Raw genomic sequence first — 65,417 nt, 5'->3', positions numbered from 1 at the left:
GATTCTGTATTCTCAATGAGCAGATCTATATCAGCATTACCAAGTTTAGTATTAAAGACCCAATACAGTTTTGTTTTGTTTTGGTTTGTTTTGGTTTGGTTTAGCTTAAAGAATGGTCTCCATGGTCATTTCTGCAGAGCAAGGGCAGGCTGAGAATAAAGCTAGGCTGTGGCCATCAATAGCAACATCTTTTCTCACAGAGAAATCAATAGCTAGAAAGTGGTGGAATCCAGTGAGGTGTGTGACCTGTCAAGATGCCTCATGACATCCCACTACCATGAACAGTGCATTTTTCTCTCTGGATTGGCGGCGCAGGCTTTGATGCTTTTGGCATAAACATTCTCAGCCATATTTTTAGCACATTTTTAGCTGGCCTGAGCTTGCTATCTAAGTCATCTGTGGACCTTCTTTCTGTTCAGTAGACCCCATCAACTAGGTGGGACAGAGAATGGAGAGGCCCAAGAACACTTAGAATTTGGATTTTAGTTTTAGAATCAGAGGGTTTGGATTTCAGGTCTTTACTTTGGGTTTGGATTCAGGTCTTTACTTTGCACTTTTTAACTTGTGTGATGGGGATGCAACTTCCCGTAGATTCAGTTTCACCATCTATAAACCAAGGCATTGGACTAGATCATGGTTCTCAACCTGAGAACCAGAAAGTTAGTTTGGACCTGTCTCTCTTTTTTTTTTTTTTCTTTTTTCTTTCTTTCTTTCTTTCTTTCTTTCTTTCTTTCTTTCTTTCTTTCTTTCTTTCTTTCTTTCTTTCTTTCTTTCTTTCTTTCTTTCTTTCTTTCTTTCTTTCTTTCTTTCTTTCTTTCTTTCTTTCTTTCTTTCTTTCTTTCTTTCTTTCTTTTTTCTTTTCTTTTCTTTTCTTTTCTTTTTTTTTTTTTTTTTTCTTGCTGAGACAACTGGGGTTAAGTGACTTGCCTGGGTCACACAGCTAGGAAGTGTTAAGTGTCTGAGGCCAAATTTGAACTCAGGTTCTCCTGACTTCAGGGCTCTATTTATCTCTTAATTTGTAATTTCATCTCTGTGGAAACTCCATCTACCAATATAAATCATTTGCAACTAATACAGAATTCCTAGAGTTGACTGGGATATCAAGAGCTTGAATGACGGCCTTGTGACCACAGTTGAGGAGGTAAGTACATATACACTAAATTTCTCAACCACATGTGGCTTATTCTTCAAATATATGTTGGTGGTAGTGTGAGTAACAAGATATACTTTCATTTAAAACATTAATGGATTCATAGTACTGTTTTATTCTCATCTAATAGCCATATTATGATGCTATGATCTGCTTGCTCCAAGCAAACCTGGCTGACTGTTGTGTGGGTTCTACAGATGGATGCTCTTCAGAAATGAGCCTGGTCAGGGCATTGCCCCCTTATTAACCTTATGATATACATTTTGGCAATCTGGAAGAGAGACAATTTGGTGAATGCATACCAACTTCCAGAGTTTGGGTGGAGAGCATGAAGAAATGCAGAAAAATCATATTGAAATAGTTATAAATATGTTTTTTAGAAGGTTGCAGAGGTCCAAAATAAGACCGAGGGTAGAGTCACCTCCGACTGTATGGCCATACTCCAGTTTATGTTTTAATGACTTGGAGAACATCTATACAGGTGGCGATGACAGCAGGACCTGGATTCACCAGGTAGGTGGGCCTTGGTGAAGCTGCCCCCAAGCTAACTCAGGAAAGTGGAGTAGATAGGCCTGAAGTCTGGAAGGCTTGAGTTCAAATCTCATACTAGCTTGTGGTCTCGGGTCTTTGTTTAATTTTCTCAACTATAAAATGGGGATGATGACAATAGCAGCTACCTATTATGGATGTTGTGAGGATCAGATGAGATAATATTTGTAAAGTGCTTAGTACAGTGCCTGGCACCTAGACAGTACTACATAAATGCTCATTCCCTTCCTGTTTCCTGCATGGGATGGGAGAGTGCAGTGGAAGACTATCAACATGAGTTCCTTGAAGGCAAACACTACAATTTCTAAATATTTGTGTTCCCAGTTCTAGTCACAGAACCCTGCATTTCCTGAATTGAATGTCTGTTGTAGCCTTTTGTTATACTACACCCCTTTATATAAAGTGGATGGAGCTGTGAAATCTAATGATTATTCATCCCTTGTTTTCATCCTGCCCACTTCCCTCTGTTCCTTTTACCTTTGACAGCTTCTCAGTCTTGAAAGATTTCACCTTTTTATTCCCTAGCCCATCCTTTGTCAGTTGAAATCTTTCCTTTCCTTTGAGGTCCAGCTCAGGTGGATGCCTGACATCAGCTGAAAACAACCACATCTCTCGATATTCATTTTATCCTCCCAGTACCATAGGTGGGATGGCCTTCCTATTAGACTGTAAGCTCCCAAAGGGCAGAGGCTGCCTCATATCTCATTTTGCCCTGCTTGTATACAGTAAATGCCTAATAAATTATTTTGGGGGATTCAGTTGAACTTGAGTTTCTTCTCTGTGCCCTACTAGTGCTTCTCGGGATAACAAAAAACTGTAGAATACCAATACTAAAAGAGACCTCATTATACAGATCGGAGTAATCATGAATTGACCTAGGTATGGAGTGATGGAATGTGCGCTGTTTAGTATTTTTATCTGTTTTATATATATCTAAATAGTTTAATTTATAAAATTAGTGTCCAGCTATGTGGTACAGTGGATAGAATTCTGGTTTGAAGTCAGGAAGTATTGTCTTCCTGACTTCAGTTCCAACCTTAGACACTTCCTAGCTGTGTGACTCTGAACAAGTCACTTCATCCTGTTTGCCTCAGATTCCTCATCTATAAAATGAGCTGGAGAAGGACATGGCAAAACACTTGATTATCTTTGCCAAGAAAGTCCTGAATAGGGTCGGGCATACAGATTTGGATGTGACTAAATAGCAACAATATAAAATTGTTAAATGACATCTGCAAGAGATAACCAACATATTGGCTGATAAGGATTGAAAAGCTCTAGAAGCTAAAGCAAAGGGCCAGTGCTACTAAGATAACATGTAACAATGATAAATGTTGAGTGTTACTCTTGGGTTCAAATAATAAACACGACTATTGTGCAGTGGGGAAAGTGTGTCTAGACAGCAGTTTGTATGACAAAGATTTAGGAGTTTTAGAAGATTGCAATCTCAGCAAGAAAATGCAATGATACCTAAAATTGTGATCTAAGTTGCATTGAAAAGTAGAATAACCAGAATGAAGAAGATAGTAAAGTTCCATTATATTTTGCTCTATAATGTTTTCATTCTTAGACTTTTTCCCCTCAATAGTATTTTATTTTTCAAAATATATGTAAAGATTGTTTTCAACATTCAATTTTGTAAAACTTAGCTCCAAATTTTTCTCCCTCCCTCACCTCCTCTCCCTCCCCCAAGACAGCAAGCAATCTGATCTAGATTAAATACGTACCATCCTTGAAACATATTTCCATATTTGCCATGTTGTGCAAGAAAAATAGACCAAAGGAGGGGGAAAAAACATGAGAAAGAAACCCCTCCAACAACATCATGGTTCATTTCATATTCAATCTCCATAGTTCTCTCTCTGGATGTGATTGGCATTTTTCATCCCAATTCTATTGGAATTGCCTTGAATCACTGCATTGTTGAGAAGAGCCAAGTCTTGTCACAGTTAATCATGATATAATAATCAAATAATCTTATTGTATACAATGTTCTGGTTCTATTTACTTCACTCTATCAGTTCATGTAATTCTTTCCAAGATTTCCTGAAACCAGCCTGCTCATCATTTCTTCTATTATATTCTTATATCATAACTTATTCAGCCATTCCCCAGCTGAGGGCTCAATTTCTAGTTCCTTGTCACTACAAAAAGAGCTGCTACAAACATTTTTACATATATGGGTTCTTTTCTATTATCTCTTTGGGATACAATAGTGAGATTGCTAGATCAAAGGGTATGTATAGTTTTATAGGCTTTTGGGCATAATTCCAAATTGCTCTCCAAGAAGGGTTGGATCATTTCACAACTCCACCAACAATACATTAGCATTTCAGTTTTCCCACATCTTCTCCAACATTTATCATTATCTTTTCCTGTCATCTTAGCCAATATGAGAGATGTGAGATGGTACCTCAGAGTTGCCTTAATTTGCATTTCTCTAATCAGTAGTTGGAGCAATTTTTCATATGACTAGAAATTTATTTTCATTTGAAAATTCTGTTTCATGTACTCAGATCATTTCCCAATTGAGGAATGACTTTTCTTGTAAATTTGAGTCAGTCCACTATATTTTAGAAATGAGGCCTTTATCAGAACACTGTGAATTCCACCCCCACCCCAGTTTTCTGCTCTTCTAGTCTTTGCTGAATTGGCTTTGTTTTTGCAAAAACTTTTAAATTTAATGTAATCAGAATTGTCCATTTTGCATTTTATAATGTTTTCTAATGTTTTTATTTCATAATGTTTTTCTTTGGCCATAAATTCCTCCCTGCTCTAGAGGTCTATCAGATAAACAATATTCTTTGTTCTCCAAACTTATAGTATTACCCTTTATATCTAAATCATGAACTCATTTAAACCTTATTTTGGTTTTGGGTGTTAAGATGCTGTCAATGCCTATTTTCTACCATACTACTTTCCAATTTTCCCAGCAATTTTGGTGAAATAGTAAGTTCTTATCTGAAAAGCTGAAGTCTTTCAAAGTTTATCAAACACTAGATTATTAGTCATTGACTATTATGTCTTGTATACCTAATCTTTTCCCCTGATCCACTGTTCTATTTCTTAGCCAGTACCAAATGGTTTTGATGATTACCTCTGTGATGTTCTTCTCTAAAGTATAATGTTCTCTGGGAGCATGTTTCTTGGGGAGCTTCTAAAGGCAGCCTCAGTTTCAGTTCAGAGTAATCATCTCAAATGCAGCCAGGAGTTAAAAATCCAAATCCTTTATTGTTTCCTTTTAATTCTGGTCTTTTTTCCTGGGGCCTGGTTAGCTTTAATACAGGCCTATCTCTCTCCTTACTTCCAAGAACTCCCTCCGAATGTCTCCGAATCCAAAGGTTTGTTCTTCAGCCTCCAGCCAGCATAAAGGTAGAAAATGGAATGAATCTGACTCCACCTCCGAGAGTGGGCTTGTGAGCTAGTGTGTTCTGAGAACTTCTTTGCTTATATGCTGTGCACTGAGTATATTTCAATCATTACATCACTAAGAAACCATTATTTGTTGTAGGATTAAATCAATGCTAAACTAGATTTAACCATTGTCTCCTCAGTTCTATTCAGTACCTTATTTCAAGTTCTGGCCCATAACATCTCCTTGTAGGATCAGATCAATCATACTGAACCATGCTAAATTAGATAATTATTGTCTCTAGGAATTCCACTGTCTTAGTACCTTGTAAGGATCATAACCTCTATAGTTATAGGTCTAGTATGGCTAAGCCATCTTCTGTTGCATTTTTTTCCATTAACTTCCTTGGTTTTTTTAACCTTTTGTTCTTCCAGATGAAATTTGTAATTTTTTCTTGCTCTGTAAAGTAATTTTTTGACAGTTTGATTGGTATGGCACTGAATAAGTAGATTAATTTAGGTAGAATTGTCATTTTTATTATATTAGCTTGGCCTACTGAGGAACAATTGATACTTTTCCATTTGTTTAGATCTAACTTTTATTTGTGCAAAAAGTGTTTTGTAATTGTGCTCATATAGTTCCTGGCTTTGTCTTGCATGTCTTTTTTTTTTTTTTTTTAAACAATTATTTTTCCCCAGTTACATGTAAAGATTTTTAGCATTCATTAAAATTTTTTTTGAGTTTCAAATTTTCTCTCTCCCTCCTTTATGACAGTAAGCAGTTATACATGCTCAATCATGCAAAACATATCTCTATTAGCCATGTTGTGAAAGAAGACAGACCCAAAGTGGGTCTGTAGGGTGGGGGAGTACAAGAAAAAATACAGAAAGCGAAAAATATTATGCCATGATCTTCTTTCAGACCCTATCAATTCTTTCTCTAGAGATGGATAGTATTTTTCATCATGAGTCCTTTGGAATTGTCTTGGATGACTGTATTGCTGAGAATAATGTAATCATTCACAATTGATCGTCATAAGGTGTTTCTGTTACTCCATACAATGTTTTCCTGGTCATTTCACTTTGCATCAATTCAGGTAAGTCTTCTCTAGTTTTTATAAGTGACTCATCTGAAGGAAAGATTCTAGATGGATGTCTTTTCCCCCTTTCCTCCTTCTGCCCACAGAGGATATCATATCTTTACTTACAGACGCTCTTAAAAGCATTTTTTTTCTTTTTCTTTTTTTTTTTTTTTGTTCCTGTGAACCCTTCCAAAAGATTTTGGGATTTATTGGCTTGATTTCTTTTTTTAAGGACCAGGCCTTAAATCAAAACCAAAACCCAATCTGATTCTAATTGGATACCAATTATTCCAAGGCCAATCCCCCATTTGGTCATTGTTTGGGTCCTGACTGACTCACATTGAATGGAAATAACAGTCCTTTCTGCTTTGGCCAGAAACCCTGAGAGTCTTCCCCTCTGAGACTCATTAATTTACTTATTTATATATATTTTTGGAATAGGTGAAAGAGATTCTTTGCCTCTATTGCTTCCTGGCCTTAATCACTGATTTAAGCTGAAACCTGTGGTCAAGGTCTCTCTCATTGTATCCATATCCAGTTGTACTGGTCTATATCTGGCCACTGGTCCCAGAGGGCTCTGGAGGGGAAAGGGAGGCAGGTGACCTTGCCCAGCCCTCCCTCACTTCAGTCCAATTCACTTGCATGTTATAGCATCACCTTTTTGATGTCATGGTCTTCTTTAAGAATGAAGGAGGACAAACATCCTCAATTCCTCATTTGTAAAATGAGCTGGAGAAGGAAATGGCAAACCATTCCAGTTTGGAGAAAACTCCAAAATAGAGTCACAGAGAATCAGACACAACTGAACAACAAAACATTTATAAATCATTAACAAAACACTTCACAAATATTTTATTCCTCACCTTGGGAAGTATAGGCTATTATTAAGCCCATTTTACAAATTAGGAAACTGAGGCAGATTAAGCAATTTGTTCCACGTCCCACAGTGAGTATGAAGTCACATTTGAACTGGGGTCTCCTCCAACTTTGGGTCCAGTGATGATTCTAAAGAGATGGATTTATAAAACTCACTTAACAGTTTTTAAAAACACTATTCAAGAATAGCATGGGAAGTAAATTCCCACCATCAGAAATGTTCAAACGGAGACTCATGACCATTTATGAAGGGTGAGAATAGAGGCCGCTGGGTGGCACAGGGGCTGGCCTGCTGGACTGGAACTTGGGAAAAGGACCTGAGTTCCAATTCTGTTTGAGATTCTAGCTCTCCAGACAAGTCCCTTAAACTCGGTTTTCCACTTGTAAAATGGGAATAATATTACTTACCTCAAAGGTGATCATTGTGATGCCAAAAAAAAGTTTTCTGTGTATATATGCAAAATATGCAAGTGCAGTGTAAATATTCTTGGATATTTCTTTGGGAAGTGAGCTTGCAAAGCCAAGAGTCTGGTCTGGGAGCTGGACGGGACTTAGCTCTAGCCCCATGGCTTCATTTTACAAAGAAGTGGAAGAGGCTTGGTTGGAGTCACTCAGATAATAAGCAGCAGTCAGGCCTGGAACCTTAATCTGATTCTGAATCTGGAGCACTCGATTCCACATTCAGTAAAGCATTTTGTAATCCTTAAAGCTCTATGGGTGAGGGTCCTTTTTATTGGCATTATTTTTCCCATCAGATCTTTTAGCGAAAACTATTAATTTTTAGCAGAGGCGGAAGGCTCAGCCCCCTGCTTGGGTAAATTGCTCCTCCTGCTGTCCGGCTTCAGAGAGGACTGCCCCCCCCCCCACTTTTCTCCCCTCCGCGGAGTGACTCCTTTCTTCCTGTACTCCCCCCACTTCTCCATCTTATGTTCCCCTAATTCTACAGGTTGTTCCTCTCATACTTGGTCACCCCCCTACCCCCCAACTCAAAGTGATTCCTCCCAGCCCCGTTCCCCTCTTTCACATCCTTAGCTAAGCCTCCTCGTCCCCAGCCGCCCCGGCTCGGCCTCCCCTCTCCCCCACCAGCCAGGGGCTCAGGCCCCGTGCTCCCTGATTCCCCTCGGTTCTGGGGAGGGGGCTGTACAGCACGGGAGGGGCGGGGCAGTTCCTCGATGGCACGAGGGGAGGGGGAGGGGGCGGGGCCACAAAGAGTCCGTTGGGCGCTGGCCGAAGAGGAGGTGCTGTGAGGGACCGCTCCGCAAGTAAGGGGCGTGGCTGGGGCTGAGAACCATTTGGGGATCATGGTGCTTGGGTGGGGTCAGCCCCGGTGAGTCCTCCTGCTGCACTGCGTGCATCCCTGGTCAGTTACTTGGAAAGGGGTGTAACTGATGAGCAGAGAGAAGGCGTGGCTGGTCAATTACTTAGCCAGGAGAAGGGTGCCCGTTCTGCAGAAGCTGGGTCTGGTCAGCAGGAGAGGGCGTGACTGGTCAGCTCCTTAGCACAGAGAAGGTGTGACTGACCAGCCGGAAGAGGGTGTGATTGTGACTGGTCAGCTACTTAAAGAGGGTATGGGTGACTGACCACTTAACAAAAGGAGGGTGTGACTGGTCAGTCAGCAGTGAAAAGATGCGTCCAAGCCCTTAGCAGAGGGGCGTGGCCGCGCTGGGGAGCCTGTGCTCTGCCAGGTGAGGGATGCGACTCTCCCTGCTCCGCTGGGCCCCCTAGCGGACAGAGCCGTTCCCGGGCAGCCCCAGGTTGGTTTTCTAGGGGAGGTAGCAGGGAGAAAGGAGGGGACCTCCTCGCTTGGGGCAGGTTCAGCATGGGGGCGGACACCGTCATCTCCAGTACCGGGCTGTGAGCAGGTAAAACACTGTGGCTCCGGAGTCGGCGGCGGCTGCACGGAGCACACACGTCCGGGGCTGGGGCTGGGGCTGGCCGCCAGGCAGGGACACACGCGGGTCCCCGGTCCCCTCATCTCGCCTCTCGGAAAAAGGGACGAGGCTTCGGGTCCTGCGGCCCGGCCGGAAGCGGGGAGGCCGGACCGGGAGCCCCCGGGTCTCGGTGCCGTTAGGTTGCTAACACCTCCTTTTCTCTCCCCCGCAGCTTTCCCTGCGTGTTCATGGTCTCCCTGGACCCCGCCTGGCTGGCCCACAGGCATGTCGGGAGATGGGGAGGAGGAAGACGCCTTCGGTCCCAAGGATGTCCTGCTCTATTCCCCTGACGGCGGCCCCTTTGCGGAGGACTCGGAGGGGGCCGGTGCGGTGCTGAGCTGGGCCTGGGAGCCGGGCGCCGCCGCCCCCCAGTGGAGCCTGGAGCCTGAGGCCGGCAGGAGCAAGCCCTTGGGCATGGACTGTCAGGAGGACAGCGACGCGGCTGAGGAAGCCCTCCGAGATGCCCGGACGGTGGGCGGGGGTCCAGACTCTGAGAGCGGCATTCTGGGCGCCGACGGACAGCCGGCGGAGGACGGTGAGGATTCCCTGCTGTTTCCGGACCTCCACATCCAGCCTCCCCTTGCACCCATGGAGAGAAAAGCCCAGTTCTTGGAAAAGCTTCACGTGGCTTTACATGACATCCTCGCGGAAAACTGGGGGAAGAAGCTTGGCCACGTGGCCCAAAGCATCGGCCTCACAGGGAAGGGGGAGAAGTCGGAGCAGTTGGGGGGCTGCCCCAAGCCCCGGAAGGTCCCTGGAGATGAGCTGCCTGAGCAGAGATCTCCGGGACCCCCCATCAACCACGTGGAGACCCTCCCTGAGATGAGGTGGCTCACCCCCGTGGCGTTTCCTGAGTGTCTCTCCGAGGTGTGTGAACAGGGCATCTTCTCCCGCCTGGCCCTGGAGCAGGACACCTCTGTGGACTGTCCCCTGGACAATTGGGAGGAGGCGAAGGAAGGAGAAAAGCTGAAAAGACAGCAGCCTGACGCCTCCCCTCCTTCTCCTAGCCTGGCCCCGGGGAGGGCCAACAAAAAAAGCAGGCTGTCGACCAGCTTCAGAGAGGTGAGGAAGAGGAAAAGCCTCCGGGAGGAGGACTCCTGGAAGAGAAACGAAGGCGGCCGAGCCGGGGGCGCGGACCCCAAGGTTCCAGCAAGCCCCTTTCAGAAGAGCAGTCAGGAGACTTGTGGGCTGGTGGGAGACGTTGCTGGGACCTCCCCGACTGCTGAAAGAGAGCGTAGGCAAGCGGGAAAGGCCCAGCCATGGACCTGCTCGCAGAAAGCCTCTTCTCCACATGGTCCCACTGAGCCTCTCTTGCCCAATGGCGCTGACAGCCGGGAGGCCCCTGGCCGCACTCCCACTAAGGGTCGGAGAGGCGCAATGACTGCTACGTTAGTTGTGGAGGCCCTGGGTCTCCCTGACGGGCTAACCATGCCCAGCGTAATGCCAGCCTCTAAGACTTCCTGCAAAAGTCCAGGCCAGTGCCCACAGGCCGTCCCCTTGGAGTCCCTGAAGTCCTCCTCCAGACTATCAGAGGAAGTCTCTGGAGAAGATCAAGATCTGGGTTTTGCTGTGGTGCCCAAGGCCATCACCGGGGATGATGATGCTTACTTTTCAGACGTTGCCGAGGAACTGGAATCTGTTGCTGGCAAAGGTGTTGTGGCTGCCTCTGGTGCCAACAGGGGCAAGATGCTGGGCTCGCCTGCTGGGCCCCAAGGGCTCTCCTCCACGAACCAGCCCTGTGGCCAGGCCGACCTGGATTTCCCACAAGCCAACTCTTCCTCAAAGGGGCCTGTGGCCGGGGGAGCCAGTTTGGACCCTGAGAAGGCGTCTGAGTCAAGTAAGAGAGCCGTGAAACATCGTAGGACCAGGTCCAGAGCTGTAGAGAAGCCAAAGAGAGGGGTGTTGTCCTCTGCCCAGGAGTGGGGCAGGAACGGAGGATCCAGAGTGGATGATGTGGGAGGTCCGGAACCAGGCCGAGTAAGCAAAAGCAAAGAGGTATGTTTTCTCTTAGCATCCGAGGCCCTTCCAAGTGGCAGGGCCCAGCCCAGGAGAGGAGGATGATAAGCTTCTGTTTCTGTTTTGTTTTAAGACTGATTAAGCACTTGTCTCACAAAATCCCAGGAGGCTGATATCGTGAGGATTCTTCTCCTTCTTACATGACAGATGAGGGAGTGGGCTCAGAAGTGCAGTCACCTGCCTGGGGTCACACAGCAGAGAGATGACTCCTCCCCAGACATTTGTAGAGCACTTTATAGTTGCAGGGTGGCAGACTCACTCCAAAGCCAGGGTCCCCTCGCCCCCTTCCCTGGGCCAGATCTCCATTTTCACTTTTTTGTCTTTCTCAGACTTTTCCTTTTCTTTAAAGAAGAGAGCCCTTCTTCTTCCTCTTCCCTGTGGAGCTCAGCCCACTCTCACTTCACTTCACCTCTAACCATTGGAGACCAAAGGCTATCCCTCTTCCCCCTCCTTGGGACATACCCCCCAAACTGCAGAACCCCAGCACCTTCTTCCCCTGGAGTGTATGGTCCAGAGTGGGGACATTTTGTCCCGGGGGAGGAGCTGTGAGAGGGCAAAGGCTGAGTCTCTGGCAGGTGTAGTTACGAGCATCAGCATTCTGGGATCTCTCCCAGAGAGATGGTGCTGGGGGATCACAGTCCAGGCCATTTGAGTGAGGTGGGATGAGGAGCAGGCCTGAGGATGCTTTGAGTGTAACCTTAGCCGAGATCAGGAAAATCACGGCTCTCTCTCTCAGAAGTGAGGAAGAAATAGCCCCCTGCTGTTTACAGAGGAGGGAAGAGGGGGCTCTTGTAGCTGTAGAGCTGGACATCAATGCTCTGGACTTGTAGTTAGGGGGGAACTGGTTTCAAATCATCCTTATTGTGTGACCTGGGCAAGTGATTTCTCCACTCCAACAAAGTAAGTTTCAAGACAGATAGAGCGTATCTTAAGTCAGGGTTAGTTCCTGGCTGTGAACTGAGTCTTGGACAGAATGAATAACAGCTGACCTCAGGGCTCTACCCCTTCCCCCTGTCTCATGACTCTGAGCTGTATTGGGTGGATGGGATCAGGAGGGGCTTCACTTCAGAGTGGGAAGAGCTCTGGACTTTGATTTAGGAAGGACTGGCTGCAGCATTGTTAGCTCTGTGAACTTGGTCAAGTGGCTTTGTTGCTCCAAACCTTAGTTTTCTCTTCTGTAAAATGAGAGCAATAATCCTTGCACTGCCTCCCTCTCAGAATGGTATTGAAGAATGTAAAGTGCCATCGGGATGGGAGATGTGACTGGGAACAAACATGGGGCCATTTCCAGGAAGACAGGAGGTGGGGGGGGACCCAGAAGCCTTAGCATCAGCTGGAATCTGCCAGCAGCTGGCTCTGTCCTTGACAACAGAAAAGCAGGGTGGCTTCCCCCAAACAATCCGTTCCCATGGTAACTGAAGCTTGCTGCTGCTGCCTGGAGCTGGAGCCAGGCTTTGGAGGGGACTCTGGGGTGGGATGCCAGAGTGGGAGGAGAGCATGGGGGGGGGCAGGCACTAGCTCCTGGCTGGGCCAGGCCTTGTTCAGGGGCGGGGTAGTGGTAGGGGTCAATGAGGGCAACCCCCACTTGTGACTTCAGATCAGAAGTCCCTCTTGAGCCTTAGCCAAGGCAGTGCAGAAACAGCTCTGTTTGCTGAGGTTTTGGCGGCAGCCAGAGGTGTAAGCCACGGGCACCTGGCCCTTTAGAGGCAGAGGACAGGAGAGCAGCCTCAGTCCTTCTGGGTTCTTGTCCTCCCTCCTAGCCTCTCCACCCCTCGCTGCACAGCAGCCCCGATAAGGCTGTACAGATTCAGATGCATCCTTCACTCCAGGGCCCAAGGTCCACGGGATGTGAGTCAGCAGGAGAGTGTGCTCCAATAGGAAAGGACCCGAGGGAGGACCCTGCTCAATTAGGGATAAAGGGCACACTCACAGAAAAGAGAAGGGGAGAGCCAGCCCCATGTGGGTGGAGAAAAGTTCATTCCCAGCTCGGTATATGTGGGGAAAACTGTTCATCGGGGTGGGATCAGCCATGTCCCTCAACTTCCCGAGTTGTTATTCCCTTCTGGGGAAAGGTCCTAGGCTAGGAGGGAGGCACTGACAGCGCCATTGTCTATTGGCTTGGCTGCTGCTGAGGATCCCCCTTTGGTGTTTAGGAAAAGCCTCTTGTGACGCCTAATGGTGGAGCTCTCCTTCGGCATTTGCTAACCCTACTGATGTCTCTTGTGTGGACCCTGCCTCAGTTTCTCATCTTTTTTCCCTTTTTCAGTTCCCTCTCACTTCTTTTCTCTTGAGCCCATGTACCATCATCTGCAGCAAGAAGAGGGAAAGTAGCCCCAGGCTAGCCAGCACCCAGGGGGCCAGAATTTTCATCAGGCTCAGCTTTGAAGCAGGGGATAAGGCTGGGGGACCTTCAGCAAGGCACTAAGCACACGAACATCAATCAGACTAGTGGTTTAACCAGCTCATGATTCTGTCTTAGAAACAGCAAAAGGCATTGTGGGAAAGTGTGGTCGTTTCAGATCACCTCAAAGGCAAACACATCTCTGGTTTTCCTTTAAAAATCCTCAGTACCCAGACCATTGTTATAATCTCCTAACTGATCATCTTGCTTCCAAACTCCTCCATCTTCAATTTATTCACAAAGTACCTGAATAATCTTATTAATTCCATTCTAGTCATATCCCCTCCCTTCCAAATGAAAACTTCATTGGTTTCCCTTTGCCCACTGAATAAAGTATCAATTCTTCTTTTTGGTATTCAAGCTTTTCACAATCTGGAAGCAGCCTGAAAATGGTCTGCCGCCAAGAAACAGAACTTTTTGTCATCCCTTGTTCTACTCTTTCATTTCCAGGTGTTTGTTCTCATCCCTTGCCTGGAATGTTCTTCCCATTCCCATCTTTGCCCATTGAAGAATCTCCTCAAGGCCCCACTCCAGTGATACTTCCTGCAGGAAGTTGTCTTCTCTGTCCCATTAGATAAAAGTGATCTTTTCCTTCTCAAACTTGCCATGGCATTATCATATATGTACATGTCATAGTCACCCACATGATTATAAATTTTTTGATATAAGGATCTATGAAATAGCCACCTTGATATCCTTAACACAAAGCATGGGATCTTTCATGCACATAGTAGGTATTTAATAAATATATTGAATTGAATTGAATTGTGGTTCTGCCTTCTGTGAGGCTATCTGAACCCCTTTTAGATTGTCTTGACCTGAACCTATTAAAAACCTATTGATTTTTAATTTGTACTTAGTAAGTAGAAAATATGCCCTGGACAGATGTATGAAGAATAGTCCCATCTATTTACTGTCTTTTGTGTGAAGGTAAATCTTAATTTGGAAAAAAAGAAAATATTTGAGTGAAAATCAATGTAGGGAGAAACAAAAGTGATTTTGTCATGGGAAGATATTACCGACTCCCTGGACAGGAGGAGGAGACAGATAAATTTGGCAGACAAACCTGGAAAGCAGGGAAGTGAGGAGATAGAGTGGTGAAGGGAGACTTCAGATTTCTTGGTTTCTGCTGGAAGGATTCTTTCTGTCCATAATAGAGAACTTAGTACATTCCTGGCTTGCTGTCTTGATTATTTCATCCATTAAAAGATGCAGGAATTGCCAAGAGAAGCTGAAAGTTGGGACCTGATTTGGAGCATTATGTATATTGCTGATCCACAAGAAAGACTGTCTGCTAAAGTTGAAAGGAGTTATGGGGAGATGTGAGCAAGGTCAGGAGAACCAAGGATGGGCTTGATTTGGGGAGAACAACTTCCAGAGGCTTCAGAGGAAGGATCAGAGTGTACAACTTGCCTTTTTATAAGAGAAGACCACCGAGGCAGGCTGGAAAAAGTAGTCCAGAATGACATTCTGAAGCTACAGAGTAATGATTTAAAGAGGAAAATGGCCAAAGAGGCCAGTGTAGATGTATAGGGAGCTCATTGGGCAACCTAGATTTTAAAAAATCTTTTTAAAAAGTGGTGGATGTAAAAAGGGGCAGATAACTAAAGTAAATACTAAGGTGCTACACAATTTCGTGCAGGAACGAACTGAAACTGGTGCTAAAAACTAAGGATAAATCCCACAAAGGGCTTTTTAGCTATGGTGGGTAAAAGAATGGGATCCTGAAAGAGAAAAGCTCGCTGCTCAGCATGGTACTTATAGTAGAGAAGGAAGGACCACTCAACTCTGGCTTCTGTTTTCTCTGCCAAGACGAATTATCACTGGATTGGAGAGGAAAGAACAGGCATGTTAATAGGAACTTGAAACCCACAATAGGTTAAGAGATAGAGTAATAATCTCCCCTGGAAGAGGTCAAGTCATCCAGCAAATAGAGTAAATCCCAGCATACTCAGAGAACCGCCAGGCTGGATGACTGAGTCAGTGTTGGTGATTTGGGAAAGAATGGAGAACAGGACAATTTCTACAGCACTAGAGAAGTACAGATGTCCCAGTTTTCACCATAGGGAAGTGAGTGGGATTTCCCAGCTGTGGAGAGTCAAATTTGATTTTACAGTCTGGATAAATTCTAATATATGGGATTAAAAGGATGACGTGTGAACATTTTGAATGATCACTAATAGCATATTTCCATCAAGGGATTAATCCTGTTACCCAGAATGCTACAATCATAGTTTAACCAGATTATCTTAATCATGCTTTTCTTGTGGGAAAGATATAACAATATGGGCTAAAACCACAGTTGGTTGGGTTCAGAACTGATTGAAGACCCAAAAAGTGGTCTTTAATGGTTCCATGTCAGTTTGGAAGGAGTTCTCCAACAGGACCTGTGCCATTCACCATTTTTAAAAATGGTTTAGATGAAGTTATAGTTGGTATGCTTATCAAATATGCAGATAATACAGAATTGGAAGGGACACCCAAGATATTGAGTGACAAAGTTAGGATCCATAAGGATCTTGGCGGTCTCAATTGAGTAGCATGAAATTTAATAGGGATAAATGTCAAGTCTTGGGTATGGATTCAAAAAATCAATTTCCTAAGCACAAGACTTAGAAATGTGGCCAGATAACAACATGAGAAAGTTTTAAGTTTGGGGAACTTCAGTAAACACGAACCTCAAAAGCATAATATGGCAGCAAAAGTGTAATCTTTATTCAGATTAAGAGAGGGATGGTTTTCAGAACAGGAGTCACTATGTACTCTTTGCTCAGACATTTGGAACATTGTGTTTAGTTTGAGGTACCACTATTTTAGGAAGGACATTGAGTAGTTGGAGAGCAACAAGAGGAAGATGGGGGAGTTGATAGGTGTGCATGAAACACTTAGTCTACAAGCCAACCTAAAATGAAATATAGTCCTTCAAGGTTAGAGTTAGAATTAGGGTTAGGGTTAGGTGAGGGAAACCAAGCTGTGTCAGGTAACAACTTCCTGTTTCTTTAGTGCTTTAAGGCTTACAGAACTTCCTTCCTTCCTTTATCCTTTTGAGGATAGAAGTAGAAGCTTTATTTAATCTTTATTTTATAGAGGAGACCAAAGCTTAACTTAATCCAAGGTTACACAGCCAATAAGGGTCAGAGAAGGTATTTAAAACCAGGCCTTGCTTTACCTCCAAATTGGTTCCTTTTTTTTTTTTTTTTCTTTTTTTTTTTTCTCTTAAAAAAAAGTCTTAATGTATTTACAACACGCTCATTTATTGCCTACCTGCTCCCTCCCTAATATTCCTTCCTCAAAAAAATTTCTTTACCAACTAATATAGCAATTATGTCTAGCTGTATGTGACATGCCCAGCATTCCTGATTATGTGACCCCTTGATTTAGGGTTGGTCATTGCATTAATTTCAATTACACTTTTACTTACATGTTGTATATGTTGCTCTTGTAGAAGTATTACTTACTGCTCTTTGCATCATTTTATACAAGTTTTCTCAAGCTTCTCTGAATACCCCATGGTCACCATTGCTTATGGCACAATAACAATCTATTATGTTTATGTACCATGACATGTTCAACTGATTCTCAGATGGTGAGTATCGACCTTGTTTATAGTTGTTCTCAATGACAAGAGTTGCCCTCTATTCCCCAATCCACGACCCAGTCAGAGACTCCAGAGGGATTCTAGTATTCTTTCCAACATTCTGTGCTCAGGGTAAGACATATGGCTTAAGTAGCCAATTTCCTTAGTGCCCACTGGTCTTCGAGGTTTGGCTGGGCACGAGGGGAAAGCATTCCAGTCTGAGGAACAGTATAGTCTTACATTGAGCACAGATATGAGTAATATACAGAGGTGCTTATAGTGGTCCAGGACCTGTGCACAATTCAAATGTGTGAATGCCCTGGATCCTTCTAGAGAAGCCAATGGGCCTCTTTTTAGAAAAGTGCCCCCAAATGCAGAAGATAAAATAGAACAAAAAAATCAATTATATTGAAATATAGTTATCAAAAGATGTTTTCAAAGTTCCTAGACTTCATATTAAAAACCTCTGGAGAGTGAGGAATCTAACTTTGTGAGAATGGAAGATATAATTTTTAATGACAAGTAAAGTCAAATAGATATGGTATAGTAGAAAGATATACTCATGTGATAATATTTATAAAGTGCCTAGTATGTGCCAGGACTGTGCTAAATGCTTTACAGTTATTTCTTTTGATCCTTGCAAACCCTTGGGAAAGTGAATGTTATTGTGGGACTTGGGCTCAAATCTCACCTCTGATGCTTATTCCCTGTGTAACTTTGAGCAAGTCACTTAATCTCTTTGAACCTCAGTTTCCTCATCTTTAAAATGGGAATAAACATCTTTTCCCTTCATACTTCACAGAATTGTGGAGGATGTGCTGAGTAAAACTTACGGTATAATAGAAATATGAGCTGTTCTTTACCACTGACATCGAACTATGATCTCATTCCTCTCCTGTAAGCTCTGTCCTTGGGCACCACTCTGGATATGGAGGTAGCTCCTTGAAGGTCATACTAGCAGAGCAGATGTCATGGCGACCCTACCAAGCTGTGGAAAGGGTTGGGGCCTTTAACAGACATTAACTGTCTAATTGCCTTCTGAGGAGCAGCCTGGCTAAATTTGAAAAGACCCATACTAGATTGAAATTTTCAGCCATATCCTTGCTCTCAGATCAATCTACTAAAATTTAGTGTGCCAGGGACTGGTGCCAAGGGCCAAAGATAGAAAGGCAGCAGCCCTCAAGGAAATGGCATTCTGGTGGAAGAGACAACATGTCTATACTGAGGTACAAAATAATAAAGAATACATGCAAGGTAATCTGAGAGGGGCAAGCATGAGCAACTTCCATAACAGGTAGCTTTTGAGCTGAGTCGTGCAGGAAAGCAGTGATTCTAAGAGACAGGGGTGAGGAGGGACTGAGTTCCAGACAAGGGAGATCATGCACCCCCTTACTAAGAAAACCATGTGTTCTGAACCTTCCTTTGGTCTGGAAGGATTTAAGGGAATAGAGGCCCAGCTTCAGGCATCCCCTTCAAGACAGCTGGTCTCTTAGCCCAAGGATTCAGGTGCAGGGGTTTACAGTGAGAAGGAAGCTAAAACATCTCAAGTTTTGGATTAGAGATCAGTGAATCCCCAATGGTGAATGTCCTCCAGCTCAAGGCAGAGATGGAGCCAGGGCCCCAGAATGCTGATAGGTCCAGGCCTGAGTCTCTCCCAGGGCCTTCAGGGAAGGCCTTCAGGGGATCGGGGCTAGCAGAGTCTTAAAGGAAGTCAAAGGGCAGAAGGGGGAAGGAATTCTAGCTTGAAGAAATCATCCTAGCGAGCAGCACAGACACAGCAGTGTCCGGCTAATGAGGAAACTGACTGTGTAGGAGTTGGGGATTAATGAGATAGGAGATTGTCTAGGGCTGGGAGGATGAGGAGAGATGGAGGGCTGGGAATGCCAGACTAAGGAATTTAGATGTGTTGTAAGTGGGAGGAGGAAGCCATGAAAGGTTTTTAAAATAGTGCAGATTATGATGAACATGGAAGAGGAGAAAGATTTTTGGGGCAGCAGTGAACAGGATTGACTAGAGTGGGAGAGATTAGACCCAGGGAGACCATTCATCTAGGAAGTTTCTCGTCAGCAGGTTCTGATAAGAGCAATCCAGACTCTCCTTTCTATTATCCTCCCTTTCCTAGATCTGTCCTCCCTGATCTGGTACTCTTGTCCAGTACAATTAGAGCTTGGAGATGCTGCCCTCTGTCTTATAGTACTTAGGATCGATGAGGTTACTTAAGTGCCCAAGGATGGAAACAAGGAAGAATAAAAAAATAACAGACTGGGGGGGGTGTCCAGAAATGGTAATGGTCCTGGTCCTGTCTCTGACTTGTTCTGTGATCTTGCTTAGTCATACTCCCTCGGTGAGACCCAACTTTTCCTTTGTAAAATGGTAGGATAAGACTAGTTGATTTCTCATGTTCTTTTTAATTCTGACATTCTGTGTTGTCAGGTCCCTCCAACTATGACATTCAGTGTTCTAAAGCCCTTCCATCTCTGACATTCTGTGTTGCCCTTCTACCTCTGACATTTAACATTCTTAGGTCCCTTCTAGATCTTATATTTCAATGTTCTGTTTGTTTTCTTGTGGTTCAAGGGCCTCGGGAATTCCAAATGAGAAAGCCCTCCTCATTAAACCATAAACTGCTCTTCAGCTGCTTATTGGGGCTGTGACTCCCATATTTACTGGATGTATAGAGATGGGACTTGCAACCAGTTCTTCATTGCTCTTGGGCAACTTTTGGTCTCATCCACTCCTCTGTCTCTTTTGAGGACATTTTCCAGTTCTAATATTCTGTGTTTTAATGTTCAGTGCTGTGTGCTCTAATAATATATGTTATGAATGTCCTCCTAGATCTTAACATTTTACATTAACATTGTGAGGGACCAGGAAGATACTGTGATATTGTGAGTTAGTCAACAGCAAAGGATTAGGGATATTAGTCCATCTGATGTTTTTCTTCTCATCAGAGGTGGATTTATTTTTGGTATGGAATGAGCAATGTTCATGCATCTTTCTAAGATGATTTATCTGTGAGGGGTCTTCTTATCAATGGCAAGATTCTTGTCATCCCCACAGAGGAAAGCTGTTTGCTGCCATAAAAGAGTGATGGGATGTTTGGCAGGCAGCATGGACAGCAGGAAAGAAGTCACCTGCTGGCTCTCTCCAGATAAATTGGGGGTCATTGGTGAGCTGCTTCTCATGCAGGGAAGACACTGTACATCCTTTGTCCTCTGTCAGGCAGCGCCTGCTTTTTGTCACCCCATGGAGCAGAGCTTAGGGTCTGGGCCTTCTGAGGAGAGTGTTGGGGGCCTGAGATTGGAGAGGGCACCTTCCTTTGCCTTATTGTTGGGCACTCTTGAGTATCAGTGGGGAAAGATGACTTAGCCATTCAAGAGGAGTCCTGCTTGTTTGTCCTCACATTTTAGCAGCAACAACAGATGCAGTAACACACTCAATGGGATGATGAGGAAGCTGCTTGAAAAGTGAAGAAATTTGGCTTGTAACAGCTCATTACAAAATTTTCTCCTCCCACAAGCTCCTTCAGTGGGTTCTGAAAGAATATAAATTGGCTTGGTGGGAAAGAAAATGCAGTCAATCCTTGGTTCTCTCTTGGCAGATTATTCCTTTTAGCTGTTAGAACTAGTGGCAGATTTTTCCCTTTAGCTGTTAGAATTGATGGTATTCTTCTTCCCTGCACCAAGTCAGAACCTTGATTTGACTCCTGAATCCATTTTACTCCCAGTATAACTGGTCAAGTCACTGAACTTCTCTCCATTTCCTCCTCTGAAGTCTAAATATCATGTGTGCGTCACTCATTACACTTGTCTGTTGAGATTTTCCTTGCTCCCTTTGTGGCTTGGCACCCATCGCCATCTCCCCTGGCGCTAGCCACTGGCCCCCAATGCCGCATCATGACTCTGGGCTTCCACAGGCTGGGACCATGTTGGAAAGATCTCAGATATGCACTTCGATGGACACACAGTCTCCCAACTAGACCTACAGGGCAGAGGGAGCTGAGGAGAAAGGGAAAGGACAAAGGACTGAGAGCTAAAGGGGCAGCCTAGGATTGAGGCAAAGGGGAAGGAAGCTGGTGGTAAGACATGGCCAGGAGCAGAGCTTGCTCTCTGGGACAGCATCAGTAGGAATGACAAAGGGCTGAAGGGCTCAGGCCCAGGCAGCCTGGAGGGAAGGAAGAGATTGGGAATAGCTGGTGAACTCTTGGTTTCTGCCAGAGCTAAGTGAGATTGAGCTGGGGGCTCCAGAAACATATCACCACAGCATAGGGTCATAGGGAAAATGGAGCTTTTTTTTTTTAATGGGCTTCTTCCACAAGACAATAAAGAATAAAAGCAATCTGAAAAGGCAGAGAAGAATTTTTGCCTTTGTCAGGAAGCTAGAGAGTAGAAGACTGAAACAGAGAAGCTGCAGAGAAAGCTCACCATCTGGATCATAGAGGGGATTCTGGGTCAGGGATGGCTCACACTTGATCAGCATCGGCAAATATTTGTTAATCACCAATTGCCTGCTAGAGACTGGACTAGGCACAGGGGAAACCAAGACAATAGAGAGTCTCTTCTTTTAAGTCTGTATGGATAGGTCTGCAGAGGATAAAGTCATGCAGGGTTAATCACAAGATGGGTTGGGAAGGAAAGCACCAGAACTTGCGGGGCCCAGGCTTTTGGGGAAAGTAGGAGCTTGAGCTGGGTCGTGGAAGAAGTGAGAGGACAATGGAACGCTTTCTGGGTGGAAGGAAGGCTTAGTGCAGAGGTCCAGACATGGGAGAGGAGGCAGACGCTGTAAAGCTGTAGCATGCAGGAAGGGGAGCAGTGTAGAAAGAGGCTGGAGTGGGGGCCTGTGGGGAGTTGATCCTGGAGGCCATGGGAGCCCTCCAGATCTGCCCTTTGACATGTGTGTGAAGGATGATTGGGTGGGGCTGCTGGAGGCAGGGAGGTGATGAGGGCTTGTCTCTCGGAGGGGAGAGGAGTCAGATGCAGGTGATGTGGAGGGAGAAACGGCAAGATTTGGGAGAGGAGAGGAGAGAAAAACACTGTTAGGAAGCTGGGATTCAGAAGTGTGGTGCTGCCCTTGATGGAAACAGGAAAGGTCTAGAGCGGGCTGGACTTTGGGAGCACGATCATCTGTCTTGGACGTGTGAAGTTGGAGATGTCTGGGGAGCATCGAGTGGGAAAGGTCAAACGGCGAGTTGGAGATTCAGGACTGAGCTCAGAGGAGCTCCTGGGGCTGGTCTGTAGATGTGCGAGTCATCTCCCTGGAGAGGATCATTAAAGGCCTGGTAGCCGATGAGGTCATGGGGAGAGAGCAGAAGAGGTCCCAGCACAAAGTATGGGACTGAAAAAAGACTCAGCAAAGGTGGCCCAGAAGGATGGCTGAACCGGGGGGCCGGAGAGAGTCATGCCAGGGACCCTGGGAACTGTATCCCTGTGGCTAAAGTCCAGATAGTCCACAAAGTCTCAAGCCCTGATTTGTAGCACTCACTAATTTCTAAGGTGAAAATGCTCCTGAACCTTTGGCCAGAGGCAATGTCTCCAGCTCAGCCTTGTTGGGGTAGGGATTTGGGGTGGTTGGGGGAGTGTCACAGAAATCCAGAGAAGAGAAAGTTCTCAGAGAGGTCGAGGAGGATGACTGTGAAGACCAGCAGCTATCTTTTGGTCTTGGGTGGCCGCAGGTGCCCCTTCCAGTTTGGAGGGGCTGCGATTCTAGGCTAGCCCAATGACAGAGGGTCCCCCCAGTCTGACTACAACTCATGAAACTGCCTACCAAAACATGGAGAGAGGGGATCTGTGAGAACCGACAGGGACTCCCCCTACGAACGCACCATTTTCCAACTAAGGAAACTGATCCCCAGAGACACAAAAGTGATTTTCCCTGGTTTGCACAGAGAGCAAAGCAGAGAGATTGGGATGGGGTCCCAAGGCCTCTGGCTCCAGTTCTGGTGCACTTTACCTCACCTGCCCACACTTAGGGAATCACAGACACGGAAAGTCTTGAGATGCAGTTAAATGAAGTGATGAGAATTAGTGCATGTGTATGCATGCGTGCTCATGCAGGTATCTGTGTGGGTCTGGATGTGGTTGTGGGGAATTAGATAGTAGGTGAAACCAGTTAGAAATGACTTTTGGGTCATTTGGGAGTTATCTCCTGTTAGTGCTGGAAATAAGAGAACAGACTTTTTCTGAAAAGCTTTGAAATGAACAACTTAAGAGCCCAGGGGCCTCAAGTTGGGGGACGCCGTTGATAATCAAGAGTTGTGGGTCAGTGCAGAAAGTGGATGTCCAGGGACCCTGGAGGACAGAGGATGCAGTGTGATGGGACAGCCTTTTCTGAGTAAAAAGGGGAAGATATTTCTGTTCCCTCCCTCATAGTTCTGTTAGTTCAGAAACTGTTTTTGTAAAAGACTATAGAAATGCAATTGGGATGTTTTTAAACCTACCCTTTAAAGTCTAACTTGTGTGGCTTCTCAGAGACCCCCTCACACTTTTCCTTTTTCCCCTTTCCCTCTTCTCCTTCCTCCCCCCACTACTTCTCCCCTCCTCCCTCTCCTGATGGACCTTTCCTTGAAGTACCTTGAAGTCTTGTTTCATGTGTGGGGATGGATCATTGTCTGATAACTATCTGTGCTGGGACCCCAACATCCTGAACCCTGAGGGGGCAAGGACCGTCTCTTTAGAATTTTATGACCTCCAGTGCCAAGGTCTGGGTCCTGGGCTCCTTTGTGCATGATGGGATACAGAGCTAGCAGAGACCTTAAGCCAGGACTTAGAAGGAAACTGGGTTCCAAAGATGGAGAGACTCCCCATGGAGAAGGGATGGCACCCCAGGGCCTCTGACTCTGATCCTGGGAGCCTGCACTCCCCTCAGCTGCCTCTTATCAAGGTGGCTGAACATCTGAACTGAAATGAATAGATTTCTCATCTAGTGGTATTGGAGAACAGGAGGAGACAGTGTTATGTGCTTAGAATGCTTCCAGGGGAAGGGCATCTCTGAGATGCAGGAGAAGGAAGAAGCCCCTTCCTGATTGGGAATTCTTTGGTTATTGAGCGCAGGAAGGCTTTTGACTGAGCCAGCCAAGGGGCAGGAGGGAAGGCCCCACATCCCAACCCTCATCACATCCCCCTCCCTTGGAAGTAGAAAACTCTGGCTTCTGTTCTGCCCTGGAGAAGGAGACTTTGAGCCATGGCCAGAACAGTGCCCAGAGACCTTTGTTTATCAGGACTATGGGGGAAGAATCATTCTCTGAAGATGTGAGTTTTCCAGAAACCGTGTGTCATAAAGAATGGCGTTGTCTTGGAAGTCTGAGGGTGGTTGGGTATGGGTGCATCGAGTCTTGATTGTTCCACCTCCTGTCACACGGTGGGGACACGTGCAGCCAGAGCCCTCTTTAGACCTGTGGGCCCGGGGCTGGAACATGGCAAGCCTGCCAGGGCTCTGTCTGTTAATTGGCCGGGAGAGAATCTGGGCTTAGCAGAACAGGGTCCAAGACACTACCAGGCCTGCCGTGGACATCCTCTAGAAGAGAAGCAGCTCCAGAATTGGACCCTAAGGACTCATTAAGGAACTGTGGGTCTGGCCCAGGGTGGGTCTGTCTGCAGGCAGCCAGTCCTGGATGGAAGGGAGAAGCCCGACAGGTAACCTTGCCTGGTCGCCTTCCTGCTGTGTAAAAGGAGGGCTTTGCATTAGACACTGCTGAAGTCCTTTGTAGCCCCTTCCGAGCCCCCGGATCTAGAGGCAGGGCTCCTCAGGCCGGTTCCATGCCGAGGAGAGGCGCTAATTGTGGGCTAGTGAGGCCTGAAGAGTCTGGCCCACATCCAGGCTTCCTTCAAACACCAAATATTCTTTTGAATTTTAATCATGTTTGATGGAAATCTTTCTAATTGAATGTTATATACGCCTCTGCCCTCTTAGCTAAATAGGGTACCCAATGCTTTCTTGTGCTATTCTCTAATTGTTTCTTATGTTTGAGTCGAGCCTCGGCAAGAATGTAAGGACTTCATGGGAAAGCAGAATGGGCATTTTCTTTGAGTCCCTGCTCCAATGCTCAGGTTATTTTGGGGAACCTACTTCTGTTTCTTTCTCTGTGAATAGAGATATTGCTTCTTATACTCCCTCCCAAAGCTTGGGAGAATGGTTATGAGGTAACTTTGGGAGCACTATTCTTGCACCCAGCAACAACCAGTGTGGAGCATATTGGCGTACAGGATAAATGCCCATCAATTGATTAATTGAATTTAAAATCAGACTCAGAAAGAAAAAAAAATCTTGAGTCTCCATACAGAAGCAAAAATCTGTCAAACAGATTAAACAGTGACAGCATGGGGAAAGCTAAGCTGCTTAGAGTGGGAAACAAGGTAAATTGTTTAGTGAGACTGATGGATTTCCTGTGACTGAAGATGGGATGGGATGGGGACAGTGGTTGTCTCTAAAACCAATAATGAGATAATAGCGGATTCATGACTAAGCAGTGGGTCTGTGATCTCCCTGGGGGTCCCCTTCCACCAGGGCAGATCACATGCCTTCTTATTCTGCTGGATGCCCATCCCTGGATTTCTACCAATTCTCAGTGAAAGAGCTAGATACTTTTCTCTGGATCCTTGAATATTTTATGGCTTCTGGGGCAGCCTCAGGCTGTCCATCTATCACTTCTTACAGTTAGTAAATGATTTGTCCACCTCTTCATTTGGCCATGCCATATTTTTGAAGATATCTTCTGTTCTATTTTTCATATAAAATAGTTTTGGTCACTATATTAATATGAGATTCTATTGCTTTAATTTCTCCATCATGCTTATTTCTAGTTTCAGGAAGAGCTAATTTAGATTTATTTATTTAAATACCTATTATATATAAGGTGTTTTGGACATCTTATTTTGTCCCTATGCCTCTTTTTTGAAAAATAGGGATTCGTACTGAAATAAGGATTCCTTATTCATCAAAAACTGCTGTAAAAACTGGACAGCTGTCTGGCAGAAAATAGATTCAGACCAGCATCTCACATCATATACCACAACAAGCTCCCAGCAGATACATGACCTAAATAGAAAAGGTCATAAACAATTAAAGGAGAAGGGAAGGAGATGAGTTTCACAACTATGTATGGAGGGTGAAGGTTAGATTAGATAATTAAAAAAAAAAAGAAATAGAGGTAAAGATAAGGAAAATCAAGCCAGGGAGGTTAATGCCAATTCCAATTTCTGTAATGCTTTTAAGCTTACAAAGTGGTTTCTTTACAGCAATTTGTGAGCACTGTGGTCCCCATTTTGCAGATGAGAAAACTGGGTTTAAAAGACACGAGATGATTTTATCTTTGCTCATACAGCTATTAGGTCTGGAGCTGGAAGGTGAGCTCTGGTTTGTATTGCTCCTCTCATTCCCCCATCACTGCCTCCCTGGGCACGTGGGAAATCCTGAACTGTTGTGGGAGCTTCTTCATTCTCCTGGACTGAGGCTGGAGGAGCTGACGGCTCTCCTCGTGCTCCCGACAGGCTCTCGGGCCAGTCCTCGGGCTCTGTCCACCATGTTCTGGCCCCTCTGCACTGGCCTAGTGAGAACTCGTCTATGACAACATACTGGCCGACCTGCTCTCTGGTGTCTAAGCACGCCGCCCGAACAGGAGCTATTTCCTTTCTCGGAAGGCCACTGGACTGCATTGTAATCTCTGTTTGTTCTTTTTCTCTCCAAGGAGGAAGAGCGGACATTGCCGCGTCTACCAAATGGCGTGAAGCTTGTCTGTTACGTAGGTTTCCCATTTTTGTTGTTTTCTCATTTTCTTCATTCTTCAAGCATTGTTGGCAAAGTACAAAGCCATTGGGGCTCCTGGAGAACCCTTGCTCATTTGGTTGGGTGTGCTTGTGAGGACTTTTGGGACCTTTCTGGGTCTCAGCTCCTCTCTGGCCCCTGGCACCTTTGGGACATCCGCTGCCCTTTGCTCCCATCCTTGTCTCCTCTCCACCCCCTAACTCAAGAATGGCTGTTTCCCAAGTACTTCCTCCCTCCCTGTCCAGCTGCTCACTCTTTCCTCCTGCTCTTCCCTCATCCCACCATCTCCTCTACCTCCTAGCATTTATTTACCCTTCACCTCTCCCTCCAAGATTTTTGTGGGGTTATTGCCAATCCTTAGGTTGGGAAGTTATATGTAAGAACCTTTGGTCACCCCTATTGAGGATGTGTTGAAGCAACTCCCCAAATTTGCCCACTGGGAAAGAGGGAAAGGAGAGCCAGGGAACAGTCACTAGGTTTCCTTTATGCCCTGATAAGGAGGGAGATACCTGAATGAGCTGAGTTGAGCTTAGGGGGGTTCTGAACCTCTGTGGGGGCTGGTTCTTTGTCCCCCACTTTCTTTAGGCTGGGTTTGGGTGGGCTAAGGAGATGGCACCTTGCAGTTCATGTGGGGTAGTGTGGAGGCAGAGAGAGCAGAAGTACAAGAATCAGAAGTGGGTGTTTTATTCTGGGGCCACGTTGCTTAAAAAAATACCAGCTTTGCTTGGCCCAGATTTCCCCAAATATTCCATACAGACATAGCTCAGACAAAAATCTGAAGGTTCTCTGAGAATCTTCAGAAAGCTGTCAGGAACTGCAAGAAATGTAGTACGGCAGAAAAAGTCACCCAGCTTGGAGCTGCAGGCTTTGGAGCCTGGAGGAAGGCTGTCTGGGACCGTGTTTGTATTTTGCAGCTGAGAAGGAAGAGGTCTATCCAGACACCCAGCTTATTGGTGGCAGGACAGGGGTTGCAGCTCATGACTCCATGACGCTGGCTCCAAATTCGGTGCTTTGCCAGGGACCAGGGTTCCAGTGCTAGTCTGCTGTTTGCTGATGGTGTGATCTTGGCCAAGTCCCTTTACCTCACTGGGTCTTAGTTTCCCATCTGTAAAATGTAGGGTGAATTGAATTGGGTGACCTCTGAGGTCCCTTCCGATCACAGAAATCTAATTTGTGCTAATCAGGAAAGAGTGGAGTTAGCAACTCCAAAGGACTCCTTCCTCAAAGGACTGAGCAGCAGGATCCTGGAGGGGGCCAGAGTCCCAGGTCTGGCTCAGGCCCCTTCAGAAGCCCTGCCATGGTCTCTCTGCAGGATTGGGCAGTGAGACACACATTGGCTCAGTGATCCAACCCATCCTCTCTAACGTACAGAGCAGAGAAGTCTTTGTTCTGAGGGGGCTCCCAGTCTGAAGGAGTTCAGAGAAATCAGCCTAACAGGGAGGATTGTCACACAGGCCTTCCTAACCGGGGCTGGCTCTCTCTCCCCTGGGCTAAGGAGGAGCAGGTCAGTTTGTTTTGGGTGGTTGGAGGAAAGTGAAGGAAGCTGCCAGACAGCTTGAGGGAGATTTTGAAATGTTAGGGTTTCAGTGGCTGACGTCTGCCCCTCCCCAAGTTCATGGTTGGGCTGTAAGTGTGTGAGGGTAATACTTTAGAGCCTGGCCCATTTTTGTTTGTTTTTAATTCTTCAGGCCTTAGTATTTGGCAGTTATCTGGGACAGGGGAGAAGCCAGGGACTGGGCTTTGGGCTGCTGTGACCCAAGACCCTGAAAAAGGAACAGATATTGGAAGTTTCTCTTCCCCACATGTGTTTTTCTTCTTTCAGTTAGGGACTGGGTCATCAGTCAGACTCCTGGGGGCAGTCAGCCAAGCTTGGGAACCCAAACAGCCCCCACAGTTGGAAGAACTGGAGGACCTCTCGATAGCCAGCTCAGAGACACCTTCCCAGGGATCCCAGCCTTCCTCCGGTCGGGCCAGGGGTTCACACCAGGAAAAAGCGGTAAGGGAGCCTGGCGTCAGTGTGCATGGATGGGGCTAGTCCTGTAGTGTGTAGGGCTCAGGGAGAAACAATTTCTGTGTAATTCATGATGTCAAGTCCTTTTTTCCTTTTTCTCAGAATTCAGTCAGTTTGAGAACATTTAGTAAATAGTTATTGTGTACAGAGCACTGTACCACATTCTGTGGAGTAAGCCAAATTCACAGGAGGCCCAGTCTTTATTCCCCAAGCATTACAGTCTGTTACAGAGTTAAGAAATCCATAGGGATAACTAGGATACATAATATCACATATGTAATATTACATGATACATGATTACATGATGTAAGACAAAGGACTATTCGAGGTCTGGAAGGCATCCTGGAGGAGGTGCCATTTGAGCTAATCTTTGGAGGAATGACCTGAGCAAAGGAGACCAGTTAGGAAGGAATATGGTGGGGGCCAAGGGATGGGTTTGGGGGAATCAGCAGGGGGCTGGAGTGTAGAAGTGCAGGTGGGCATTAGATTATTATATAGGGCCTTGAAGGCCAGGAAATATTAAGAATTCCCATTTTGGTAGAGTTTTAAAGTTCCCAAAGCACGTGTCTCCCCAGAACCTTGTGAGAACAAGCTCTTTCCCATCTGTTTGCTCATCTGTTTATCCTAGAACAGACTGCTGCTGGTTATAGTCACTGTGGGTTTTGTGTGTATATCTTTCTTTCTTTCTTTATCAATAGCTGAAGACATTTGCCTTATTAATTGCTTTCTTGGCTAATGAATATTGCTAACATAATTGCTTTCCTGGCTAATGAATGTGATCAGGGTTGTAATTAATACAGAGCAACAGGTTTCAAAATCCTTTTCTTCTCCTCCTTCAGATTGACCGTTTCTGCCATGGGGCAGGGCTTCTTGCTGGCAGTGCCAGGGGGAGTGCCCAGCTCCTCCCCCAGCCCCACCTTCCTCAGGAACATCTTAGGCTAAAAAGTGACCTGGGGGCTAGAGGGAGCAAATGTCCCCTCCGCTTGTGCTGTCATTTATGCCTAAGCTTCCTTCCAGTTCTGAATCCTATGATCTGCTTTAGAACAGAGGGAAGAGAACTAGGTTTGGATCAAAGGATCTGAGTTCAAATCCTGATTCTGCTATTTCCTATTTCTGTGACCTTGAACAAATTACTTAACCCTCTGGGTCTCGGTTTTTTTATCTGTAAAAATGAGGAGGCTGGTTCAGTTTTAAATCTTGGTTTCATTGTCCCTCGCTTTCCCTGGAGTGGGGACATCATAGAGCTGCAGGGGCCCACAGCACTTTGGGTTGAGGCTGCTCCTCCAGAGCCCTTTTGGGGGGATCCCAAGCTCCTGCCTCCCCTTCCCGGGGCCCAGATTCCAGCTAACACATGGTCCTCTGTGATCTTGGCCGGGGTCAGACGTCCCCCCCCAAAGCATGATTTGTCGTAAGTGGCTGGCATTTGTACTCATCAGGAGCTGTCTGCCCTTTTCCACGGAACAGCTCTCCTGAGTTCTTTGTTATCCTCACAAATATTGCTTTGGGCATCTGTCATATCCTCATGTCGGCTTCCTCTGGTGCTGGAGGAGGGGGCTGCAGTGAGCAGGGAGGAGGCGAGCAGAAGGAGGGATGGGTGAGGGAGGAGTCCACGGCCGCCATTCACTGCAATAAGAGCCTGGGAAAATCAGTCATGGAACCTCAGGGACAGACCCAGCCCGGGAGGTGTGCATTTGACTGGGTTCTTTCTTCTTGGTTGGGATCACACGCTTCAGACACAGAAAGAAGCTTAAAGATTTCCCTGTGTGCCCCCTCATCTTCTAGGAAAACTGAGGCACAGCAGGGGGAGGGGTGGTCTTGCTCTCGGTCACACAGCTCATAAGTCAGGCTTTTAAGCCAGATCTTTTGACTTCAAACCCAGTGTTCTTGCTACTGGGCAACACTGTCTCCTGCGAAAGGCTCGGCTCCTCGGCGCCATAGTCTACTGCTTCTGGCTCCAGGAGCTTTCTCTGGGCAGAGAAAGGCCAGGCCATCTGTGAAACTGCACGAAGCCCCCATGATGAGATCTTGATATGTTAGTGAACCTTTGCTTTTTGCCCTTTCCCAAAGATGTGGCTCCCTTCTTCCACCTCATCCTCCTGTTCTGTCTCAGGGAGGAACCAGCCCTGGATTACCAGAGCAGCCTTCTCAGCCCCCATTAATGGGCAGCAGCCCAGGGCTTTCTCTTTGTTCCAACTGGACCGATTAGTCCTGAAGCTCACGGGGACCCAGCTCTGCCAGGGAGGAGGGAGGCCCATATCATGCTTCATGCTCCTGAGTCTCGCCTTATCCCCATCTGCCTGACATCTGACAGTTAATAAGAGCCCTTTGACTCTGGGCCCCCAAGACTGGGGGTCCTCCCACTGGTGTGAAGTACCTGGCAGGGAGGGAACAAAACATGGTGTCTTCTTCTTCTTCTTCTTCTTCTCCTCCTCCTCCTCCTCTCCCTCTCCCCCTTCTCTCCCTCCTTCCCTCCCCCCTCTCCCTCTCTCCCTCCTCCTTCCCTCCCTTCTCTGTCTTGTCTCTGTCTCTCTGTCTCTCTTTGTCTCTCTCTCTCTGTCTCTGTCTCTATCTCTGTCTCTTCTTTCTCCCCTTCTTCTGTTTATCAAGTAATTACTGTATAACCCAGTGTGAGGGAATATATGAAGCTTAGGAAAGAGTTGGTAGCAGTATCCCCAGGGTCTCCCACTGCATCCAGAACCAACTCTAGCCCTGATCTGCATCTGACCTCTGGGCCCAGATGGCTCCAGAGGAGAGGCAAAGACTGGTGCCCTTGCACAGCCCTCCCTCCCCTGCCCCATGGTATCACTTCCCTGATGTTTTGCTCATCTGGGAGAACAAAAAACAAATAGCTGCACCCGCCCCCTCCCCAATCTAACAATCCATGGCGTTCCTAGGGCAATGAGCTGGCTGGCCCACCATAGTCATCCTGGCTCCAGGCTCCTGGTGAGGCAGGAGAAGGCAGACCTCCCGGATCCGGAGTCTGCCCAGGGGAGAGAGGAGATGAACTTGCTGGATGTAGGCAGGCTCATCAGTGGTGGTCCTCCCAACAGCCCAGCAACAGCAGCACATTTGAGAACAGCTTCCACTTCTCCAGCATCCCAGGGAAGTGACTTGCCCAGGACCATCCAGCTGAGAAGTGTCCAAACAGAGATGGCCCCGAGGGCAGTGTGCTTTGCTGTGTCTCGCTGCAGTCACAGGAGGATGCTGTCCCCCAAACTCCTGGCCACATTGATCCCTAAGTGGCCTGGTGGCAGGGCAGGGCAGGGCTCTGGAGTTAAGGCTGCTTCAGGCGGCTTGTTCTTGGGAAAAGCCAGACTGTGTGTGTGTGGGGGGTAGGCAGTGGGGGGCAGAGGAAGCACCCACTATGTGCCAGCCAGCCACACAGATAAGATTTCCGTTGTCCCCAGGTTCTGTGCAGCCATTGCCTTTTGGGGAAATGCCCCTCAAGCTTTGTGGAACTGATTCTGCTGGGATTAGTGCCTTTCATCAGAACTGTAACAAAAATTCTTTACCTGGGGCATAAGTATTTGGGGGAGGTGGTAACACAGAGCAGAGGGAACAGGAGTGTGTTCCCTGGAGGCAGTTGCAAGGTTGTGGCCAGAGCCAGAGATCAGTTTACTGTGTCTCCAATGCCCATAAGCCAGTGGTGTTCTCCATCAAAGGAGTGGGGAAGGAGAGTCTGGGTTCAGCTCCTCTGGCTGATGTGCAGGGCCACGCCTGAATGATCAGCAAGCCAATTTCGAGTCTGTCTGCTCGTCTGTATCAGGGGCGAATTTGGAGTTGCCAAAGCCGCCCATCAGAGCTGCCCCCAGGGATGGCCTTTTCCTCTGCTTGGGCTTGTCAAGTCACGGGAGGTAAACAGTAAAACTTTGGGGGCCCGAGACCACTGGAGGGGAACAGGGGAGGCAGCAAAGCCGCTTTCACAACCCGGACCCTGCTCAGAATTGTGACCAAAGGCCGTACAAGGTGGTCTCGTGCCAGGCACCTGATAAATGCTGGTTGATTGATTTGATTGCTTGAATACTTTTTTTTGGGCTCATTCATTCATTACCTTGTTTATAGAGCAAAGCTAACCACAATGAGATTTTTTAAATGGTATTTTGTTCTCTCAACGAACAAAAATTTATCTCTCCCATTTATCTCCTCAATTTTTTTTTTTCACAATGAGATCTTTAAAATAAATTATAAAATCAGAATGAGTTTCTAGTGGAAGAAGGAAGGGATCATCTTTGGGGGCTGATTTCACAGAAAGGAATCATCAGAAGAATATGGGAAAAACAACCTAGGGTGAAGACAAAAACTCTGGGAGAATAGGGCTCCACTCCCAGCTCTGACAAGTAGTAGTTGCGTCTGAGTCTGGTGCTGGTCTCCCAATACAGATAGTATAGTCTAGGGGGGAGAAAGCTAGTTGGCTTTGGAATCAGGAGGCTCTAAGTTCAAGTCCTGATCCTTGGAAGTCCTTGACCTTCTCAGTGCCTCATGCAAACTTTCCTAACTTAAAAGTTCTTAACAGAACTTATCTGCCTCCCAGGGTGCTCTCTGGACTGCTCCATGGGCTGATGGAATCCCAGGTTCGGGAAGAGAACATTAGTTTGTCTGTAAAATGGAAATGTTGAAGCCTGGGCTGTTGGATAGTGACCACAGGCTTCCATGATCTGGCAGTCTGGGTAGACATTCAGCGTTTTGTATGTGTGTAACCTGTGTGCCATCCAGGAGCTAATCTATGGTGGAGAGGCAGGCGAAGGAGGGAATGTGGGGAGGAGGAGTTCAGCTAAGGCAGCTCACACAAATGGTGTACTGAGGCAGAGGGAGGGATCTTGGAGAGGAATGTCTTCTCCAACATAGCCAAAGTACTTAATTGCTAAAGTAAGTGCCCATCTCACAAGTAGTTGTGATGAAAATTGTAAACTATGCAATGTGCTCGAAAGAGGAGCTATTTACAGGAACTCCGAAGTTCACCTGGTGCCTCCACGAAGCTGAAGGCCTACATGCAGTGAGAGAGATCTCCCCCATCCTCTTTGAGGCAACTCATTCCATTTGGGGAGAATTTCCAATTGTCAGAAGTGTTTCTTGACATCTTCGGAATGACTCTTTGTAAACAGAGGGTAAGTTCCTTGATGGAAAAGATTCTCATTCTTTTCTCTATGCATGTGGTGCAGTGGATAGAACACTTGGCTTGGAGTCAGGAGGACACCTCTTTCTGAGTTCAAGTCCAGCCTCAGATTTATTATTACTTATTAGCTGGGTGACTCTGGGCAAGTCTCTTCACTCCATTTACCTCAGTTTCCTCTTCTGTGAAGTGAGCTAGAAAAGGGAATGGCAAGCTGCTCTAATTATCTTTGCCAAGAAAACCCCAAATGGGGTCACAAAGAGTCAGATAAGACTAAAAAACAATTGAACAACAATTATCTGGCAGCGTGTTAGACACGCAATGCAATGGTAACCTGGAAGGTTTTCTGATTCAAAGTTAATGGTTCCAGAGCTGAGTCCCCTGTGCTCTGGACAGACAATGTGTGGAGTGTTAAGTTCTGAACGCCATATTTTAGGAAGGATAGTGACAAATGAGAGGACAGCCAGATGAAGGTGACCAAGGTGATCCACTCGTCTATGTGGAAGGTCTGGGGTTAGGCCAGGAGCTGGAGCAGTGGACAGAGTCCTGGACTTGGAGTCGGAAGGCCTGAACATTACTACAGCTTTAGGCACATAGTGGCTTTGTGAACTTGGCCAAGTCACTTTACCACTATTTGTATCAATTTCTTCATCTGTAAAATGGGAGTAATAATTGTACTGATCTCCTCCAAGGGAAGTTGTGAGGCTCAAGTAAGATAATATTTGTAACGCACCTAGATACCATATCCATAAATAATAATATTGTTTTGGAGGAGTGGAGACTCAAGGAAGGATAGAACCACAGTATTTTAAGTGTCTGAAAGGTCCTCACATGGGAGAAAAATTAGATTTGTTCTCCTTAGCTCCAAAAGGTGGTACCAGGAGAAGTGAGGTGAAGAGGCAGGAAGGCATCTTTTAGCTTTGTGGGAGGGGAGATTTCCTAAGCATTAGGGTGTTATAAAAGAAAAATTGGGTTCTGGGCAAGATAGTGAGCTCCCTGTCCAGAATATTGTACAGGAATGGCTCCCATCAGGCATGGTTGGAATAGGTGGTCCCTGAGGGCTTTCTCTGTTTCTCTGAGTTTCTGTGTGCAGTCAACCAACAAGCATTTATCAAGGGCCTGCAGGGCCACCCATTGTGCTAGGCACTAGACATTGGAGGAGTCCTCCCCTCAGGGAGCTTCCATTCTGCTAAAGGCATACAGTGCTGCCCACAGGCGAGTAAGTGTAGGCTCTGCAGAAAACAAATGCATTTCTGAGTGATTGGGGGGCAGGAGGCAAGGAAGAAGGAAGTACTGGCAAGTGGGGATGTCAGGAAAGGAGAAGACCCCACTGGAATGACCTTGAAGGGGACTGGACTTGTCAGGGGCAAATGGGGGGAAGGAGAGCCTTCCAGGGAGGGGGAACAGCTGGTGGAAAGGCTGGGGGCGGGCGATGGGGTGCTTTGTGCAGGAAGCACTATGTCGGCCAATTTGGCTGGCGTTGAGAACGCGTGAGGGGGAGTGATGTATGCTCCGCCGGGGGAGGTGGGCAGGAGCCAGATTGTGGAGGACTTTACATAAGAAACACAGGAGCTTGGACTGGATTCTGAAGGCAAGAGGAAACTGCAGAAGCTCTGGAAGCAGGGGGTGACACAGTCAGATCTGTGCTTTAGGGATAGTGCTTAGGGAGCAGGAGGAGGTGCTGCAGTGGCGAGCATTCCAGCCTGGCCTCCATGGCTTGGAGTTGTTGCATGTTGGCTCCCTTGTTGGACTGGGAGCTCCCGGAGGACAGGACTGGCTTTTGCCTTGCTTTGCATGCTCAGCTTTTGGCAAAGAGACTGGCATGTAGGCTGAGTGGAGCAGGGTGGTTGTCTCGTGGAGGGGGTGGAAGAGAGAGAGGTTTTAAAGGGAGGATCAGTGTTGGAGAAGAGGAGAAGGTCGGGGAAGATTCCACGATGATGAACCTGCAGGAGAACAGAAGGATGTTAGGGGCAGAGGGGACTCTGGAGGAAGCCGGTGACTACCGCGTCAGACGATATCTGGGAAAGGGCAGCACACCGAGGCACAGGTCCTTTAGGGAGTTGGAGGCCTGGGACTCATATGAGGGCTGGATCCCTAGATCTGGGAGTCCACTGCCTGGAGACGGCAGCTCAGTCAGGGGTCTGGGGAGAATCCCAGGAGGGAGAGCGTCGGAGAACAGGGCCCAAGACAGAAGCTTGGGGAGAAGTCCGGCACCTTGGGGACAAGGAAAGTTTGATCGGCAGAGCTGATGGTGAGACCCCGACAGGAGGGCCATATGTTGTCGAGGGGTCAAGAAGGGCAAGGCCTGAGGAAAGGCCTTGTGTTTAGTAAAGAGATCGCTGGTGGCTTTGGAGATTACATTTCAGTGCAATAGTAGGGCAGGGAGACAGGTTACAAGGGGCTAAGAAGGCATTGGGAAGTGAGAAAATAGAACAATGAGTGTCTTTTGAGAGTTCAGCTTGTGAAAGGGAGGCAAGTATAGCGCCGTGGCTTAAGGGGGCCAAGTGCAGGGTTTGTAGCCCCAGGTTCACAGGCAGCAGAGAGTAGTTGGGATAAGAAGTGGTGGAAAGTTAGGTCAAGAAAGACTACTCAGTGGGGCAGAGGATGGGACCAAGGATACAAGGAAGGTGATGGACCCAGATAAGGAGCCCAGCATCCTTCTGTGAGATTGGAGCCAAGGGGAGGGATGTAGAGGGTGCTGCTGAAAGTCACAAGTGGAAGGGAAAGGAGAGGGAGCTTCCCAAACTGACCATGGCCTCTTTTTGGGGAAGCATGAGGCACAGGAGTGGGGAGGTGTTGGTGAGGCTGGCCAGAGAAGGGAAGAGGAGGCTCAAACAGAAGCTATATTGGGAATGCATTGATGACGGTCAGGGTAGGAGAACAGGACTGGGGTAAGCAGTGAGGGCCCAAGTGAAGTCTTCCTCACCAGGAGAGGAGAAGGGGCTGGGAGAGGAGTCTGCAGGACTAAGATGAGCAGCCCCGGAAAGACCCCCCACAATTGTGCGGCCGTGATGTGCCTTAGCTCCTGCAGCAGCAGCCGGGTGTGCAGGATCCGGGATCAGGAAGGCCGGAGGCCAGGACTGAGCCCTGGATTGACCACCAAGTCCCCAGATCATTGTTTTTAGAGCCGAGAGTTTTTGAGAGTGTTTCTTGGAAATCTCTCATGTCTCCCACTGTGACAGACAGGACTAGGGCAGTGGGAGGGCACCAAGGAAAAGAGAAGGATCTGAGAATCTAGGGGCATTGAGAGGGTTAGGAGAATGGCACAGAGAGCAAGGAGGGGCGAAGCTCTGATGCTGATACCTAAGCTCCTTTACCTCTGTGCTGGTTCTTGCAAGCTAGGTCTACTAGGGCAAGACCATTAGGTCCAGGGCTAGAGGAGCTTCCCTCTGACCTTTACCCCATCTCTCACATATCAGTCATCAGCCAGAAGCCCATGGATGGAAAAAAGTCTGCCCTTTGAGTCAGACCACTTGTCACTTGCATATTATTGGGGAGGAGGCTGAGCAATGGATGGCGGCTGAGGGCACTTTGAAAACTAAGGAAAGGACTGTAGAATATTGAGGGGATAAGTGCAAAGTCCTACACTTGGGTTCCAAAAATGAACTGCACAAGAATAGGATAGGAAAGAGAAGGATAGATAACAGTCTATGCGAAAAAAGATCTGGGGCTCTAAGTGGATTGCATGATCAGTAGTGTGAGCTGGCAGCCTAAAAGCTGATTAGCTTTTTGTTAGAAAGAGGTAATCTAGAAGAGGGAGGTGCCGCTTCATACAACTCTAATTCCATCACATCTGGAGCATCCTTTTCAGTTTTGGAGCTACATTTTCTTTATTTGCTGAGGCAATTGGGGTTAAGTGACTTGCCCAGGGTCACACAGCTAGGAAGTGTTAAGTGTCTGAGGTTGGATTCTAACTCAGGTCCTCCTGACTTCAGGGCTTTGAAGAAGGGTATTGACAAATAGGAGACAATGCAAAAGAGAATGTCCACGGGACTAGAAGTTGTGCTTCAGAAGAATAAGTGGAAGGGAGTGGGAAAGTTTTTGTCTGGAGAAGAGAAAGATAGAAAGCTTTTTTCAGATATGTAAGGGGTTATGGCTCGGCTAAGGGAGCAAGCCGGTTCTGCTTGGCCTGAGGGGCAGAACCAGCAGCAGTGGTAGAAATTACAGAGAGAAGGTACAAGGGTCTATGTAGGAAATGTTTCCTGATCTTGGAGTGATCCCCCAGTGGGACGGACGCCTGCAGGAGCAGCAGAGGGGTGAAGAGCACTTCTTTGGGTATTTCACGTGGCCTCTTCCAGCTCGTTGCTTCTGTGCTTCTGAGTGTGGAAGGGAAAGAGAGGACATAAATGGAAGAAGCTGAGCAGATGGACTTCACCTTCTGGAGGACCAGGAGCTCCGGGAGGACGTGGATGGTATTTTTGCTAAGTTGCCTTTCTCTCCAGTGCCTGCACACAGTAAATAAGCGCTGTTGAATGAGTGGATGGATATGGAGAGGGAGGATGGACTCGGGCCCTTCCTTTGGCCTTGGGGACCTTTCTTGGGACCTGTCTCTGCTCATGGACTCTTTCTCCTTTCCCCAGTCTTCATTCATTTCTGCTCTTACAGCTAGCTCCAAAGGCAACCAAAGAGGCCTCCGGCGAAGGGGAGAAGAAGCCCTCCCAGGTGGGCAAAGCCTCTGCGCCCGCGCCTGTGGAGAAGCCACAGCCCCCAGGTGAGTGGGAGTGGGTGCCCTGCTGAAGTGAGGGAGAAAGGTGGGAGTCAGATCCCAGCTCTGCTGGCTGCTCATCACGAGACCTGAAGTTAGGAAGCCCGGAGTTCAAATCCCGCCTCAGACACTTACTAGCTGTGTGATCCTGTGCACGTCACTCGATCTCTCTGAGCTTTCATTTTCTCCTCTGTAAAATGGGGACAGTAGGGCACCTCTCTTACAGGATTGTTAGAATCAGAATTGATGCTATTTGTGAAGGACTTTGCCAGCTGGACCGTGCTAAGTAAATGCGTGCTGTGGGGGTGAGGGGATTGATACCAGAGGCAGCAGGGCTGAGCAACCTGGGCCTCCTTCCCCAAATCTAGCCCCTGCCTAACTGCTTTCCCCTCTCAAAGCTTTAGACAGGAGGGACTAGATGGCCTCTACGTCCCCTCCCAGTTCTTAGCATCTGGGGCGGGAGGGCACTTGGCTGTGCTTGGTCCAAGGCAGAAGGAAGGGCTGTCTTTGGGAGCCTGTCTTAATGCTGCCTCCCAGTCCCTTCAGTGATGTCTACAGGGCCATTGTGAAGAACGGAGGCTGGAGGGGTGAGGCTCTCTTCCTCCAGGGGAGGCTGGTGACTTAAGGACAGGGGAGGAGGATGGGCTGCGCTCCCATCTCTCCCTGGGCCTGGGGCATCTGGGAGGCGCTTTTGGCCTGTCCCCTGTTGGAAAGGATGGGGGAACGTCCAAGCCAGGTGAAGGCCTTTCTTTACTGCTGTGTCAGGACCCATTAACCCCTACTTTGGGGGCAAGGGCTCCCATCAGAGGGGCACCAGACACCATAGTAACTCCCGTTTGAAAAAGCCTAGGTAAGATAGTGCGAGAACTCAGCCTTCGGAACCAGAAGGTCTGGGCTGTGTTGGTCATAGGAGCTTGAGCAAGTCACTCAACCTCTCCCAACCTCAGTTTACTCTTCTGTACAATGTGCTAAGGGGGCCAGTTCCAAAGGCCTGTCAGCGCTCATTCCTACCTGGTGCTTTAACCTTTGCAAAGCCCTCCTGCCCCGGCTCGGTGCAGGGGATGGTACCCATACACACGCCCATTTTGCGGAGGAAGATGGGGAGCCTGGTCCTCTGATGTCCAGTGTGGGCTTTTGCACGCTTCCCGGGGGGGGGCGGGGTCCCCGTGGATGGAGATCCTTCTCCTCTCCATGGAGTCCATGTCCCCAGGCTCCCCCCCCCCCCCCGAGCGCCTGAGGCCACATCCCCCTCTTGTGCTTTCAGCCGAGACCAAGGTGAGGGAGCAGAAGAAACGGCCGCCCAAGGAGAAGCCGCTGCCCGGACCGGGTCCTCCCCTGCAGCTCTCTGGGGAGCAGGTGCGCAGCGCCGTGGCTGAGTCCCTGAGGGAGGTGCTCCTGAAACGGTGAGGCCCTTTCTGCTCTCCTTTCTGCCACGGGGTCGCCCCCAGCTTCCATGTTCTGGCTGCAGAATGGCAGAGGATTAGAACTGTCCGCCGGCCCCCCTTTAGAGAGAGGGAAGTGGGGACCCAGGCACTTATGACATTATGAGACGGGGGCACCTGCTGCTGCTTGGGGGGAGGGGTTCCACAGGCCCCAGGATAAGGCACAGAGGGTGAGAGAGGGCGCGGGGACGGCAAAGGGGGATGGGCAGCCTGAGGAAGAAGAGGGGAGCCGGTGCCCATGGATCGGCGCTGGCAGCACCGGGCAGTCCGGGGCTGACGGGGAGGGGAGATTGGGGTCTCCAGACCAACTCTGTTTGTGCTGCTCCGGGCTTAGTTTGTTAACAGCCAAATCCTCTCAGTTTTCGATAAAACTTCAGTTCATGTGTCCACCTCATTCCCAAATCCTCAGCGGCATGTGGTGTTCTGCCGGCCTCCCTGCAAGGTGCTAGAACTCATCCACAGTTTTTAAATGTCCGGGATTATCCCATCTGGACGATGGCCGCTGCTGGAGATCCTGTTAGGGAAGACACTGGGCAGGGGCCGGTAGTCTGAGGGAACAAGCCCCGGCCCGAGGCAGGAGGCCCCGGCTGCCAGTGAGCTCTCACAGTGCAGCTCCGGGGCTGGGGGAGGGCCCAGGTCTCCCAGTTAGTCTGTGTGAGCGTGGACGAGGCATTTCGCTTCCCCGGGCCTCAGTTTCCCCATTTATAAAATGAGGGGCTTGGATTGGGTGGTCCCTAGAGTCTGGTCCAGGAAGCTTGGTCCTTGAATTGAGACACAAAATCAAAATTAGAAAAAATGATTGTCTGAGCAATTGGCCTTCGTGATAGAACACCAGCCCTGCCCCCCAGAGCTCCGGGGGCCCTGCCCTGTTCTCATCCCACCCATGGCCTCTGCCTCTCCCAGGCTGCAGGAGCCTGCCAACCTGACTGTGGGCGAGGAGACCGTGAGGGGCATCGCTGCCAACATCGAGGCTGCCATCTTTGACCTCATGCAGTGCACAGACTACCGCTACAAGACCAAATACCGAAGCCTGGTGTTCAACCTGAGAGATCCCAGGAACAAGGTGAGGGGGGCCGGGAGTCGGGGATGAGGAGAGGGGGAGGGGAGGGCGCGGGAGCTTGGACAAGGCCCCACCATCCACAGCCATGGGAGGAGCGGGTGTCCAGGGCCCGCAGGCCCACTGTGGCCCTTGGTGCTTGCAGGACCTGTTCCTCCAGGTGATCCGCGGAGACATCACCCCTCAGGGCCTGGTTCGGATGAGTGCCACGGAGCTGGCATCCCAGGAGCTGGCTGAGTGGCGGGACCGGGAAGTGAAGCATGTGAGTGACTGGGCTGAGACGGAGACCGGGAGGGGGCCAGAGGAGGGGGTGGTGGGGGAGGGGGACGAGGAAGGCCAGGCTCTGTCTGCATTTTGGTTTGTGTCAGGGCAGAGACTGGGAGGAGTCTAAACATGTGAGTGGGAGCACCTCCTTCCTGTCTTTGAGTGGCAGACTATGGAGCACACAGTCACAGGGGCCTGGAGACTCCGGCAGTGTTTGGGCCCAAAATAAATTAGGCTACGGGCAAAGGAGCCCAGACACAGAGAAGCACAGTGAGCACAGAGCCCCGTGTCCTCCGTCCCAGCTCTGCTGCATCCTGGGAGTGGGGGGGCCAGAGAGCGGAGAATGCCCCCCCAACATCTGTTTGGGGAGGAAGCCGCTTTGTAAATCCTCAAGTGCTGGGGAAATGTCAGTGCTTATTATAATTGGGCAGCTAATTGATTCCTGGAACCAAGTGGCAAAGCCAGGCTCCACTCCTTCAGGCTGGTGCTCCCTGCGGGGCTGGTGCTCCCAGCGGGACTGGTCCCCCTGCAGGCCTCAGGCCCCCACACACTGGACACTGTTCTGTTTACGCCGGTGATCAAGGTCCCCATGGTGAGCCTTGAGGACGGGGCCGGATGTGTTACAGCAGCCGGCTAGGTCACTTATGAAATCCTAGAACCCGACGTGGAGGGGACCTGAGGGGTCACCGATCCAGTCTGTACCTTTGTAACATTCCCAATGAGTGGTCATCCGGCCCTTTCTGGACTCTGTGAGGACGGGGAGCTCACTACCTTACAGAACGGTCCGTTCCGTGTAGAGGTTGTTCCTCCCCCCTGCTGCTGGTTCCGGTCCTCCTGGCTCTGCTCTCTGGGCCCGGCAGCGCCCGTCTGCCCCCACGGCCACGAGGCAGCCTTCGCTCTGTGGGCCGCCCCTCCTGTCTCTCCGGAGGATCCCTCCCCGGCGGCTCAGGCACAATACCGAGAGCCTCCTCCCCGGCAGTGTGATGTCTCCTGCCAGCCCCCCACCCACTCCTGCTTTGGAGAGATTGGAGCTTTGCTGCCCACACTTCAGATCCAATATGTTTGAGGCGTGTTCGTCATCGCCCCCTCCCCGCACTGCCCCGTTCCTTGGTTCCCGGGCCGGCGTGATGCTCGTCCTGCTTCCCTCCCACGCCCCCCCCAGGCGCCAAGCCCAGCCAGGGCCCACCCTCCCCTCCCCTCCTCGCCCTGCCCCCCGCGGCTCCCAGCAGAATTCTGAGATTTTTCAGCAGTGCAGACTCAGAGCTGGAAGGACCTTAGGAACCACTTCCTAGTCGGGGAGATGGAGCCTCCAGGGCTGAGTGACCTGTCCGAGCCCAGCTCTCCGTGTGTGATGTGGGACCAAACCCGGCGTCCACGGACTGCTCTGCCCCCCTCCCCCGTTCAGGGTCACACGCCTTCAGTCTGTCCCGCCGTCCTTTGTCTGTCCCAGTGTGACTGGCCCGATTTGCCAGCATTGTGTTTTTTTTTTTTTTCCCTGAGACAATTGGGGTTAAGTGACTTGCCCAGGGTCACACAGCTAGGAAGTGTTAAGTGTCTGAGACAAAATTTGAACTCTGGTCCTCCTGACTTCAGGGCTGGTGCGCTATCCACTGCGCCCCCTAGCTGCCCCCTGCCAGTGTTGGTTTGCCAGCCTGAGAAGTGGCCAAAGGGCTCCCCGAGGTCTTCCTGCCCCCCCCCAGGGCCGGGGCCTCCTTCCCTAATGTGTCTGGGATGGGGGGGAGCGATGGGGGCCCACGGCAGAGACCTGGAGCGCCCTGGCGGTCAGAGGGGGAGGGGGGCAGGCCGGGAGCCTTCCTGGGGAGCGGGAGCCGGGCCTTGGGGCCGCGGGGGACGACTGAGCAGGAGCCGAGGCAGGGCGGCCGCGGCCAGGAGGCAAGGGCCCGGTCAGCAAGAGCCGCGGGCCTGGGCCTTCTCTACACCAGGGCTTGGAGATCATCGAGAAGCAGCAGCGGGAGGCTCCGAGCTGTCGGGTCACCAAGCTGACCCACAAAGGGGAGATTGAGATCCATCCGGACGTGGACCAGACCCTCACCTTGGAAGATCTGACTGTGAGTGGGCAGCGCTGCAGAAGCCGGCACCACCCGGGGCACTTCCTGACCTGGCCAGACTCCCCTCGTGCTGTGGGCCGGCCCCCAGGCCCACCTTCTCAGGGCCCGACAGAGAGCATCGGGATGGGAAGGAGCGGCTAGCTACCCCAGGGGGCCAGAAGTGTCCCCAGCGGGCCTCAGCCCCGGCAGCAGGCTGGCAGAAGCCCTGGGTGCTAATTCTGCAGGTCTCAGGAAAGCTTCTGGGCCTCGATCCCCCCACCCCGGGCCGTGAAATCTTTGCACAGGGTGACATTGAAGTCCTACCAGAGGCCGGGGGGGGAAGGAGGGAGAGACACAGTGGGGCTGTGAGGCTGCTGAGCAAGGGGACAAAACGAGTGTCAGAGCCGCCCTCCTCCTGTGTCTGGGCTGGGACACTGGTTCTGGCTTCTGGACCTCCCCTCCCCCGTGTCACCCACAGGAGCCTGCCTCCCACATGGACCTGAGCCTGCGCCACCAGTCGGGGGCGGCCGAGTCCCACTCGGGCCGAGATACCACAGAGCAGCACGAGAGCCATTTCCTGGACCCTGACTGCCGAGTTTGCATGGGTGGGAGCAGGGCCTGGTGGAGGGGGGGCTAGCTGGCCACGGGGGGGGGGGGGGAGCCCCGGCAAGAACTGAAGGGTCAAGGGCTGAAGGCCACCAGGGGGTTTGGGCTCACTTGATGGGGGAGGAGTGGGAGGAGAGGCGGGGGTGGGGGGAGGACAGAAGGGAGAAGAAGGGGGCACAGGAAGGGGACAGCAGAGAAAGGTGGAAGAATGGGTTGAAAAGTGGTTCGAGGGTAAAAGGGCAAAGGGGTAGTGAGGGAGGAAGAGGAAGAAGAGGGAAGAAGCAGGGGTGGGAAGGGGCTGGAGGGGCAGGGGAGCTGGAAGGAGGAGGGCAGGGAAGAGCATCCAGGGCGGAGCTGGGAGGGGGGCTTGGTTTAGGGAGCAAGTCTCAATGTATCTGGGTATGGAGCCATCCCCTGAGTGTCCTGGGGCCTTCTGAGAGCAGTGCTCCTCCCTGGGCCTTCTGAGGGCGGTGCTCCTCCCTAGGCCTTCTGAGGGCAGTGCTCCTCCCTGGGCTTTCTGAGGGCGGTGCTCTTCCCTGGGCCTTCTGAGGGCGGTGCTCCTCCCTGGGCCTTCTGAGGGCGGTGCTCCTCCCTGGGCCTTCTGAGGGCGGTGCTCCTCCATGGGCCTTCTGAGGGCGGTGCTCCTCCGTGGGCCCTTCAAACCTCCCCTCTCCCCCCCAGCACTGCTGCGGGGTAACCCAGGCAGAGCCTGTGAGCACAGCTGGAGCCCTTGTTGGGGCCGCAGTAGAGGCAGGTGGGAATGGCCTGAGCACTCCCTCCTCCAGAGTTGCCTCAGCTCCTTGGCCCACGTCCCATCACCCCCAGCCTCAACTCCTCTGTCTGCGCCTCACAGGCTGGGAGGCCCCTCGAGGGGGCAGAGGCTTCAACGCACCGAGGAGCACCCCGTCCTCCAGGAGCAAAGTCACCAGCACCCCCCAGAAACTCCCCGGCCCTGTGTCCCTGCCTCGAGTGGACACGCCCCTTCCTGGGGTGTCCAAAAGCAGGAGTGGCCCCTGGACCCAGCCGCAGGACAGGTCTCGGAGGGGGTGGAAATGGGGGGCCCTTGGCAAGGCAAGCGTGGGAAGGCGGGGGTGGGGGGTGGGGGGGTTGGAGGCACCCAGCTAGGAAGGAGGGTCGTGGCGGGGCGGGGCCAGCCCAGCAGTTCTGTTCTGCTCTGTCTGTACCAGGCCTGAGTTGGCCTTCTGCCCGAAGCAGGCTCTGAAGCCCAAGGCTTTGCAGGGCCGGCCACTGTGGGAAGGTGCCCTGGAAATGTTCTCCATCAAGCGGTTTGCCACAAAAGCCTTCCTGGTTCATGGCTACAGTAGCCAGCTTATCCAGGTAATTTCCTAGACTCCGCCCCTCCCCCTACTCCTTGGCCTCCCTTCTTTCCTCCTCCCCGTCTCCGGCTCCCCCCTTGTCCCCCCTCCTCGTCCCTGGCTGACCCTGGGGCCCCAGGTGTGCTGGGCGGCCCCCAGGAGTGGTCCGGTCTCTGTGAGCAGACTTGGGGCCTGAGCCATAAGGAGGCTCCTTGGGTCTCCCAGGGAGAGCAGCCTGTGCCCCCCCACAACTAGCCCCTCTGCCTTCCCGCCCCCAGACTCTGCCCAAGGTGATCCGCTCAGCAGGCTGCGTTCTCCCCGAAACCGTCTGGGATTACTTGGACAGCATCTGGCCCACGGAAGCCAAGGTACTGCCCTCTCCCGGCCTGTGCGGGCCCAGACTGCCGGATCCAGGCCCCCCTCCTCCTCCTCATTCGCCCCGGGGGTGGGAGGAAGGCTGCCTGCTGGGATGGCCCTGGGCCAGGATTCGGGAGACAGACTGGAGTTAAGGGCATGAGCCACCGGGCACGGCGGGCACCTTGGGAGGCCACGGGCATGTGGGCACCCGGGCTGGGGCTTTTGCAGACAGGTTTGGATCAGAACCGTTCCAGGTGTGGGAGCTGGCTCAGGGAAAGCCCGGATGGGGGAGAGGGCAGGCAGAGGGCTGGGAGGGGGGGAGGGCTCGACTTTGGCTGCAGAGGTCAGCGGCCTGAGATAAAGCCGGGCTGCAGCCGGACCGGGGAAGGGGGACCTCGAGTGCCAGGATCCGGAGTTTGTCCTTTTTTGGGCTGACAGTTGAAGGATTTATGGCGACAGCTCTGCGCTGTTCGTTAGGGGGATTTGCCCAAGCAGCAGGAAAGATGGATTGGAGAATGCCAGAGGTCAGCCCTTTGTCTCCCTCCCCTCCCCCCAGGATATCAGTGTGGTCCGCCTGTGCCCTCTCGGAGCCCACGATGCCCAGAACTACAACATGCTCTACTCCTACCTCAACAACAAGCAGCGCTACGGCATGGCAGCCAGCGAGCACCTGGACATGTTCCTGGTGCCCCTGCCGGCCTTCCAGCCTGTGCCCCCCAAGCTGCGCCCACTGGGAGGCCCAGGTATGCGGGGCCCATGAGGAAGAGGGGAGCCGGGCCAGGGAGAGCCACAGGGAGAGCAGTGGGGTGAAAAAGAGCCGGGGGTCTCAGCTGGCCAGCTTGACCACCCCCAGTTCCAGCTCAGCCTTCCGTGCCGTTTATAAGGGACGTCAGGAGGCGGCGAATACAGGTTCTGCCCCGGCCTGGGTGCCCTGTTCTTGCATGGCATTTCGGGTGGGCTCTGAGTCCCTGGAGAGGATGTCAGGGAGAATGAGGAAGGGGGAGGAGCCCGAAGCTGCCCCTGCCTCACCAAGAAGGGTTCCAGGAGCGGGGTCGTCTGCTCTCAGAAGAGGGCGGACTTGGGGGGGGGGGGAGCAGAAACCGTCTGCAGGCCTGCCTGGCTTTGTTTTGCCCGGTCCCTGGGAGCAATGGGGTGTGTGGAGGGAGAGCCAGGGCCTGGAATCGCTGGTTAAGGCTCCAGCTCTGGGAGGCAGCAGGCTCCCCTTCCCCACCCCCACCCCAGGTCCCCACAAAGGCTGGATCAGCCACAGATACACCCTGGGAGGGGCCTCCAGGACCACCTAGTCCGGATGAGGAAGGGGACTCCAGACAGGGTCACGCAGGGAGAAACTGGCAGAGGGGCGGCTGGGAGCGGGGCGGTTTGGGGCCACAGGCTCGGGAGCTCCTGCCTTCGGGAGCCCCTCCCCTGGGCCTGCATGTTCACAGGATGTGGGGAGAGGGCCAAGGGCGGTCCTGACTGAGGAAGTCTCAGGGGTTCAGCCCCCCCAGGGTCAGTAAGCATTTATGAAGTGCCTGCTGTGTGCTTATCGATGCGGTGAGCTGACAATGCCAGGAGGGACAGGCTGCCCTTGCTGAGCTCCAGGTGGAGGGAGGGAGAGGGGGCAGAGTGCCTGGTAGTGGCAGCTCCTTGTGCCCTTGAGGGGACGGCCCCAGGCTGGGTTGCCTTTCAAGTAAAGGTCACTTCTGGTCTCTCCCATCCCGGACCCTGGGGCAACACGTTAGAAGGGCATCCTGTGGAGAAGGGACCGGGCTGGTTGTTTGGCCCCCCATGCCAGGGCTGATGGGAGGGAGTTGCGGCAAAGCAAAGGGTTCGGTGTCAGAAGAACTGAGGCTGGCTGGGTCCATCTGGGCCCTTAGTCTCTACCAGAGAGGGCTGAGCTCGGCCTTGTCACAGGCTCTGAGCCTTCCTGGTGGAAACCGCAGGGCTCACCAGCCGGGCAACAGGGACTGCAGCCGCAGCTCTTCTCTCGCCCGGCCCTGGAGCTGGCATTTCAGGGCCCCCCTCCCCCCGTGTCCCCCCAGGCCTGGAAGTCACTCACTGCAGCCTTGTGCTGGGACTGATCCTGCCCAAGGCCCCGCCCGGCGATCTCCGGCTCAACGGGGCCAGCCCCCTGCAGGAGAAGAAGCGCAAGACGGTCACCTTCAAGGAGACGGTGGAGACCAAGTGCTACTCACCCGGCTTCCGGAGGCCCCCTTCACAATCCAAGGCCGGGCCATCCTGGGCCCCCGGGGCCAGCCCAGAAGGCCCCTCAGTCTGGGACAGCGTTCCTGCAGACCTCCTGGAAGAAGTGGCCGGGCACGTGGAGCAGGAGCAGCTTGGGGCAGGGAGGGGGCCCTACAGCCTCCCCTTCTGCTGCCAGCAGGAGGCGGCGGGCCCACGCCCCGACGGCCCCTGCCCCCTGGGCAGCCTGCCCCCCCAGGAACCCTTGCCCGGCTGGGCTCAGCTTGGTGGGGGTGGAAGGATGCCGAGTCAGCGAGCCCAGCCCTTTTCCGACAGCCCCGGGCTGGTGCCTCTGGGGGCCCCGCTGCACCCCGAGTGCGGGGGCCTGGCCCCGGAGCTGGGGGCCCTGAGCCTCCTGCAGCTGGCCGGCTTGTTCCACTTCGGCAGCCCCCCCGCGGTGGCCCTGGCCCCGGCCCCGACCCTGCTCTCCCACCCTCCGGCAGCTGACTGTTTCCACTTTCCCGAGCACGCTGCCACCTCCTGTCCCCACACAGCTGCTGGGGCCGGATGCCCACCCCCTCACCCCCCGCTCCTCCCCACCGGGGAGGCCCTCACTCTCATCCAGCACCTCGAGGCCCTGGTGAAGATGAACAGTCAGCTGCAGGCCTCCTTGCAGGTGGCTGCCCCCGACCCTTCCCTCCCTGGGCCTGGGGCGGGGGGAGCTCCGGGGCCCATGGGGATGGAGTGCCCTGGGAGGGAGGCTGAGAGCCAGGAGTGCCCACCCCCTCCCCTCTTCCTGACCCCCTTTTGTGGATCTGAGCAGCCTCCTCCTGGCTATTGAGTCCTCCCGGGGAAGCCCCTCCAGGCCTCCGTGGTCCTCCCTCTAGGTGTGATGGGCTCGGGCCCCTGGGGGACGCCGGGTCCTCGGGGCCTCTGGAGTTGAGGGGGCTGTGCCTTCCTCTCTCCCCCAAGTAGGCTTGAGCCACTTTTGAGGCCACGGTACCCCTGGGTGGGCACCCGTGCCCACATGTTGGCATTTCCTGTTGTTCTGTTTTTGTTCAAGGTTCAATAAACCTTTCAGTATCTTCTGTGGCTGGGGTCTCTGTGCGCAGGACTGGGGTGGGAGCGGGCCTGAACCAGGCTTGGGCTGGCCCTCTGCTGTGCCCCCCAGCCGGGCCTGGGAGCCAGTACCTGCCATGTCAGGCATGGGGGAGGGGAGGCTCCTGGGGATTCTGAGGGGATAGAAAAATCCTAAAAGGCCTCCAGGGAGTGGGGGTGGGAAGGGGGTTGTCAAGGTGACCTCTGCCTGGGGGGGAGTGGGTGGTCAGAGGTGCCCACAGATGTGCCCCCTAGCTCATAAATAAGGAGCCAAGCTGGAGCCTCCACTGCCCACCTGCCCCGGAGCCCGGGAGCCTGCACGGGCCACTTTGAGGAGCGGGGGGTGGCCAGGGCGGAGATCCCTGTCTCCCAGAGACCGAGGGGAGCTCTGTGGGGGCTGCAGAGGATGGGCAGCTACTCCTATGCTGTAGCTGGCAGCAGGGGGCGCGCTCAGCCTGGGGATGGCTGCCCCTTCCCTAGCCCAGAGCCTGAGCTGCTCCTTGTCGGGGAAGGGGGGGGGGGGAGGGAGGACTGCCTGGCCCAGCATCCCGGCCTGGGATGTGTCAGACCCTGGGAGGGGCACCTGAGGGGGGGACCTGGGGGAGGGTTCCTGGGGGGCAACTGAGGGGGAGCCTGGGGGAGGAAGCTGAGCTGTGGGCCCTGAAGAAGGGGGGCAAGGGGAGCAGCTGAGATAGGGCCTGAGGCACAGCAGGTGGAACACTAGGATGCTTGAGTCAGCATCCTCCCACTCTTCCGTGGATCAATAGAAGCCCCACGTCTGTGCAAGGGAGGGACATGGCTCACCATAAGTGATCTGGCACTGGGATGAGGGGGCAGGGAGGGAAGCCCTTGGTGCGGATTCTGCACAGGCATGGACCCTGGAGCAAGCCCTTTCTGGGGACTCAATTTCCTCAGCTGTGAAATGGTGCTGGCCTCCGTGGCTTCTGTGGAGCCCACGGCACTTCCCTGACTCTCTGTGGGGCTGCCCTCTCTTCCCGCAGTATGGCCCCAGGGGGACAGCTTTCTGTCCCGTCCCCTAGTCCGAGCTTTATTATTATTGTACCAAGAGCCTGGAATGGAAATAACCCCTAAAGATGCACTGGTCCTGCCCTCAAGGGATTGACCTTAGCATGGTGGGAGACGAGCAAAGGGGAGGGGGCGATGGCCCTGCGAGTTTGGGGGGGAAAAGTCGGGTCAGGGCCCAGTCAGGGCTGGCTGTGTAACCCTGCAAAGTCGTGTTGCTGTCAGCCTCAGTTTCCTCCACTGTAAAATGGGGCCACCCCTGAGTTGCGGTGACTGAGGTAACGGTAGAGTGCTTAGCACAGGGCCTGGCACACGGGAAGCACTATAGGAGTGTCAGTTATCATCCAAACCAGCCCCTTTGTTTCACCGAAGAGAATCCTGAGGGTCAGAAAAGGAAACTGGCAGAAACTGGAACCTCCTAAAGCCATTGTCCTTGGACTTCTGGGTGGAAAATTGGGGGCAGGGCAGGAGCAGGCAATGGGCCTGCACCTGAGCTCTTTGGCAAAGCTGAGCAGAGCGGCCTGAGGCTTCCCTGAGGGGGTCCTGGCTTATCGTCCATGCCCGGGGCCTCCGGCTCGATGTCTGTCTGTGGGGCACCTGCCTGGCATCGATGCCCAAGGGTGGAGAGGATACCAAGCCCAGACTGGTACCAAGAGTGGGGGCTTCCCTCTGAAAGGGACCCGATGCCTCAGGAATCTGCTCCTTGCAGGAGAGCCGGCCGCGGACAGCAATGGCGCTGGAGCTTGGCTGAAGGAGGAAGGGGGGGCCGGGGGCTCTTCCCTAAGCCTCATCATGGCAGGGCTGCTGGATACAGCTCAGGCCCCCCATTCATCCAGGGCCTGGGTTAGGGCGTGTGGACGCCTACTGGTCATATGACCCTGAACAAGTCTTTCACTTTCCTCAAATGCAGAATAGAGATAATGATTGTGATGTGATGATGATGATGATGATGATGATGATGATGATGATGATGATGATGATGATGATGATGATCCTAACCTTGCCTAAAGAATTTCTGTGAGAAAAATACTCTGGAAACCTTGAAAGACTGTAGCAATGTATGCTATTGTTATTAAATATCCCCTACTTTCCTCCAGAGTCGTGTTGAGATCATTAAATCCAATTGATCAAGCATGCCTACTATGTGAGCCAAGAGAACGTTGTATACAGCAACAAGATTATGGGATGATCAATTGTGATCAACTGTGTGATCAACTGCAATCGAGTCTCTTCAACAATGAGATGATTCAGGCCAGTTCAATGGATTGTGATGGAGAGAGCCCTCCACACCTAGAGAGAGAACTATGGGGACTGAGTGTGGATCACAACATAATATTTTCACCTTTTTTTGTTATTGTTTGCTTGTTTTTTTTCTTTCTCATTTTTTTCCTTTTTCTTGTGCATCATGATAAATGTGGAAGTATGTGTAGAAGAGTTGCACATGTTTAACCTTTATTGATTACTTTGCTGTCCAAGAAAGGAGGAAGAGAAGAAGGAGGGAGAAAAAATTGTAACATAAGGTTTTGCAAGAATGAATGTTGAAAAATATTTGTACATGAATTTTGAAAAAATAAAAGGTGTTATTAAAAAAAAAAAAAGAACCTACTGAGTGCCAGGTATTGGGCCAGCAACGGAGACCCTAGCACAAAAACCGTAACAATTCCTACTCCAAGGGAACTTGCATCCCAGCTCAGTCATGCATTTCATCATTCTTGAGGTCTCATGGAGTCATTAGTTTCTAATTGGCCATTTCTAATTTATTAAGGAATTATTTTCTTCAACAAGATCTTGTGCCTCTTTCCCCAAGCTATTAATTATCTTTTTATAGTTTTCTTCTCTAGCTTTTAATTTTTCCTCTACTATTCTCAACTGGTTTCTAAAATAATTCCTCCCACCTCTTTTTTTAGTCTCTTGTTTTAATTCTTCTAGGAATTCTTGCTGGGCTTGCGTCCAGTCTGCATTGTTCTTTGAGATTGGGCTGGTAAATGTTTTTAGTAATTGTCTAGTTCACCGTAGTAGCCCATTATGGTGAGAATCTGGTTTTATTTGTTCATTCTTCCAGCCGGTTTCTTGACTTTACGTCATGGTAGGGCTGGGGATGTGGGTGTGGGTGTGGATGGATGGCTTGAGCTTCTGTCTTTGTGTCTTTTGGGGCTTTTATAACCCAGGCCAGGTGGGCTGCAAAGGTTCAGTGCTCCCAGAGTGGTGTGATTCATGGGCAAGTCTGTTTATCAATCAACCTCTTGGTCTGAACTTTGCAACTTCCTTGGATCTCTTGGTTTGTCCTTGATTGGGAGTTTTGTAGCCTGTTGGTGGACTCAGTCACTATCAGATCCCTGGTGGGGGTCCACGATTTCAGAGCAACCTAAGTGCCTTTGGCCTGAGACACAAATCTGCTCCTGGTGGGAGAGCCCCTCAGTTTTGGTTTTCTTGCTAAAGATACAGTAAGAAATCTCACAATAATGCCCCAGAACAGTGGTGGATGAGAGAGGCTCCAGATGGCAGCCGTTTCTTCATCCAGCACTTGCTCAGGGATCCCCTGGGATCTCTTCCTGCCCTGGTGCCCCCTTGGCTCGCTTTCCATTGGGAGCTAGAATGCTTCTCATTATCACTGCTGCCTTGCCATGTGCTCCTGGCCAAGCTCCTTCCCCAGTGTTCTCCTGCAGACCTTTCCATCTGTCTCCCTAACCCACTCCGGGCTACATGGTGCAAATCATTTAAATCTTTTTTCTGTCCTCATTTTGTCAACTGTAAAATGGGAGTAATAATAGCATTTACCATGTAAGCATGTTGTTAAAATCAAATGAGATAATGGAGGAAAACCTTGAATTACTATTTAAATGCTATTTTTATCATTGACAGCTAAGTGGCTCGGTGGGTAGAGTGCTAGACTTGATCTTGAGTTCAAATCCAGCCTCTGACACTTTCTAGCTGTGTGACCCTGAGCAAGTCACTTAACCTTGCCTGCCTCAGTTTCCTCATTTGTAAAACAAGCTAAAGAAGGAAATGGCAAAATAACTCTAATATCTTTGCCAAGAAAACCCCAAATGGATCATGGAGAGTTGGACACGACAGAAATAACTAAACCATCATCATCATCATCATTACCTATGAAATCCACATCTCTTCTTCTCCTTCCTGCCAATCCCCAACCTTTGGTGGACACCACAAACCCTTGCTTCCTCCACTGGCCCCCAGACCCTTAGCCTGTTCAGCTGGGTTCTAGTTCCCTCTTAGTACCCTGCTCCTGTGGATCAGGACTTCTTAAACTTTTCCCACTCTTGACCATTTTTTGCCTGAGAAATTTTTATGTGACCCAGGGTATATAGGTATATAAAATAGATGTGCAAATCAAACATTTATTGATAATAAATCATCATTTTACAACCCCCACATTCAGTTGCAAGATCTCATAGAGGGTCATGAAGCTAGGGAGCGTTTTTTGCCTCTTTTTGTATCCCCAGCACTTAGCACAGTGCCTGGTATATAGTAGAAGCTCAATAAATGCTTACCGACTGACTCACCACCGCAGACTTGGGAAAGGAACAAAGTGAGGAGATCTCGAGACTCCAGATCAGGACTGTGGACCCAGTTACTGAAGCGGCTTCTTCTTCCTGCAGCTGCTTGGGCCCTGCAGCTCCCAGGGAAAATATTTGCTCAGCTCGTTAGCTTGAGGAGGATCTGGCTAATGAGGGCTAATTGGCTGTCGCAGCAGGGCTGGTCCGGGAGAGGGGTGGGGTGGGGTAAGGTGGGGTGACGGTGCTGCTGCTGGGGGCTGGGGAACCAAAGGCCTACTGTCTAAAGGAGAGAAGCCTGGGTTTGCCCACTCTGCTCAGACCCTGCCCTCCAGATCAGACATCCCAGCATCTCTTGGGATCTTCCCCCACTAAACCCTAATGCTGAGCCTGCTGCATGATTAAAGCTCTCCTCCAAAGCTTAGAAACAGAGATTGAAAGCAGTAAATATCTCTTTAAGTGCCTTCTAGGTGCCAGGTGAGTAGGGGCGGGCAGTGAATAGAGCACTGGGTTTGCAAGTCAGGGAGATCCATCTTCATGAGTTCAAACCCAGCCTCTGGCACTTACCAGCTATGGGGCTCTGGGCAAGTCACTTCACCCAGTTTGCCTCAATTTCTCTCTCTGTAAAATGAACCAGAGAAGGACATGGCAAACCCAGGATCTCTGCCAAGGAAATTCTTAAAATGGGGTCATCAGACAGTCTAAGCCAGGCATGATGCTAAGTGGTGGGAATACAGAAAAAGACACACAGAGGACCCCTACAGATAGAGAATTGGGACAATTTAGGGCCACTGGATCTGATCCTCTTGTTTTACATACAAGAGAACCGAGGCCCAGATATATTAAGGTACCTCGCTTAGGATTATACAGTTAGTAACTGTCTGAGGTTGGATTTGAACTCAGGTCTCCCTGATTTCCAACCCTTGGCAGCCTTACAATGCTGGAATGATAGAGGAGGATGAACAAGTCTACGCCGAGAAGATACATTGATGGGAAGTTACTTTTTCTCTGCTTTTCTTTCTTTACCCCATTTTCCTACTAGAGTCAGAGTTCTTGATTTTTATTGGGTCCTGGGGCTGGGTTCTGACGAGACCTATGGACCCCTTCTCAAAAGCACATTAAAAAAAAACTGCTTTTTATTTTCAAAATCCGTGCAAAGCTAATTTTCAACATTCATCCTTGCAAAACCTTGTGTTCCAAAATTTTCACCTCCCTTCCCCCTACTCTTCTCCCCTAGACAGCAAGTAATCCAATATAAACTAAACATAAAAAGCACATTTTAAAAAAAACATAAAAGGAATATGTGACATTTCAAAGGAAATCAACTACACTGGAATACAGACAGGTATTTAAAAATGTATCTAAATGATGAACAAGTTCACGGCTTTTTTAGGTTAAGAACCTTGGTGTACAAACCCAGGCTTCAAGTCCTAAGCCCCGAGTTCTAATCCCCACTTTGCCTCTACCTGGCTGGTGACCTTGGGCCTTTCCTCCTCATCTCTCCCATAAGAAGATTGAACTGCATCCACTCTTCCAGCTTAGAGAGGCTGTGATTTGATCAGCTGTTGAAGTCGTGCTGATTTGCATGCTAATTTGCATATCATTAGCACTCTGGGACCTCCGCTGAAGTCCTTCTTTAACGTCTCATTGTGGCACAGAGGTGACCCTGGCTCGGCAGTCTGTGCCAGCTGAGGGCCTGGCAGTGCCTGTGGGCAGGCTGGAGCTGGCCCACCTGTCCCCAAGGCTCCATCCAATTAGACAATTTAACAAGCGTTTATGAAGTGACCATTGGGAGCCGATATTGTGCTGAGCTAGAGATACACAGGTGTCCCTGTCCTGAAGCAGCTTACCTTTCACCAGGGGCCCTGCAAGCCTCCTGCTCAGTCACAGAAGGATCCACCAGAGACCCCGCAAGCCTCCCTGATCATGGAAGGATCCTAGGACCCAAGGGTAGAACTGGAGGGACCCGAGGACTTTCCCAATCCGGGGACCCTCGTTTTACGGCTGAGGAAGCTGGAAGTGAATTGCCCAGAATGACACAGATATTAAGTGTCAGGGGCTGGATTTGGGCCCAGGCTCTGACTTTAAGTCCAGGACGCCACGTTGTCAGGATCTGCGACAGGGAGTGCTCCCTCCCAGGAAACCCCAGCCCTGTGCTGTATAAAAGTGAGTAGAGAAAGAATCCTGCTTCTGCAACCAAGGCTGACTTCTGGCCAGCGCCGGGGCTGGCACTGGAGCCCCTGTGGACATGCCAGGGGCTGGTGGGGGGCATCTGAGCTCCCTTCATGATCTTCACCCTTGCCCTCTGTTCAGGGTCACCAGGGACGTTCCCTGCAGGGAAGCTCTTCCAAGGGCAGAGAGAATGAATTGGGTCCATAGTGGGAACTTTCATCAAATTCTGTAGAAAAGTAGACCATACTTCTTCAGATCTGGAAATGTCCCAAAGATATAAAACAGAATAAAAACGGGGCTGAAGGGAGCTAGGCCCTCATCTGATATAATCCCCCCCCATTTTACAGATAAGGAAACTGAGTCCCCAGGGATGGAAGGTGGTGACCTGTGCTCATCCGGAGTGGAGCCAGGATTAGAATGTGTTTTCTGACTGCCAACTTCGGCTGCTTTCCAATGTCTGCTGCTCCTTAGGGAGCACTCTGGGGACACTGGCCATGAACCTTATAGGAAAAAGACAACCTGAGAGGTCTTCCTCCATTGGCCCAGAAGGATTGGAGGATGATTCTGGCAGGGTCTTCTCCGGGTTGAAGGGGGTGCATTTCTGGCCCAGGGGGCCATTTCCCAGGTCCAGGGATTCGAAATAGCACAGCATACAATTTGGGCTCATCTCCGAAGATTTACATCCTCCCGAGATTGCTGGGAGTGGAAGGAAGCTAGGGAACTAACTGACAGGGCTTCTGTCTCTATCACACTGATTACCAAAAGTGTATTCCTGGAGACATTTCATTATCCACCGAGATGGAGCTGGGGCCTGCGGTGACTTTGGCGAAGGCAGACACCTGCTAGAGATCACAGGCTTGTAGAATGGGACCTCAGACAGCAGTGAGATCTTCCCAGAGATGAGCAGGAATCCTCTTCCACAACTTTTGTGTCTAGCACACAGTAGGAACTTAATACTTGTTGAATGCTGACTGACTCCCACATGAATGCCTTGCCCCATTCCACAGACAGCTCCTCCCCAGCCCACCGGGGGAAAGCCACTGGCCAGGTCCACTCCAAGCTGTACCACGCTGACTGCCCCTGTACTAGACCTTGGCCAGAGCCCTGCTCCTCCTTGCCAGCAACTCAAAAGATGATGGGCCACTGACCTTCCAGCCGGCCAGCTTCATTCAGGAGCAAATGAGGAAGCTCATTTGGAGCAGGACAGACCTAGGTATGAGTGACCCTGTGGGTCTCCATCCCTTGGTTAATCCTGTGTCTACTAAGCAAAAGTGGGTTGTCAGAAGGCTGCCCAGCTATTCCTCCTGGATACAGAACAAGATCGGGCTGCTGGTGATCAGTGGGCAACTAAGGGGCTCGAGGAGAAAACGGAAAGGACCAGTTCAAATTCTGATCTGATAAGGCAAATAAAATGCCTCAACAAGACAGTCATCAAGAATCAAGGAACACTGGTGGTCCTCTCTGGTATTAAGACTCCCAACCAACTTGGGGTCATCCTAAACTCTCCATTCTCACCCTCCATAACCAATCTACTACCAAATGCAACTGACTTCACCTTCAGGATATCTCTCTTAAAGTGCAGATTTGACCCATCACCTTCCTCACCCCACTCCTATTCAATAAACTCCAGTTATTGCCAGGATCAAAGATGAAATCTTCTGTTGGGCTTTAAAAGCCCTTTATACTGGGACACTAATACATTGTTGGTGGAGTTGTGAAAGAATCCAGCCATTCTGGAGAGCAATTTGGAGCTATGCCCAAAAAGTTATCAAACTGTGCATACCCTTTGACCCAGCCATACTACTACTGGGCTTATATCCCAAGGAAATACTGAGGAGGGGAAAGGGACCTGTGTGTGCCAAAATGTTTGTGGCAGCTCTCTTTGTAGTGGCCAGAAACTGGAAGATGAATGGATGTCCATCAATTGGAGAATGGTTGGGTAAATTATGGTATATGAAGGTTATGGAATATTATTGCTCTGTAAGAAATGACCAGCAGGATGAATTCAGAAAAGTTTGGAGAGACTTACATGAACTGATGCTGAAATGAGCAGAACCAGAAGATCACTGTACACTTCAATGTTGTATGAGGATGTATTCTGATGGAAGTGGATATCTTCAACATAAAGAAGATCCAACTCGTTTCCAGTTGATCAATGATGGACAGAAATAACTACACCCAGAGAAGGAACACTGGGAAGTGAATGTAAATTGTTAGCACTACTGTCTATCTACCCAGGTTACTTATACCTTTGGAATCTAATACTTAACGTGTAACAAGAAAATGGTATTTACACACATATATTGTATCTAGGTTATACTGTAACACATGTAAAATGTATGGGATTGCCTGTCATCGGGGGGGAGGGAGTAAAGGGAGGGAGGGGATAATTTGGAAAAATGAATACAAGGGATAATGTTATAAAAAAAATTACTCATGCATATATAGTCAAAAAAATTATAAATAAAATTTTAAAAAAATAAAGCCCTTTATAACTGGCCCCCTTCGGCTCTTTACGGGTCTCTTATGCCCTCTTCATCCAGGGCCTGGCTTCCTTCCTGTTCCATGAACAAGATCCTCTCAGCCTCAGGCCATGTTGTTTCCCTGTGTGGAACACCCTCCTCACCTCTGCCTCCAGCTTCCATCCTGTCCCGGCTTACACCCTGCCTTCTGCAGGGAGCCTCTCCCAGGCCCACTTCTGCTAGTGCTTCTCTCTGGGATGACTCCCAACTTTTCCTGCATCCATCTTGCTCGTTCAGTTGTTTGCATTATTGTCTTCCTTATTAGACTGGGAGCTCCCTGGGCAGGGATTTTTTTTTTTTTGGTCTTTCTTTGTATCACATGAATTTAGCATAATGTTTAATAAATGCTCATTGATTTGACTTAAAAATGTCTGCTGTTTGGGAAAGCACTATCTACCATTTGGACAGCTGGTTTTTAGGAAGATTTTTTCTTACTTAGAGCCTAAATTATACTCTTTACTCCCATTCCCCAAGACTGCTGCTGGTTCTGCCCTCTAAGGTCAAACAGAATGATTCTAGTCCTTTTTCCGTAGGTCAACCCTTTGAATAGTTTAAGACAGTTCTAACGACCAATGGGTGACATAGTGGTCTAGTCAGGACACAGAACAGAGGTATGATTGATCATTTTTAATGCAGTCTACGATCCCAGTAGTTTCTTTAGTGTTCAATCCATGCCGTGGATCCATAAGGAGCTTGCAGGCTATTAACACCACCAGATCTTTTTCAAATAAACTTCATGTAGCTATACTTCCCTCAATTTTTGCCTGGGCAATTGATTTTTTGTATCTGAGGAGACTACTTTACATTTATCCATATTCAGTTGTATCTATTTAGACTGGGCTCAGGGCTTTAGCCTATTGAGAACTTTTCAGATGGTTACATGTCATGCAACATGTTATCTCTTTTCCTCAAGTGCAGGGAGCGAGGTTGGCTCTGGGAAGACTGGTAATTGCCAATTGTGCCAGGCCCTGGAGATGTAACATAATGGGAATGTGATACAATACAGCTTCTGCCCTCGATTAGCTTATATTTTAATAGGGGAAGACAACACGTACTGGGGAACATTGGCCACTGGGGAATGTTTGGTCAGAGAAGTCAGAGAAAATGAAATTGGAATAACAGGAGACTCCATGGATGTGATCTTCCAGGGTAGAATTGATGTAGTTAGGGTCCTCAGAGACAGAATTGGATGGGCCTGAGACCAGGCACTATGAGGGTAAATTCTCACCAAGCCCAGGGTCACAGGGGGGCTTAAAGTAAATGAGCAGCTAGAGGAGATGGGATCTTGCATAGGGAGAGGGCTAACTTTGGAAAGCAGGTAAGGTAACAGGGGTCCCTGGGCTATTATTGGAAGATCTCAGGGGAATGGCCCAGGGGCCTGTGGAGAGAAGATGGAAGGAAATGGGCTGTTTTTTCTTCATACTTCCCAGAGTCCAGTGGCAGAGATGCTAGTCTGGAAGTCTCTAACTGACACTCCTCCTGTGGGCACTGAGTATGGATCACAGCACAGTGTTTTCACTTTTTTGTTGTTGTTCGCTTGCATTTTGTTTTCTTTCTCATCTTTTTGCCCTTTTTGATCTGATTTTTCTTGTATGCCATGATAATTATGGGAAAATGTCTGGAAGAATTGTTCATGTTTAACCTATATTGGATTACTTGCTACCTAGGGAAGGAGGTGAGGGGAAGGGAAGGAAAATAATTGGAACACAAGGTTTTGCCAGGGTGAATGTTGAAAATTATCTATGTATACGTTTTAAGAATAAAAAAGCTTTAATAAAATAATGAAAAATAAAAAGGTTGAGATTTTCTACCATAAAAACAACAACAAAACATTAAATGAAAAACTAAAAAAAAAAAAAAATGACAGTCCTCTTCTAGTAGAATATAAACGTGGCAAGGGAGCGGAGTATTCCATTGTTAAAAAATCGCTGTATGCCCACGCCTAGCACCCTCCCTGGCACATAGCTGGTACTGCATTGAATTGAACTGAACTGACTTGCAGAGAGTTGGATGGTGTGGGCCAAGACGACCCCAGACGGGCAGGATGGCAGGGGACAGGAAATTCCAGGCAATAATCGCCATGAGGCTTAGCAGCAAGCCTTCATCAGCTTAGGAGATAGCATTTGGGCTCCTTCTCAGCTCCCTGGCAATTTCATTCCCAATAATACTTTTAGATTGAGGTGAGCGAGCAGATTCATCCAGAGGCACAGAATTAACCAGCTTCTGCTATCTGATGGTCTAAGGGATGGGCTCCTGAGGGCAGAACTAGGGACAATTGGTGGCAATGGCCTAGGGAGAGGGGGAGGGAGTTCTAGGGGGAACATGTGAGCTCAGTATCAGGGAGAGCTCTCCAGGAGGCCAGGCTGGCCACAAATGGAGTTTCTTGGAAGCCTTTGGCAGGTAATAAGTTTCCTGTCACTGGAAGTGGTTAAGTTTGATGCCCTCTCAAGATAGTGAATAAAAATAGCAATCTAGTGTTTGACAAACCCAAAGATCCCAAATTTTGGGATAAGAATTCATTATTTGACAAAAACTGCTGGGAAAACTGGAAATTAGTATGGCAGAAACTAGGCATGGACCCACATTTAACACCACATACTAAGATTAGATCAAAATGGGTCCAAGATTTAGGCATAAAGAACGAAATCATAAATAAATTGGAGGAACAGGGGATGGTTTACCTCTCAGACTTGTGGAGGAGGAAGGAGTTTGTGTCCAAGGGAGAACTAGAGACCATTATTGATCACAAAATAGAACATTTTGATTACACCAAATTAAAAAGTTTCTGCACAAACAAAACTAATGCAAATAAGATTAGAAGGGAAGTAACAAATTGGGAAAACATTTTTACAGTTAAAGGTTCTGATAAATTCCTCATCTCCAAAATATACAGAGAATTGACTTTAATTTATAAGAAATCAAGCCATTCTCCAATTGATAAATGGTCAAAGGATATGAACAGACAATTTTCAGATGATGAAATTAAAACTATTTCCACTCATATGAAAGAGTGTTCCAAATCACTATTGATCAGAGAAATGCAAATTAAGACAACTCTGAGATATCATTACACACCTGTCAGATTGGCTAAGATGACAGGAACAAATAATGATGAATGTTGGAGGGGCTGTGGGAAAACTGGGACACTGATGCATTGTTGGTGGAGTTGTGAAAGAATCCAACCATTCTGGAGAGCAATCTGGAATTATGCCCAAAAAGTTATCAAAATGTGCGTACCCTTTGACCCAGCCATATTACTACTGGGCTTATATCCCAAGGAAATACTAAAGAAGGGAAAGGGACCTGTATGTGCCAAAATGTTTGTGGCAGCCCTTTTCATAGTGGCTAGAAGCTGGAAGATGAATGGATGTCCATTAATTGGAGAATAGTTGGGTAAATTATGGTATATGAAGGTTATGGAATATTATTATTCTGGAAGAAATGACCAACAGGAGAAATACAGAGAGGCTTGGAGAGACTTACATCAACTGATGCTAAGTGAAACGAGCAGAACCAGAAGATAATTATACTCTTCAACAATGATACTGTACGAGGATGTATGCTGATGGAAGTGGATTTCTTCAACATAGAGAAGAGCTAATCCAATTCCAATTGATTAATGATGGACAGAATCAGCTACATCCAGAAAAGGAACACTGGGAAATGAATGTAAACTGTTATTTTTACCTTCTGAATCCAATTCTTCCTGTGCAACAAGAAATTTGGTTCTACACACATATATTGTATCTAGAATATATTGTAATATATTTAACATGTATAAGACTGCCTGCCATCTGGGAGAGGGGGTTGGGGGAGGAAGGGAAAAAATCTGAACAGAAGTAAGTGCAAGGGATAATGTTATAAAAAATTACCCATGCATATGTACTGTCAAAAAAAGTTATAATTATAAAATAAAATAAAAATTAAATTAAAAAAAAAGTTTGATGCCCTTCCTGAGAAGGGACTTGTGCCCAGCACATAGTAGGTGTTTAAGTTTGATGCCCTCTCTGAGAAGGGACTTGTGCCCAGCACATAGTAAGTGTTTCACCAAAATGTTTGGAGTGTGTGTGCAGTACAGCAGCTCTGTGTCTTGGACAGCAGTTTGGTTTGGGAATCGCAGAAACCTGGGTTCAGACATCATGTGTGGCTTGTTAGTGTGACCACAGGCGAGTCACTTAACCCCTTCCAGGTTTCCTCCTCCTTACAGAAGCCAAAAAAATACCTGCAGGGACTTTCTCTAGCCTGCTAGGATTGTTGTGAGGCTCAGATGAGCTAATGCATGCAAAGTGCTTGGCAAACTTGAAGGGGCTGAGTAAATGTCAGTTATTATTAGAGAGGATTCCTGCATGGGGTGGAGAGCTGGCCAAATGGGCCCAGAGGTTCCTCTCAGCTCTCAGGTTCCGGGGTTTGCTCAGGATCTCTGCCTCCTGGCCCTTGGGACCCCTTACCCAGACACCCCTGCCCCAGGGGGCGATGATATTACTCTCCATGTCTCCTCTCCCCCCAAAGGGAAAGGAGAAAAATGGGGGGGAGGTGGGATTGTGGAGCAACTGGACCCCGTATGTTATATATCTGTGTGTGTGTCATATGCCCTGCCCCATGGTTATATAGCTCCTGGTTCCAAGGTCCTTCAGCTAGGCCGGAGTGCAAAGGGCAGAGAGCTCCCTGTTGTCTTGGTCAGAAGGCTGGATGATCTGAGGGAAATCCTGGCTTGCCAGGATCACCGACTCCCTGCCCCAAGCCCCTTTCCAAGCCTCAGTTTCTCCATCTGTAAGATTTGGGGGCCGTGTGAGAGGTTCTACCGGGTCAGTTCCAGCTCAGGATCCCCCAATCCCCCCCTCCCGTCTTCCCCAGCAGAAAATTACATCCCCCTCCCTGAACGCGCCCGATTAAAAGTTAATAAGGCAGCAAACACCTGCAGCTTCGGAGGGGAATTAAGAGCACCAGTCTCACAATCCACATGCAGATAAGTGAGCAATTAACAACCGGAGAAAGATGAATAGCAGTAATTACGGCCCCTCGAGCTCCCTGGCCACTAAATCCTGTACTATGGATGGATGAGGGGGGGGAGGCACCCCGGGACCGAGCCACCGGCCAGGGGGGAGCTCTGGTCAGTCCCGGGGCCCTCCCGGCCCGAGCCCCACGGGCACTCACACAACCCCAGACACGTCCTCTGAGACGGCCTGGAAAGCCGCGTACATGACACATATGTATAACATGTCACACACACACATATACATATATGTATATGCGTGATAGGGCCCTTGCTGTCCGCCAGAGAAAGAGCTCTCCTGCCCTTAGGGAGGTCACAGCTCCCAGGGCAGCTTCATCCCCCCGCAGGGCGTGAGCACCAACGGCCCAGCACGTCCCCAGTGGTGCAAACAGGGCGGCCCATGGGATCCCAGAGCAGGGCCCAGTCCCAGAGCCGGCAGGGAGGGCTTCCTGGAGAAGGCGAGCTACAAACCAGACTCTGAAGCATGGAGAGGGAGGAAATGAAAGGAGGCTACATTAAAATTGGAAAGGGACTTTGGAAGCTACTAAATCTAATTCCCTTGATTTATAGATAAGGACTCTGGAGATGAAATGGTTTCCTACGGCCAGTAAAGGCCAGAAGAGGGATACCAACCCAGGACTTCTGACAACAGGGCAACGAGGTATTGCCAAAGACAGTAAGGGGATGGTGGGCAGTGGGGGGTAAGACTAGAGACCACCAAGGACCTGAATGCCAGAATCAGGAGTTTGGGGTCTCTCTCCTGGACCCCGGGAATCTATGGGAAATTCTGAGGGGAGAAAGGACATGACATGATTCAAACTGGGACAGAAAAAAGGGAAATCAGACAGCTTGAGCAGGGAGGAGCTGTAATAGTTTCTTTTAAACAGCACTTGCAAGTTTGTGAACTTCTTTACACATATTTGATTCTTATAACAGCATGCAAGGTGAGTGCCAGGATTATGCCCGTTTTACAGATGAGGAGCCAGAGGCTGAAAAAGGTCAAGGAGTTTGCCCATGGTCTGGGTAAGTGTCTGGGGCAGGAATCAAATCTGGACTTACTAGCCCTAGAGGAGGTCTGTCCTCTTCCTGGAGTTCTTCCCCATTTCTCCTACTTCATTTCCGTGCCCGAAGACCCTTTTTAGGGGGAAAAAAGGACCTGGGCCCCATCTCCTTAGTCTGACCTTTTAGGGATCCCCCAACCTATCCCAGGAAAGCACTGGACTGCTCCACTCTGCCCCAGAGGCCCCCCAACCAGGAGCGAAGCTGCAGAGGCAGATTCTTAGTTCAATGTCAAGGAAAACTTCCTAAAGTTTTGACAAAGCAGATTGAGCTACCTCAGGAGGTAGGGAGCTCCCCTCCCTGGAAGTCTGGAGGGCCATTTGTTAAGTAGGCTCTCAGGAGCCTCTTGCATTCTGGGAAAATTCCACAGATGGGGGCCCTGTCCCCCCCCCAGCTCCCACCCCTGTCTGCTCTGCCGGGAGAGCCCTGACTCGCCTCTGGCTCTCAGGAGCTTCCCACAGGCCTGAGCCTCCTGGAGAGCTCAGCACCTGCAGGGCCAGAGGCCTGGCGGGCCTGCCGAGGCGCCTCAGGCTGGAGCTGGCTCTCTCTGGTCCCCTGGCGCCCGCCTGCCGCTTGGTATTCAGGCCATGCTCGGCTCAGCAAGTCTTCTCGCCCATCACAACCTGCCTCCTGCTCTGCAGCCTCAGAGGAAGAGACCCGGGGAGCAAGTAGGGGGGCTGAAGAGGGGGTGTGAAGGCCTCTGGAGCTCCAATTAACTCCTTTGTGGCCAGAGGAGTCTGGCCCCCTTCCTTCCTGCCAGGCTGCAGGTTGGGTTCTTGGGGGGGTGTCCCAGAACCGGGCACTAAGGCTTTGGGGAGAGTAGCCCCAAGCATGGAGTAGCTGCCCAGCCTTATCCCTGTCCCCAGTGGGAAGGAGCACTCTGCTGCTGTTCCCTGAGGGGGTTGGGGCTGCACGCAGCCTGCCTGGATCAGTGGGGAGTCCTCCAGCGGGGGAGCAGGCCCTCCTCCCTGGTGCCCGGGCACTCGGCTGTGCCATCCATCATGGGCACTGAGGCAGGAATGACAAGGCATGTGGTGTAATGGTCAGAGCACTGCTCCAGCTTCGGGACCCACCCTAAGAACATCTCCACGTCTCTGGGGGCCTCGGTTCCTTAATCTGTAAAATGAAAGGGCTGCAAGAGGTGCCTTCCAGTAGCCCGCCCCGCTCTGAGTGCATGACTCTGATTCCTGGTGGGCAGGAGTATGAAGGCCCTCTCCCCCTCCCTCCCTCTCCCCCTGCCCGAAGG

At 49.8% G+C, this 65,417-nt stretch overlaps 1 protein-coding gene across 4 annotated transcripts; it reads left to right on the top strand.

Annotated features, from left to right (window-relative positions):
- The first annotated feature begins 6,280 nt into the window (after window positions 1-6,280).
- On the top strand, window positions 6,281-48,877 carry SPOCD1 (SPOC domain containing 1). 4 transcript variants are annotated; one of them, XM_074305321.1, is made up of 15 exons: window positions 6,281-8,870; window positions 9,112-10,934; window positions 26,616-26,669; window positions 28,515-28,688; window positions 38,419-38,524; window positions 39,783-39,921; window positions 40,864-41,023; window positions 41,163-41,279; window positions 43,225-43,350; window positions 43,808-43,934; window positions 44,789-44,969; window positions 45,123-45,273; window positions 45,530-45,619; window positions 46,165-46,351; window positions 47,651-48,877. In XM_074305321.1, the coding sequence occupies exons 2-15, from the start codon at window positions 9,165-9,167 to the stop codon at window positions 48,628-48,630; spliced, it is 4,362 nt and encodes a 1,453-aa protein (XP_074161422.1). In that variant the 5' UTR covers window positions 6,281-8,870; window positions 9,112-9,164; the 3' UTR covers window positions 48,631-48,877. The 4 variants fall into 4 exon arrangements, with proteins under 4 accessions (XP_074161422.1, XP_074161424.1, XP_074161426.1 ...); XM_074305322.1 differs by having other exon boundaries at window positions 6,283-8,270; XM_074305323.1 differs by lacking the exon at window positions 43,225-43,350.
- The last annotated feature ends 16,540 nt before the right edge of the window (window positions 48,878-65,417 follow it).

This window comes from Sminthopsis crassicaudata, chromosome 3 (genome assembly GCF_048593235.1).
Source record: "Sminthopsis crassicaudata isolate SCR6 chromosome 3, ASM4859323v1, whole genome shotgun sequence".
In the NCBI taxonomy this organism is placed as follows: domain Eukaryota; kingdom Metazoa; phylum Chordata; class Mammalia; order Dasyuromorphia; family Dasyuridae; genus Sminthopsis; species Sminthopsis crassicaudata.
The sequence above is the reverse complement of the archived record's forward strand: the minus strand, read 5'-3'. Positions and strand labels throughout refer to the sequence as shown.

Bases quoted from the DNA above. Each gene is read 5' to 3' on its own strand.
- SPOCD1 (XM_074305321.1), top strand. From the start codon at position 9,165: ATGTCGGGAGATGGGGAGGAGGAAGACGCCTTCGGTCCCAAGGATGTC. The intron at 41,280-43,224 runs GTGAGTGACTGG...TCTCTACACCAG, and splicing joins GGGACCGGGAAGTGAAGCAT to GGCTTGGAGATCATCGAGAA. The intron at 45,620-46,164 runs GTACTGCCCTCT...CCCTCCCCCCAG, and splicing joins TCTGGCCCACGGAAGCCAAG to GATATCAGTGTGGTCCGCCT.